The sequence below is a fragment of the Trachypithecus francoisi genome, unplaced genomic scaffold (assembly GCF_009764315.1).
Source record: "Trachypithecus francoisi isolate TF-2019V2 unplaced genomic scaffold, Tfra_2.0 Lachesis_group5, whole genome shotgun sequence".
Lineage (NCBI taxonomy): Eukaryota > Metazoa > Chordata > Mammalia > Primates > Cercopithecidae > Trachypithecus > Trachypithecus francoisi.
In genome coordinates this window covers 88,205,613-88,258,910 of record NW_022681470.1, presented here as the reverse complement: position 1 = coordinate 88,258,910, position 53,298 = coordinate 88,205,613, and the positions used below count along the sequence as shown (strand labels likewise).

Here is a 53,298-nt window from a genome sequence, read left to right as displayed (position 1 = left end):
GACTGGAGGGGTGGCCGGGATAGGGTGTCAGGAGGCTCAGAAAAAGAGGAGGAATCACCCCTCTCCTTGCTCGAGGGAAGAGACTTTGCGAGTAGGACCTGAGCTAACAAGCATTGGGTGCAGAGATCTGGGCAAGAATGCAAGCCTCAAAAGCCTTGAACATAGGGTATCTCATGCCATTTACCTAGTCTCTTGCAGAAGCTGGTCAAATCTGTGAGAATGTTAAAGTCTAGAGTGCCTTCTGCAGGCCACTGAGACTGATTATCCAATTTATATTGCAGCCATGCTATTGTGCAGAAGAAAATGAGCCATTTCTGTTTTATGTCTTGGCTGCGACTTAAAGTCTGGAGATTCACCAAGAGGTACCCCAGAGGGGATTTTCGGTCTGGTTTGGACTGGGTAGTTCCCATGGTCTCAAGGCGGGCAGTCTGGAGGCAATGGGAGTGTCCTCTCACTGCCACACGGAGTGCAGGGTATGGTGGTTTCCGGGGAGGTTGGACATCTCCTAGTCCCCGGTGCTGAGGTCACAGTTGACCAGAGAGAGCCCCTGATGCAGCCGCGCATTTTGGACAGGGACTCCCGGAGGGAGCCTTTCAGGACGGGGGAAAACTTACCGAGCAGTGATCAAATTGAGTCTTAAATTTGGTGAGGTGGCTCCAGGCTTGAGGAGGGGATCCCGGCTCAGGGAGAGGAGAGCCTGCCCGACCTAGCAGGGGTCTGGGGAGGGGGTCTCCTCCTGGGTTTTGGCACCAAATGTAAGGGTAAACTGAGGCTGGAGCCAAACCGGGAACGAAGACACGAGGTGAATGGCAGTGAGAACAGCCTTTATTAGGATTCGCGGGCGAGGTTCCTTGGTCCAAAGGTGCGGGCCCAGGAAGTCATGCTGAGGGAGGAGGGTAGGGGCTTCTGATAGCCTGAGAGGTAGGGAAGCTGGTTGTGCAAACAGGGCCTGGGGGGTCTTGAAACTACTAGGGCAGGAGTTGAGTAAGGGTCACGAGGAAGGGGTCTTTGGAAACTGTTAACCGAAACTGCTGTTTATGAACTTGTGGAATGCAGGTGAGCTGCAGGTCATGGGGGAGTGTGGTTGCCCAGCCGGAACCTCTGACGTATGTAAGTCTGAAGGTGTGTTCAAAGAGGAATGGAAGTCTCGAACAAAGGGCCTGCTCGAACAAAGGGCCTGCTACGCCGAGTGGCGCCGCCATGTCGGGTCTAGATCCCTGCCTAACAATACTTATCTTATAGGATTATGAAGATTAATAAGGAATAAGTGAAAATTTAGATAAAAAGCATTATGCAAATCTAATTATTACCACCTTTGGCATGAACAATTACACTACCATTTCCTCTACTGATAATTCTTCAACTTCGCCAGTCTGCCATGTATCCTGCTCTCATTAGCAAATTATTCTTCCAACTCTTTTCTCCATCAAATCCCTCTTCAAATTAAAAAACCTTTGGCAGCCTCTCTTTGCCTACTCAGCCACAAAAACCTTCAACTACCTAGCTGCAACTTCCCTCTGTTCTCTATGACAGGTCCTGGGGAGAATCCAGGGCCAACCTGGCAGGTACACCAGCCACCAGGGGTGTAAAGTCTCAGGAGCAAGATATATTAGGCAAAAGTTCACCCAGAGAAGTCAGAAGCAACAGCATAAAGGGGCAACAGATGAGGCAAGGAGCCAAACTGTAGAGCTCTAGGAGCATCAATGTCAGAGTTAGAGGCAAAGTAAGGACATAAGCCATGTGTTTTCATCAAGATGGGCTCTGTGCGGCCAGGCGCGATGGCTCACACCTGTTATCCCAGCAATTTGGGAGGCCAAGGCAAGCAGATCACCTCATGTTGGGAGTTTGAGACCAGCCTGACCAACATGGAGAAATCCGTCTCTACCAAAAATACAAAATTAGCTGGGCATGGTGGCACATGCCTGTAATCCCAGTTACTCAAGAGGCTGAGGCAGGAGAATCGCTGGAACCCAGGAGGCAGAGGTTGCAGTGAGCCAAGATTGCGCCATTGCACTCCAGCCTGGGCAACAAGAGTGAAACTCAGTCTCAAAAAAAAAACAAACAAACAAACAAACAAAAGATGGGCTCTGTGATGCTGCCCTAGCCAACAACTTCAAAACTCCAGTGGCTTAACATAACAGAGGTTTATTGGTTGCTTATGCAAACTCTGCTGCAGGTCTGAGTGACTCCCAGGATAACTGTCTCCCACAGAGCAGCTCAATAACTTTACCACCAAACCTTTTTGATTTCAGAAGGAGATAATAGATCTGGAAGATTGTACAGGCTTTTTTTTTTTTTTTTTTTTTGCTTCACCTTGGAAATGAAATATGTTGCTTTTGCTCACAGCCCATTGTCCAAAACTAGTGAAAGTCCCTGCCTAATTCCAGGAGGAATGGTAAATGTGGATGTAGTAGATAGAATCCAAAGATGTCACCCACAATCTCTCCCCTCCCTAAACACACATACCACTCCTCCCTCCCATCGAGAAGAATCCTGGCCAGTGCCCTGGTTCACATCTGTAATCCCAACATGTTTGGAGGCTGAGGTGAAAGAATCGATTGAGGACAGGAGTTCAAGACCAACCTGAGCAACATAGTGAGACCCTGACTCTACAAAAAATAAAAATAAACATTAACTGGGCATGGTGGTGCATGTGTGTAGTTCCAGGTACTCAAGAAGCTAAAGCAGGAGGATTGCTTGAGCCCAGGCGGTTGAGGCTGTAGCCTTGGTGACAGAGTGAGACCTTGTCTCTTTAAAAAAAAAAAAAAATTTAAAAATGGAGTCCATGCCGCACACAGTGGCTCACGCCTGTAATCCCAGCACTTTGGGATGCCAAGGCAGGCAGGTCACCTGAAGTCAGGAGTTCAAGATCAGCCTACGCAACACGGTGAAACCCATCTCTACTAAAAATACAAAAAGTAGCCTGGCATGGTGGCCCATGCCTGTAATCCCAGGCATTTGGGAGGCTGAGGCAGGAGAATCCCTTGAACCCAGGAGACAGGGGTTGCAGTGAGCGGAGATGGTGCCACTGCACTCCCGTCTGGGAGACAGGGCAAAATTATGTCACTAGATCAATTAAGTAATTAAAATAAATAAAAGCATACTCAGCCAGGCAGCGGATCACTCCTGTAATCCCAGCACTTTGGGAGGCTGAGGCAGGAGGATTGTTTGAGCCCAGGAATTTGAGACTGGCCTGGACAACATAGTGAGACCCCATCTCTGTTTTTTTGAGAAATGAAAAGAAAAAAAATAGCAAATTAGAATCCTATTCAATAGGTGTCATCCTTAAGCACAGCTGTATCAGTTCGTAACACAACCACAGACTGAGTGGCTTAAAGAACAGAAATGTATTGTCTCACAGTTCTGGGGGCTAAAAATCCAAGATCAAGGTGTCAGCATGTTTGACTTCTTCTGAGGCCTCTCTCCTTGGCCTGCAGATGGCCATCCTCTTGCCAGTTATTCCTCATGCAGTCAACCCTTGGTCTGTATTAGTGTCTTACTCTCTTATAACAACACCAGTCACATTGGATTCGAGCCCACCATAATGACCTCATTTAACCTTAATTACCTCTTTAAAAGCCCCATGTCCAAATACAGTCACACTCTCAAAGGTACTGGAAGGTTAGAACTTGAACCTAAGAGTTTGAGGGGACAATATTCAGCCCAAAACACCAGTGTTAGTGATAATATTTGTTACAATTCTTGACATTAAAGTGTAAAAGGAGGGATCCTATTGAGAAAAATCACATTCCTAAAAAGAACAAAATAATTAGAGGGAAAAGGCCCTCTTTACACTGCCTCCCAAAAGACATTGAAAGGGGAGAAATCCTTAATCTTAATAATACTTTTTATAATCCCCTTTCTCTTCTCCATTTTTTCCAATCCCGCTCCCCTAACCCACAGAATCCTATTGCGCACCCTAGTTCCCAGTCCCCGGCTCTTTGTAATGTAAATTAAGTCGCCTTCCCTGTAAATACCTTGCGCTGGCCTCTCCCAGCCTTTTCAATTCTGCCCTTTCTGTAATTCTGCATCACAAAAGTTCAGAACTGGTCTGGCCAGGATCCGCTCTCCCAGAGATGGGAAGTGGGACGCAGTCTCGCAGTCTCGGTAAGGTATCAGAAATGGGGTCAGGAAGCCTGGAGGCGGGAACGCGGCACCGCCCCTGCACTAACCCCCACCTCCAAACCCTGCTCAAGGAACATCCCCGCGCGTCTCCGCTGCCCGGCTTCAAGCCCAGCCCACGGTTCCTCCCGGTGCCTTGAAGATGCCACTGGGCTAAGCCTCCTTGCACAAAGATTTGGAACCCACACCTTCTTAGATTCAAGACCTGGGGATTAAAGCCCCTCCACCATTAGGTCTTCCGCCCGGAAGGGAGAGCAAGAAGACGAGCGGCTACTTGGTGTACCCCTGGGCCGCATCCAGCAGGGCTCAGCCAGACCCCGAGGTCCCCGTGTTCGTTCCTCCCTAACTGGGACCGGGCGGCATAGCAGGCTTCGTGACCCCAGCGCTTCCCCTCCGGCCACATTGGCCTCCGAGAAAGCAAATTAGCGGAAGTAGTCTCCAGCCGCATCCAGGGTCACTCGGGGCTAGAACCCCGAGGTCCCCGTGTTAGTTCGTCCCTAACTGGGCCGGGGGGCGGCATAGCAGGCTTCGTGACCCCAGCGCTTCCCCTTAGGGCCAGACTGGCCCCGAAGGAAGCAAATTAGCAGGAGGTAGTCTCCAGCCCCGAGGCCTTGGCTAGCTCCTTAAGAAGCGATCCCGGCGGGATCTTAAGAACTCCCTCGAATTTACTCGCAGGGACTTCAACGTGTGGAAGCTTCCTCTGTCTTTTGGGAATGGAGCCAGGTCAGGTCTGAGTCTCCCAGATCCCAAAGACACCCACAACCCTGGGGTACCTGGGACGGTCTCAAGCTTAAGTAGGAAAAAACCTGCATTTCAATGCATTTTCTACATCCTTCCAGGTTCCTTCTTTGAGGTACTGCATTTTAAGTCGTAGGTAATTGATAGTAAATTCTGTGACTTACATAATTTGTATTACTTCCTTTCCCACGCCCCAACGAATTTTTGCCTCCATTTGCAATCTCATACTGAGAGACAGGACTAGCTGGATTTCATAGGCAGACTAAGAATCCCTAAGCCTAACTGGGAAGGTGACTGCATCCACCTTTAAACACGGGGCTTGCAACTTAGCTCATATCGGACCAATCAGAGAGCTCACTAAAATGCTAATTAGGCAAAAACAGGAGGTAAAGAAATGGCCACTCATCTATTGCCTGAGAGCACAGCGGGAGGGACAAGGATCCGGATGTAAACCCAGGCATTGGAGGCGGCAAGGGCAACCCCCTCTGGGTCCCCTCTCTTAGTATAGGAGCTCTGTTTTCACTCTATTTCACTCTTAAATCTTGCAACTGCACTCTTCTGGTCCAGTGTTTGTTATGGCTGGAGCTGAGCTTTAGCTTGCCCTCCAAAAACTGCTGTTTGCCACCATGGCAGACCCGCTGCTGACTTCCATCCCTCTGGATCCAGCAGGATGTCAGCTGTGCTCCTGATCCAGCCAGGTGCCCTTTGCCACTCCTGATCAGGCTAAAGGCCTGCCATAGTTCCTGCGTGGCTAAGTGCTTGGAACTGAACACTAGTCACTGGGTTCCGTGGTTCTCTTCAGTGACCCACGGCTTCTAGTAGAGCTATAACACTCACTGCATGGGCCAAGATTACATTCCTTGGAATCCATGAGGCCAAGAACCCCAGGTCAGAGAACAGGAGGCTTGCCACCTTCTTGGAAGTGGCCTGCCGCCATTTTGGAAGCCGCCGGCCCCCATCTTGGGAGCTCTGGGAGCAAGGACCCCAGGTAACATTACAAGTCAAATAAGGTCTTTCACCTGCGTTCATTTTCATATCGCTATTTTATGTCATTTTCATTCATGATTTGACTTTTTTCTGAAAATTAATTTTTTAACAATGATTAGAGCAGAATAATTACGATTTTTTTCCCTTTTTTTTTTTTTAATGTAGGGTGTCTCGCTCTATTGCCCAGTGGTGCAGTGGCAGAGATCATAACTCACTGCAGGCTTGAACTCCTGGGCTTCAGCGGGTCTCCCACTTTGGCCTACCAAAGTGCTGGGGTTACACGTGTGAGCCACCGCCCCAGGGACAATAACTGCAATATTAAAGAAACTGAAGCTTCAGGCCCCCATTCAAGGTCCTGTACCCAAGTTTGTATTTTTTTCTTAAAGAGATCCTCAGTCGGAGGAGGCTCAGTGACTCATGGCCTGTAATCCCAGCACTTGGGGAGGCAGAAGTGGGCGGATCAATTGAGGTCAGGAGTTCCAGACCAGTCTGGCCAACGTGGTAAAACCCTGTCTCTACTAAATATACAAGAATTAGCTGGGCATAGTGGCGCATGTCTGTAGTCCCAGCTACTCCAGAGGCTGAGACAGGAGAATCACTTGAACCTGGGAGGCGGAGGTTGCAGTGAGCGGAGATCACACCACTGCACTCCAGCCCGGGCAACAGAGCTAGACGGTGTCTTTTAAATAAATAAATAAATAAATAAATCGATCCTCAATTGAATGTACTTCTGGACTGCCAAACCTGTCTTCTCCCCTGCTGCTGCCTGCTAGCTCTGACAGCTTCCATTAGGTAGTTGAAAGATAATTTGTTTTAAGGTAATATTCTCACCACAAAGAAATAATATTTGCTGTGATGTATATGTTAATTGGCTTGATTTGATCATTCCACAATGTATACATGTATCAACATATCACTTGTACCTCATAAATATATGCAATTAATATTTGTCAATTAAAAATAAAAGAGGGCCGGGCGCGGTGGCTCACGCCTGTAATCCCAGCACTTTGGGAGGCCGAGACGGGCGGATCACGAGGTCAGTAGATCGAGACCATCCTGGCCAACACGGTGAAACCCTGTCTCTACTAAAAATACAAAAAATTAGCCGGGCGTGGTGGCAGGCACCTGTAATCCCAGCTACTTGGGAGGCTGAGGCAGGAGAATGGCGTGAACCCGGGAGGCGAGCTTGCAGCGAGCTGAGATCCAGCCACTGCACTCCAGCCTGGGCAACAGAGGCAGACTCTGTCTCAAAAAAAAAATAAAAAAAATAAAAATAAAAGTTGGCTGGGTGTGGTGGCTCACACCTGTAATCCCAGCACTTTGGGAGGCAGAGGCGGGTGGATCACCTGAGGTCAGGTGTTCAAGACCAGCCTGGCCAACATGGAGAAGCCCCATCTCTACTAAAAATACAAAAATTAGCCGGACCTGGTGACGTACGCCTGTAGTCCCAGCTACTCGGGAGGCTGAGGCAGGAGAATCGCTTGAACCCAGGAGGCAGAGGTTGCAGCAAGCCAAGGTCACACCATTGTACTCCAACTTGGGCAACAAGAGCAAAACTCTGTCTCAAAAACATAATAATAATAAAAATAAAAGTGTTACACGTGTCCATATAAGAGACCACCTGAGCAGGCTTAGTGTGAGCAACAAGGCTGTTTATTCACTTGGGTGCAAGTGGGCTGAGTCCGAGAAAGGAGTCAGCGAAGGGTGGTGGGATTATCAATTATCCTTGGTTCTTATAGGTTTGGGATAGGTGGTAGAGTCATGAGCAATTTTTTGCAGCCAGGGGATGGATATTACAAAGTACATTCTCAAGGGCTGGGAGGGTGTATTGTCACAAGGCCAGGGAGGGTGTATTGTCACAAGAGCGGGGAGGAATGTTACAAAGTACATTCACAAGGATGGGGGAATATCACAAAGTTCATTATCACAAGGGTGGGGGAATGTCACCTCACGGTGGCTTGACCCTGGTGCCACCAGCTCAGAGGACCTTACCAAAAGTTTCATACTTGCATGTGTTTTCTTGTGGCAAAAAAATAAAACATTTAATTTCTAGGATTTCTTTTTTTTTTTTTTTTTTGAGATGTAGTCTCACTCTGTCATCCAGGCTGGAGTGCAATGGCATGGTCTTGGCTCACTGCAACCTCTGCCTCCCAGGTTCAAGCAATTCTTCTGCCTCATCCTCCAGAGTAGCTGGGATTACAGGTGGCCCGGCTAATTTTTGTATTTTTAGTAGAGACAGGGTTTCAACATATTGGCCAGGCTGATCTCGAACTCCTGACCTCATGATTTGCCTGCCTCGGCCTCCCAAACTGCTGGAACTGCAGGGTGAGCCACCGCGCCTGGCCGGGGTCATCATTTTTTTTCTTTTTTTTTTTTTTCTTTTTTTTTTTTGTTGAGACGGAGTCTCACTCTGTCGCCCAGGCTGGAGTGCAGTGGCCGGATCTCAGCTCACTGCAAGCTCCGCCTCCCGGGTTTACGCCATTCTCCTGCCTCAGCCTCCCGAGTAGCTGGGACTACAGGCGCCCGCCACCTCGCCCGGCTAGTTTTTTGTATTTTTAGTAGAGATGGGGTTTCACCGTGTTAGCCAGGATGGTCTCGATCTCCTGACCTCGTGATCCGCCCGTCTCGGCCTCCCAAAGTGCTGGGATCACAGGCTTGAGCCACCGCGCCCGGCCCATTTTTTTCTACAGAGAGAAAATCAATTGTATCTCTACCAGACAAAACAATTTGCATTTCTATTAATATGAACAGGGATCATTTGTATCACTGTCAGGCTTCTACACATTTAACTTTTCTTTCTAGAGTTGCAAAACAATACAAGACAAGGAAGGATACCGACCTCTAGAGAATCAGAAAACCCCCAGAAGCGCCCTCTCCTCTAGTCTTGACAAATCCTAGTAATCCACTGGAAGGATACCTGTATTTGTCCATTTCAGAAACTGTCACAATTTTTCCTTAACAGCAGGAATTTTGGTAGCAAAAAGTCATATTTATTATCACTGTGGGAGCCAAGGCCTTTGGTTCCCTGAAGTTTTCTGAAAATCACTGACACAAGGCAAATTAATAGGAAAAAAGGCATACAAAGCCTTCAGAATGAAGACCCAACCTCCCAATGAGGTACAGAAGCTTATACACCATCTTGAGGTTACAGAAAGAATGAGAGTTTTGATGCTGCGGGAGAAAAGGAATTCTGTTGATGGGCAGTAAATGACTACTAGAGAAAATGATTGGATCAGGAAACAAATTGTAAATAGTTTTCTTTGGAATTTAGATGACTATGAGAAGCAGGCATTAACTTGTGAAAAGGTCTGTTCAGGTGTGGTTACATTTTTGGTCTTACAGGAGGAAAAGAAACCTACTGTTCTCCTTGGAGGGTCTGGATCTTAGGCAAATAAAGGAACTTCAGCTTCTTTGGGAGAGACCGTGTGGAGCGGGTATGGTCAGAGAGACCTTCTGGTTGCTTCTTTGGTTCAGTATGTCAACGTACTATATTTGGGGGTATCAATTTCTATGCCTCAACATTACCTAAGTGTACTGTTCCCGATGAGCCTCCCTCCAATCCCTTTTCCCTTGTATCCCAATGGCTGGCAACTTGTGGAAATTCTTCCCAAGGCCTCTAAAAGTGGCGCTTGCTTTTGCCTGGATGCTGATGCAAGTTGTGAATTGCACGCATGAATCACTATCACCGTCCACCCACCTCTCTCTTCTTCTAAAGCATTGAAACGGCACTGCAGAGAGGTGCCAGGTAACAAAGGCTCTCCTTCACCAAGCTCCGGCATGGCTTCTAGCAACTTAAGGCCTTGTCCCTAGGAAGACCTCACCCCACCCCACCCCCCCGCTTAAAATGCCTGCCTGAAAAAGCTCATTGATGTCAGAAAAATTTACTGTTCATCCCAGCCCAAACCTAGTAATAGACATAGGCCCCTGAACTTCATCTTAGTGCAATTACTTAGAAAGAAAGCTTGCAATTAAAACATCTTTCTCTGCTTCTTTGAGATATAAATCTTCTATGCAGAGCTATTTTCAGTGGGACCAGAGAGTTTCTTTGAAATGCAAACATTTGAGGAAATAAATCTTGCTCCAGCTTCCAACCAGGTGGGTGCCTTTCTCTAACTTGCACCACTAGCTCCTGTCGTAAAAATAGGTGCTTATTTCTCTTCTGGACAAGCACCAATTCACAAATCCAGATTGTCTAGTCACATGGAGCAACTCTCCTTAATATCTTCATGCCTATCCCTTAGCACACCCCAGCCTTCAAAAGGCCTCCTGCCTTTTTTTTCTTTTTTTGAAAGTTGAGTTCAGTTCACCTTGGGCCCTCTTCCCTACTGCAATAGTTACTACTTAAAAAAACCTATCCTAGGCCGGGCAAAGTGGCTCATGCCTGTAATCCCAACACTTTGGGAGGCCAAGGCGGGCAGATCACCTGGGGTCAGAAGTTCAAGACCAGCCTCACCAACATGGAGAAACCCTGTCTCTACTAAAAATACAAAAAAATTATCTGGGCGTGGTGGTGCATGCCTGTAATCCCAGCTACTCGGGAGGCTGAGGCAGGAGAATCGCTTGAACCCTGGACACGGAGGTTACAGTGAGCCATTGCCCTCCAGCCTGGGAGATAAGAGGGAAACTCTGTCTCAAATAAATAAATAAATACATAAATAAATAAATACCTATTCTTACTTCTTGTCTAAACTATTGTCTAGCTTTGTTTAGCTTTGACACAGGCTTTATAAGCCCACAAATAACTTTAGGGCAAAGCCTTATAGATTCATCTGAGGCACTGTCTTAAAGCTCTCTAACATTTCTGTGATATGCTTCAAGCTCACTTCCAGCCTATTCCAAACCTTCTTTTTCGTTTTCTGCTTCCAGAGACTTTTTCCTTTGGTTAATCACCTTGTAATTCTTAGGTCTGATTCTCGAGCTAGCACATTTCAGCCCCTACAAATAAATGCCTTCTCCCAAAATGTGTAGCATCTTTGCCATGCTACATTCTATTTGTCTTTCTAGTACTATTTTAATAAATATAGCTCAAGCATGATCAACCCTCAACTTCTTTATACAGTTATAGGAGTCTCTGACAAGTCTTAGGACAAGCACGTGCATATTTTTTCTTGTCAACTTTTTTTAATGTGCAAAACGTTAACATGGTTCCAAAAGTCAAAACTAGACAAAATGGTAAGTAAACTCAGAGAAATAATACTCCATCATGTATCTATTTCATCCAGACCTTACCTACCTCTTGAAATAACCAATTTAGTTTATTTTCCTTCCTGTGTTTGTTTCTGCAAAAATAATCAAATATAGTTTGCTTTCTTATTTCCCCTCCTTTCTTATAAAAAATGTGGCCTTTTTTTTTTAATTTTCTCATAGAGACAGGGCCTCACTTTGTTGCCCAGGCTAGTCTCAAACTCTTGGCCCCAAGCAATTCTTCTACCTCAGCCTTCCAAAGTGCTTGGATTACAGGTGTGAGCCACTATGCCCAGCCGCTTGTCTTTTCTTTTTTTTTTTTTTGACACGGAGTCTTGCTCCCCAGCCTTGTCGCCCAGGCTGGAGTGCAGTGGCGTGATCTTGGCTCACTGCACCCTCCACCTCCCAGGTTCAAGCAATTCTCCTGCCTCAGCCTCCTGAGTCGCTGGGATTACAGGCGTGCGCCACCACGCCCCGCTAATTCTTGTATTTTTAGTAGAGACGGGATTCACCATGTTGTTCAGGCCGGTCTCGAACTCCTGACCTCGTGATCCACCTGCCTCGGCCTCCCAAAGTGCTGGGATTACAGGCGTGAGCCACCGCACCAGGCACCATTGTTTTTTTTAAATTGAGCAGCTTCCAGAACCTGCCCAGGCTCAGATAGACTCCCTATCAAGCTTTTGAATGTTTGCCAATCAGATAGGTAAGGTTAACTATTTTTATCCCCTCTTATCTCCAGCGAACCAGGCCTGTTACTTAGCATCACTGTTTAGAGGTTCCATGTCAGGCCGGGCACGGTGGCTCACGCCCGTAATCGTAGCACTTTGGAAGGCCGAGGCAGGTGGATCACTTGAGGTCAGGAGTTCAAAACCAGCCTGGCCAACATGGTGAAGCCCAGTCTCTACTAAAAATACAAAAAAAAAATTAGCCGGGTGTGGTGGCGGGTGCCTGTAATTCCAGCTACTCGAGAGGCTGAGGCAGGAGAATTGCTTGAACGGGAGGTGAAGGTTGCAGTGAGCCGAGATCGCGCCACAGCACTCCAGCCTGGGCGACAAGGGCGAGACTCCATGTCAAAAAACAAAAAAAGTTCCATGCCAGGAGAGTCTAGCTCCACCTAGTGGTAGCATATCTAGTTGCAGAAAAAGTACCTTTTCTTCATAGGTGTGCCTTTGTACTTACTTTTACTTACCTACTGAATTTCCTGTTCTTGCCTCGCTAAATGGAAAAAAAACCTGCATTCTAATCCCTTTCCTGTGGGTTGCAGCATGTGTCACACTCTCTGAGGGAGGTTTCTATGTGGTCCTTATTGGGCACTTCAACATCTTAAATCATGAGTTGGGCTCAAAGGTAGGAGGAGTGGTGCTGAACTCTAGGATATACTTTCTCAACATACTAGAGACAAGGAAGTGAGGCTGGCTTGTTTGTTTGTTTGCTTGCTAGTTTTTTGGCCCTTCAACCTGCTCTACTGTCCACACACCAAGAACAAAGTGTTGGTGGTGGCAACTTTCAAAAATTCAGGGCCGACCTGAATGGCTCACGCCTGTAATCCCAGCACTTTAGGAGGCTGAGGCAGGTGGATCACTTGAGGCCAGGAGTTCGAGATCAGCCTGGCCAACATGGTGAAACCCTATCTCTGCTAAAAATACAAAAATTAGCAGGGCATGTGCCTGTAATCCCATCTACTCAGGAGGCTGAGGCAGGAGAATCGCTTGAGCCTGGGAGGCGAAGGTTGTGGTGAGCCGAAGTCTGGCCACTGCACTCCAGTCTGGGAGAGAGAATGAGACCCTGTCTCAAAAAAAAAAAAAAAAAGTTGTTCTAAAATAGGTATGGGTATCCCCACCGGTTACATGGCATCTCCCAACACTTCTCATTGGTTTCTCATTCACCCCTTTATCTTCATTCCTCATTCTTTAGTGGCTGCTCCCAACCACTCTGACTTCTGCATTCCTTTCTCCCCAGGGATGTTACAGACCACGACCAAAGGAATCTACATTTTACAAGTCTGCATTGAAAAACAAATGAATCTAGCTACTTTTTATTTTTATTTTTATTTATTTTTTTTTTTTGAGGCGGAGTCTCGCTCTGTCTCCCGGACTGGAGTGCAGTGGCCAGATCTCAGCTCACTGCAAGCTCCGCCTCCCGGGTTTACGCCATTCTCCTGCCTCAGCCTCCCGAGTAGCTGGGACTACAGGCGCCCGCCACCTCGCCCAGCTAGTTTTTGTATTTTTAGTAGAGACGGGGTTTCACCGTGTTAGCCAGGATGGTCTCGATCTCCTGACCTCGTGATCCACCCGTCTCGGCCTCCCAAAGTGCTGGGATTACAGGCTTGAGCCACCGCGCCCAGCCTACTTTTTAAAAAACAGATTTTCAATCATGGCTAATCGCCAGTTACCAACCCATCACCTGTTTTTGCACAGCCTGATATATAAAAATCGTTTTTACATTTTTTATTTTTTTGAGACGAAGTCTCACTCTGTCACCCGGTGTCGTACTCTCGGTTCACCGCAACCTCTGCCTCTCAGGTTCAAGCGACTCTCCTGTCTCAGCCTCCCAAGTAGCTGGGATTACAGGCACCTGCCACAGCACCCAGCTAATTTTTTGTATTTTTAGTAGAGACAGGGAGACAGGGTTTCACCATGTTGGCCAGGCTGGTCTTGAACTCCTGACTTCAGGTGATTCACATGCCTCGGCCTCCCAAAGTGCCGGCATTACAAGTGTGAGCCACTGCACCCAGCTGTTTTTACATTTTTAAATGCTTGAAAAAGATTCGATAATTATTTCATGACACATGAAAATTATGTAAAATTTCACATTTTAGTGTCCATAAAAGAAGTTTCATTGGAACACAGCCATGATCATTCATTGTCTGTGGGTGCTTTCCCAATACAACTGGAGTGGTATCATTGTATAGAGACCTGCAGAACCTAAAAAATTTATTCTCTGGCCGGGGACGGTGGCTCACGCCTGTAATCCCAGCACTTTGGGAGGACGAGTCGGGAGGATCACGAGGTCAGGAGATCGAGACCATCCTGGCTAACACAGTGAAACCCCGTCTCTACTAAAAATACAAAAAATTAGCCGGGCGTGGTGGCGGGTGCCTGTAGTCCCAGCTACTTGGAAAGCTGAGGCAGGAGAATGGCGTGAACCAAGGAGGCGGAGCTTGCAGTGAATCGAGATCGCGCCACTGCCCTCCAGCCTGGGCAACAGAGCGAGACTCTGTCTCAAAAAAAAAAAAAAAATTGTTCTCCAGCCCTTTACAGAAAGTATGTCAACCCTTGAGCCGGGCGTGGTGGCTCACGTCTGTAATCCCAGCATTTTGGGAAGTTGAAGCAGGCGGATCATGAGATCATGAGGTCAGGAGTTCGAGACCAGCCTGACCAACATGGTGAAACCCCATCTATGCTAAAAATACAAAAATTAGCCGGGCATGGTGGTGTGCGCCTGTAATCCCAACTACTCGGGAGACTGAGGCAGAAGAATCACTTGAATCCGGGAGGCAGAGGTTACAGTGAGCCGAGATTGCACCATTGCACTCTAGCGTAGGCAAAGAGTGATACTCTGTCGAAAGAAGAAAAGAAGGAAAGGAGAGGAGAGGGGAGGGGAGGGGAGGGGAGGGGAGGGGAGGGGAGGGGGCCAACCCTGACCTAGAATACCCAATTTAAAATTAACCATAGACAGCTCTTAGGTGAGGTGCTGCAAAGTGATTTACAGACCTTGCTACCTTACGTTTCCAAACTTTGCAGAATAAATGTTACCACAATTTTTTAAGTGAGAAAACTAAGGCTGACATAAAACTTTGCCAAGAGTCTGGAATTAAACAAGGTCTGTCTGACTTGGAAACTAGCATTTTTTCCAGTGCACAACACCCCCTCCTTAAATCTCTGAGGGGCACTACATTCTGAATTAATACAAGCAGTACCCATCCACTGGTCCTAATTTTCTCCCTTCAGTCCATTAATACAGTATATCTAGACTATAATTTTGTTTTGCCTGAGTCTTTATTCTCTGGGCTTAATGCTGATTCTTTCAGAAGTTTCTACATGACAAAATTTTAGATCCCTTCACTCTCCAGATCACTCCTCTGAATATATTCATTTGTTGATAATGCCCTTAAAGTTTGGCACTTAAGAACTTGATACAGGGGTAGGGTGCCGTCAGCAGAGTGACCCCTAGTTCTAAAAATTCTACATCTTTCCTACTTTATCTATGAAGAGTTGACTTTTTGAACCCAAAGGCAGAATCTGACTTATTACTATCGAATTTCAATTCAATAAAATTTAATAAACTGGAGTTTACCATTCCTGATTATTTGAATCCTCATTCTGCACACTGATGGTGTTGCAATTCCTACCAACTCCTTGCCATCCACAAATATGATATGCATGCCTTCTGTTTTTCATCCCAGTCACTAGCAAAACTGCATTAAGTTTTATCCTTTACTCCAGAAGGTTGCACTCATAGGCCCTCCATTTCATCAAAAGCCTCATACTTAATATGCCTCACTCTGTCCAGAGTCTGTCTGTTGGGATAGCAGACTCAAGTGAGATTTGTCACACTTCAGAGGAAACCCCAGGCCAAATATCATCACTTTTTTTTTTTTTTTTGAGACCGAGTTTCACTGTCACCCAGGCTAGAGCGCAGTGGCGCCATCTCGGCTCACTGTGATGCCTGCCTCCCAGGTTCAAGCAATTCTCGTGCCTCAGCCTCTTGCGTAGCTGCGATTACAGTCACACACCACCACCCCACCCAGCTAATTTTTGGGTGTTTTGTTTTTTGAGACAGAGTTTCGCTCTTGTTGCCCAGGCTGGAGTGCAATGGCGCGATCTTGGCTCACGGCAACCTCTGCCATCGGGTTCAAGCGATTCTCCCGCCTCAGCCTCCGGAGTCGCTGGGATTATAGGCATGCACTACCACGCCCAGCTAATTATTGTATGTTTAGTAGAGACAGGGTTTCTCCATGTTGGTCAGGCTGGTCTTGAACTCCCAACCTCAAGTGATCTGCCCCCTTGGCCTCCCAAAGTGCTGGGATTACAAGCGTGAGCCACCACACCTGGCAATTTTTATATTTTTCATAAAAACAGGGTCTCACCATGTTGGCCAGGCTGGTCTTGAACTCTTGACCTCAAGTGATCTGCCTGCCTCAGACTCCCAAAGTGCTGGGTTTATAGGTATAAGCCACCACGTCCGGCCCCAGCATTACTTTTAATGTTCTCTCTCCTCAAACCCACATACCCACCTCTACAAAAAAAGTTAACTTCTGTTTCCAGCTCCTCCTCCTGCATCATTTTCCATTCTGGGTCACTGAGCAGGATATAGGTTACCCAGCCTCCCCTCCTCAGGATCTTAATCCCAGACCTACCATTTGCCTAGGACTGGTTGTGTGAACTTACGCAAATTCCTTAGCATTTCTCTGCCTCTCTTCCCATATGAGAAGCAGAGATAGTAATAGTACCTAGTAAATAAGTTAACAGATGATAGTAGTAAGAAAAAGTGGGCCGGGCACGATGGCTCATGCCTGTAATCCCAGCACTTTGGGAGGCCAAGGTGGGTGGATCACGAGATCAGGAGTTCAAGACCAGTCTGGCCAATATGGTGAAACCCCATCTCCACTAAAACTACAAAAAAAAAATTATCCGGGCGCGGTGGCAGGTGCCTGTAATCCCAGCTGCTTGGGAGGCTGAGGCAGGAGAATCGCTTGAACTCAGAGGGTGAGGCTGCAGTGAGCTGAGATCGCGCCACTGCACTCCAGCCTGGGTGACAGAGTAAGATTCAGTATAAAAAAAGAAAAAAGAAAAGAAAAAATGTTCCATTTCATATCAGATTTTCATAGCTAGTACCAGAAAAGGGTCAATAAGCTGGAAAGGCTAAAGAATTGGTTATTTTTTAATGTAAATTGTTGTTTTTCTTCATGTCTACTTTATTAAGCTGTCTTCGTGTACCAAGAAACATACTGTCCCCTCATTTAGAAACAGACGAACTCCATTTTCCTCCACTATCCCCTCCCCTGTCCCTGTCCTTGATCTGTAGATCCTGTTAAGACAGGTAAAACAATGTTGGTCAAAGGGTACACGCTTTCAGTGACAAGATGAACAAGTTCTGAATATGTAAGATAGAACATGGGAGGTGATGTGGCTGGGTGTGGTGACTCACGCCTGTAATCCCAGCACTTTGGGAGGTGGAGGCGGGCGGATCACGAGGTCAAGAGATCGAGATCATCCTGGCCAACACAGTGAAACCCCGTCTCTACTAAAAATACAAAAACTAGCTGGGCATGGTGGCGCACGCCTGTAGTCCCAGCTACTCAGGAGGCTAAGGCAAGAGAACTGCTTGAACCCAGGAGGTGGAGGTTGCAGTGAGCCAAGGTCGCACCATTGCACTGCAACCTGGCAACAGAGCAAGACTCTGTCACAAAAACAAAAACAAAACAAAACAAAACAAAAAAAATGGGGAGGTGATGTATGCGTTAATTGACCATGGCAATCATTACACAAATGTATATGCATATCAAACCATGTTGTATACTCTGAAGAAAATTAAAAAACGACAGGAACAACAAACACACCTTAATACTCAATCATTTTATCCCAGAGTATGCTGAGTTCATGTCTCAGGGGAAACACCAAAATCCATGGAACTGCTCTCATTTTCTATCCCCTAAATGTCACTTTAACATAGGAAATGTCCATTTTGGGGTTATTCGCATTCAAACACAGGCCAATGAAAAAAGCTAAATTAAAATGTAATTATCAAGGTAATGGAAAGATATCCTAATCTCTTAATTAACAAGACTATCAGGAATATTTCAAATGTCCAATTACTCTAGGAGTCCCAATTCTCTTAAGGTAAGAACTTCAGGATTTAAACAAACTCAATGTGAAAAATAAACATTTATTACAAAAATTAGTTTTGACATTTTAAAGTGAATGCAGACAAGGTGTTTTCCAGTTCAAAAGGTCTGTTGTAAGCTATAGAAGTAAATTCCAAGGCTGATAATAACTGACTCATATTCTTCATAAGTGGCCTAGACAAGAAGGAACCATTCACCTCAAATTCACAGAGCCATGAATCACCTCTGCTTCCCCATGATTTTTTCCATATCCCTTCTACTCTCTCTTCCAACTATGACACAGAACTGAAACATACTTTAAAAATCTCATCCTTGGCTATGCACGGTGGCTCACACCTGTAATTCCACCACTTTGGGAGGCCGAGGCAGGTGGATCAAGAGGTCAGGAGTTTGAGACCAGCTGGACCAACATGGTGAAACCCTGTCTCTACTAAAAATACAAAACTTAGCCAGGCATGGTGGCATGCACCTGTAATCCCAGCTACTCAGGAGACTGAGGCAGGAGAATGGCTTGAACCTGGAAGACGGGTGATCACACCACTGCATTCCAGCCTGGGTGACAAAGTGAGACTCCGTCTTAAAAAAAAAAAAAAAAAAAAAAACTCATCCTTACTGAACCATTTCATAAGCTCTATTTTGTCTAGTTGGATTTCATTTCTTCTGGAAAATTTATTTTTTATTGGCATGTGACCCTTAACCGATGGCTTAATTAGCATTTTGTTTTTCTTTTTGCATCCTTAATAGAAAACTCAGTTCTGTTAGGGATTTCCAAATAGGATAGGGCAAAGTGGCACTCAGTATATCCTCCACAGAAAGAAAGAAGCAAAATCAAGCCAAGAGGACCCTTTATTTGTCCTCTTGCTAAGTTAATAGACTGGTGGGATGGTGGTAGATGCAGAAACAAAAATGTAAGGGCAAAGGGTCCAAATGGGGAGGAGGAAAGCAATGACAGCCAGGCCTGTCCTGCTCATTCGCGTTTATTCACATGCAAACCACCCATGATCTGGTCTTCAAATTTCTTCTGAACTCCACCACACTAAATATAGCAGCAGTTACTACTTCAAACAACTACTAAAGCACTTGTTCTCCAAATGACCTGAGAAATCCCCCCGCCTTAGCTCTGGGACAGTAGTTCCTACAGCCATAGGGAGGTCTGTTAATGCACCTGGCTGGACAGGAGGTACAAGAGTAAGTACTTTCTCCTCTCACTTGGTGGAAGAGGCCAAGGAGATCCCCCAAGTACAGCATCAGCTTCACCCTGAGTACCTTCCTCCAGCAAAGGAAGGCCTGGCCACAAGAGGGCTCTGGAATGAGGGCCTGAAATTCAGAAGCTCTGCCTTGAGATAAGAACCCGGAAGGGGCAGGACCAGGCACTGGGAACCAGCCCCAGGTTGCTGGGAAGCAAGGCTTTGAGGCATTTTCTTGTTGTACAAAGGAGCCCAGGAACCCTCAAAGACTTTTTCCCCTAGTTACTTCCCACAAAAAAGAGCCTTGACAAACCAAGGTTTTATTTCCAGCAACATCCAGCTGATACAAACACATAGAAATACAATCTCACCAAAGAGCTAAGAAGCCCTCTAACACACGCCCAATTTCAGCATACAGCTAAGACCACACAACACACACACAGGCTCAACAAAGCTAAGACCACTACACACATCTCCACAGCACGACGAGCACATCTCAAAAGGGTCTGTCCAGTAGTTCCAGCCAAGGGAAGGGTGATGGCCTGAGCCACCAGCTCCAGCTTTCTTCTTTTCTATTCTTTCTTTCCTTTTTTTTTTTTGAGATGGAGTTTCGCTTTTGTTACCAGGCTCCTGAGCAGCTGGGATTACAGGCATGTACCACCATGCCTGGCTCATTTTGTATTTTTAGTAGGGTTTCTCCATGTTGGTCAGGCTGATCTTGAACTCCTGACCTCAGGTGATCCACCTGCCTCGGCCTCTGGGATTATAGGCGTGAGCCACCACACCCAGCCTCCAGTTTTCTTTTCTTTAGAGCAGTGGTTTTAAATATTTTTCACTTCACGTTCTCTGAAAATTTACTATGCTCTCCACAACAAGAGCTCCCATTTTCCACAGACACAGTCAATGACAGTCGGCTTGTATTCAAGAGGAGGACAGGGCAGAGGGACTTCCCATGGGAAGACAGAACAGAGTGGGCCCCAGAGATAGAAGGACCCCAGTGTCATCACCAAACAACCATTTCAGCTGCTCTAGCCTCTAATCCCTACTCTAGAACAGCTGGCCCCGGTCCTCAGTACACAAGGAAAGAGCCCAGAACCAAGCTCAAGATCCCTATTTAAAGATCCCTACTGGCCAGGTGGGCAGTTGAGTGCAGATTCCTGGGAGCCCCACCATTTTTGCTGTCTGATTAGAAGGGAAGTCAATGGCATATCCAGGATTCCTACCTGATCCCTCATAGAAATGGGGAATAAAAACTTTAAACAAGTTCCAGGCCACTCAGCAGTGGTAGGAAAGGAAGGGAGAGAATGAAGGAGGAAGGGGCACATAGTTGACATTATTAAAAACACATCCTAAGAAGTAGGGGGCCGTGTGGGGTGTAGAAGACAAATAAGGCATCCTGTGAAACGACAGACATCAGGGGCCAGAGTCCGGTAGCACCTGAGTAAGGCAAGTGCAGATGACAGGCGGTGAGCCCGACTAGGCTCACACCAAGAATGACGAGGTCTGTTTGAATTCCCCCTGCAAAAATAAAACATCGGGTCAACTCTCAATAGTCTTCTTTAGCTGATAATCCCCAAAACACATAAACGTGGGCTAGAAATCTCCTCACTCCAGCCCCAGGTAGCCCACCCCTGCCCAGGGCAGGCATACTCACTTCACTTCGAGCACTAGGCTGGCTGTAAATCACCTTCTTACTCGAAGTCCTGTGAACAAGTCAGAAGACAGAGACACTCAGCCACCTAGGTGCTTATTACCTCTCCTTGCCAACTTTAAAGGCCAGAACCAAGAATGCTACAGAAGCACAAAGTGCGCAGCGGAAAGGCATGGGTGGGGGGAAATAGAACAGGCCCAGGGCCAAGGCCACAGAGAAAGGGCTGGATATCCTAGATGCCTTCCCTCCAAACTGGTTGCTTCTGCCTTCAACCCATTCCCCCGGGCCCACTTCAGCTTCAAATGGCATGCATCCATGCTCTCAAACTTGGAGAACCCCAGGACAGCACCTCACTCACCCTTTCTTTGTTCCTGAAAGAGAAGAAATGGGATCATGAGTGTGTCAGCAGGACAGAAGACAGCATGGCTTGGGAAGATGGAGGGGCAGGCCCCCAGCTCTTGGTGTGTGTTAGATGGGTGATCAGTGTTCCCCAGGGGACAACACCCACACACATGAGCACAGTATCAGGGTCAGTACTCAGATGACACCCATGCCAGGCCCTGGGATGGGGGCAGTACAAAGGAGAGCCTCTGGGGGCAGATACTTACTGTCAAAGTGGCCTCGGCTATAGGCAAACCAGATGCCAAAAATCAAGATTCCCAGGAGAATCAGGGTTACAAGGACAGCTGCCACAATGACCCCCACATTCCGCTCCACTGTGAGACACAAATGAGAAGTCAAGCACCAGGATACTCACTCACGGTACCAACAGGATCGCCAATGGCAGGATGAAAAGCAGACGCCGATCCCCACCCCAGGTCTGGGCTCAAGCCCTAACTCTCACCAGCTTCCATGCGCACAGCATTTGATGTCATGGGTGTCCCATACCCATTCCGTGCCTCACAGCTATATTCTCCAGTATCAGAGGCTGACAGGGGATCAAAGACCTGAGAGAGGAAAACAAATTGGCTTCCTGCTTGAAGAAGCAAAATAGCCATTTTTTAATGTCTCCTGACCCCAATCCCAAGTTCACCCTGCTGCCTGTTCTTCCTCCCACTTTTGGGGGTTCTATAACTGCATGCCCCACACATCTTTCACCACCACCCCATCCATACCAGCTCTCCTGTTGTGGGATTCAGGACATAGGAAGAGTTGCTGAAGGCACGGGTGCTCTTGGGATTCGTAGGCATCACAATCCCATCTTTGAACCAGGTGTATTCAGAAGGTGGGGAACCATCTTTTTCTGAGCATGTCAGCACTGCCCGGTTCCCAATGGTGGCAGAGGAGGGGATGCTAACTGTAGGCTTGGATGGAGGCACTGTGGAAGAGAAAGACAGAAGGTGCTGAGTACAGGGTGGGGGCTGCTTGAGTCTAAGTAACCAACTAGAATGGTACCCCCATCTACTCGGCTCAAGCCTCCCACCCTCACCACGCCCCTGGTTGCCACCTAACCAGGGCTTATCGCCTCTCTGGCAGCTCCAGGACTCTGAATAGTCCCACCTGTGGGCATTCTCACCATCAAAGAGCTCCAAAGCTCAGCAGAGCCTGCTATGGGAAGTAACTAACTCCAGGCCCACCCAGAAGATATGTGGCACATACCAAGCACGATGAGCTTGACCTTGACCTCCCCATAGTTGTTGCCGCCTTCCTCAGAGACCATACAAGTATATGTCCCAGTGTCTTCACGTGTCACGGACTTGAAGGTGATACCACTTGGCAAGAAGGTCACTCGGTCCTCATAGGAAGCTACCACAAGAGGAGGCAAGGGCAAGGACAGAGTGAACTGGAGAGCTAAGGGAAGCTGATGAAGGGGGCATCCAAGGTATGCAAGTGCTCTCCTCTTCCCCCAGAAAGGGGAGTGGGAAGGCCATGAGGACTTGAGCCCCAGGGTGTGCCCTGGGATAAGGTCACAAAGCCTGGATCGTAGAATCCAGGCATGATAACCCCTCCACAACCTAGGCAATCAGGAAGGAGGAGAAGCAACTCACCTGTGATCTTGTTATTATAGCAAACAAGTTTGGTGGTGTCTCCTTGGTCAAACTTCCACTCCACACGGGGAGAAGAAAAGCCTGAGTAGGCACAGGACAACTTCACAGCTGCAGACAGGGTCAAAATGAGCCGGAGGAGGAAGCAGCAGCAAATACACGAGATGGGGAACAGCCCTAAACTGCAGGCTGGGCTGGGTGCTCTCTAGGTCCCCAGGCGGCCGGCAACTACTCACCCTCACACCCTCGAGAGCCACCCTCCACGGCCCCTCCCAACTCACGATTATTCTCAGGAATTCTGACTTCAGGTTCAGAAGAGTGCACTGTAACACTGCCCAATGCCAGGGAGCCTGAGGAGAAAGAGGTGGGCCCCGTCAGGAGTAAGCAGAGAAATGCCAGGAAGAGGGAGGCACAGACCCAGCAGACAGGGCTTCTCCACTCACAGACCCTAAGCGGAAGGGATTCCAGACTTATGCTCCTTCTGACTCTCACACTTTGTCACCATGATTCTAAATGTCTTCTTTAAGTGCTTTTTGCTACAATTGCAGGCTAATACTTCTTTTATCAATGGAAATCTCTCAAATGCAGCTTCTTTTGCTTCTAATTTTTCTCCCTGTGACTCCCAATAATCTAATTAGATTTCTACTAGTCCAAAGGCAGCTTCCAGAATGACATTTCACCGTTCAGAGAAAGCTTCTCAACAAATGATTGCAGCCACTTGTCAAGACAATGATAGAAGGAAGCCAGCAGGGCTGGAGGCAAGGGATGGAAGGGAAGGGCAGAGCCATAATGAGGATAATAATACTACTCGACATTTGTGGAGTATGTGGTGCTTTTTAAGGTGTTTTCGCATACATTATGACACGTTGCATCATTCGATCCTGGAAACAAGCATGACAGATCGGCAAGACGTGTATTATTATCCCGAGTTTATATGAGGAACTAAGAGTACAAGAAGTAAATGTGCCTAATGTCATACAGCTGGGGCCAGGCCCGGTGGCTCAGGCCTGTAAACCCAGCACTTTGGGAGGCCGAGGTGGGCAGGTTATGAGGTCAGGAGTTCGAGACCAGCCTGGCCAATATGGTGAAACCCCCCCCCCGTCTCTACTAATAATACAAAAATTAGCCTGGCGTGGTGGCACGCCTGTAGTCCGTTACTTGGGAGGCTGAGGCAGAAGAATCGCTTGAACCGGGGAGGCAGAGGTTGCAGTGAGCCGAGATCATGCCACTGCCCTCCAGCCTGGGCAACACAGAGAGACTCAATCTTAAAAAAAAAAAAAAAAAATCACACAACCGGTTCTGAGGTGAAGCTGGGTTCACTAGAAGTGGGTTCAGATCACCTCATTAGAATATTCTACTCACCAAACGGAGAAAGAAAAGGTAGTGTGTGCTGGGTGGAGGGAGGGAGGAGCAACGAGGCTAATTAAGTAATATGGGGGAGGTGCATCAGGGTTCACGGGAGGGACCCACAAAGGTCAAATTAAGAAGCAGTGACCAGGCTGGGCGCGGTGGCCCAAGCCTGTAATCCCAGCACTTTGGGAGGCCGAGACGGGCGGATCACAAGATCAGGAGATCGAGACCATCCTGGCTAACACGGTGAAACCCCGTCTCTACTAAAAACTACAAAAAACTAGCCGGGCGAGGTGGCGGCACCTGTAGTCCCAGCTACTTGGGAGGCTGAGGCAGGAGAATGGCGTGAACCCGGGAGGCGGAGCTTGCAGTGAGCTGAGATCCGGCCACAGCACTCCAGCCTGGATGACAGAGCGAGACTCCGTCTCAAAAAAAAAAAAAAAAAGAAGCAGTGACCAGGGATTCTGGGACCACATGGTGCAGCTACAAACCTGCACTTACACAATTATTCTCACTCACGTTTCCAAAGTCAAATTCATGAAATATCCTTTTATTCATGGCTTCAAGTCAGGACCCTGTCTTAGATAAATGTAGAATTCAAACACATCTGTTGGATTCAAGTACATTTTTCCTTTACTTAATTATGCACATAACTGAATATGGTCTCTTGACCTCTGAGACTCCCCTTCCTCTCTGAAATATGAAACAGATGTGCTCTAAAGTCCTTTAGGTTTCTTTTTAATTTTGGCATTGATGTTTAGACAATATCTGTATACATGCATTTCAATCTGACATAATAACACTGGGCTGGGCGCAGTGGTTCACGCCTGTAATCCCAGCACTTTGGGAGGCCGAGGCAGGTGGTTCATGAGGTCAGGAGATCGAGACCATCCTGGCTAACACGGTGAAACCCCATCTCTACCAAAAAAAATACAAAAAATTAGCCGGGGGTGGTGGTGGGCACCTGTGGTTCCAGCTACTCAGGAGGCTGAGGCAAGAGAATGGTGTGAACCCAGGAGGCAGAGCTTGCAGTGAGTCGAGATCACACCACTGCCCTCTCCAGCCTGGGCAACAGAGCCAGACTCTGTCTCAAATAAATAAATAAATAAATAAAACAACTTTATTTTTAAAAAAAATAACACTATGAATTAGTCCAGATAAGTATTCTCTCTCCCACTTTATAGATAAGAGACTCAAGATATAGGTTACTCTTATATCCTTTTTTTTCTCTTATTATACTCTTTTTCTTTTTTTTTTTTCTAAGATGGATTTTCACTCCTGTTGCCCAGGCTGGAGTGCAATGGCGCTCTCTCAGCTCACTGCAACCTCTGCCTCCCAGGTTCAAGTGATTCTCCTCAGCTTCCCAAACACTGGGATTACAGGCACTTGCCACCACATCGGCTAATTTTTGTACTTTTAGTAGAGATGGGGTTTCATCATGTTGGCCAGGCTGGTCTCAAACTCCCCCTGCAGCCTCCCAAAGTGCTGGGATTACAGGCGTGAGCCATGGCGACCAGTCTAATTTTTTTTTTTTTTTTTTTTTGAGACAGAATCTCACTCTGTCGCCCTGGCTGGAATGCAGTGGTGTGATCTCGGTTCACTGCAACCTCTGCCTCCCAGGTTCAAGAGATTCTCCTGCCCCAGCCTCCTGAGTAGCTGGGATTACAGGCACCCGCCACTACGCCTAGCAAGTTCTAACTAGTTTTTTGTATTATTATTATTTTTTTTTTTTTTTTTGAGACGGAGTCTCGCTCTGTCACCCAGGCTGGAGTGCAGTGACCGGATCTTGGCTCACTGCAAGCTCCGCCTCCTGGGTTTACGCCATTCTCCTGCCTCAGCCTCCCCAGTAGCTGGGACTACAGGCGCCCGCCACCGCGCCCGGCTAGTTTTTTGTATTTTTAGTAGAGACGAGGTTTCACTGGGTTAGCCAGGATGGTCTCGATCTCCTGACCTCGTGATCCGCCCGTCTCGGCCTCCCAAAGTGCTGGGATTACAGGCTTGAGCCACCGCGCCCGGCTATTATTATTTTTTTTTTTTTTTTTTTTTTTTTTTTTGAGGCGGAGTCTCGCTCTGTCGCCCAGGCTGGAGTGCAGTGGCGCAATCTCGGCTCACTGCAAGCTCCGCCTCCCGGGTTCACGCCATTCTCCTGCCTCAGCCTCCCAAGTAGCTGGGACTACAGGCGCCCGCCACCTCGCCCGGCTAGTTTTTTGTATTTTTAGTAGAGACGGGGTTCACCATGTTAGCCAGGATGGTCTCGATCTCCTGACCTCGTGATCCACCCGTCTCGGCCTCCCAAAGTGCTGGGATTACAGGCTTGAGCCACCGCGCCCGGCCTATTATTTTTTAAGATGGAGTTTCGCTCTAGTTGCCCAGACTGGAGTATAATGGCGCGATCTGGACTCACCACAGCCTCCGCCTCCCAGGTTCAGAAGATTCTCCTGCCTCTACTTCCCTAGCAGCTAGGATTACAGGCATGCGCCACCATGCCCGGCTAATTCTGTATTTTTAGTAGAGATGGGGTTTCTCCTTGTTGGTTAGGCTGGTCTCGAACTCCTGACCTCTAGTGATCCACCCACCTTGGCCTTGCAAAATGCCAGAATTACAAGCATGAGCCACCGCGACTGGCAATTTTTTGTATTTTTAGTAGAGACAGGGTTTCACCATGATGGCCAGGCTGGAATTTTTTTTTTTTTTTAAGAGCTAGGGTCTTGCTGCATCGCCCAGGTTGGTCTAGAAATCCTGGCCTCAAGCAGTTCTCCTGCCTTGGCCTCCCAAAGTGCTGGGATTACAGATGTGAACCATCACGCCTGGCCATATAGTATGGTTTTCAAAAAAGAAGGGTATAGGCTGGGCATGGTAGGTCACATCTGTAACCCAGCACTTTGGGAGGCCAAAGAGGGCAGATCACTTGAGGTCAAGAGTTTGAGACCAGCCTGGCCAACATGGTGGCCAGGTGGCGCGTGCCACCATGCCTGACTAATTTTTTGTATTTTTAGTAGAAACAAGGTTTCACCATGTTGGCCAGGCTGGTCTCGAACTCCTGACCTCAAGTGATCCACCTGCCTCGGCCTCCCAAAGTGCTGGGATTATAGGCCTGAGACACCACACCCCACCTGCCCAGCTAACTTTTACAGTTTTTTTGTAGAGACCAGGTCCCACTATGTTACCCAGGCTGGTCTCAAATTCCTGAGCTCAAGCAATTCTCCTGCCTTGGCTTCCCAAAGTGCTAGGATTACAGGCGTGAGCCACCGTGCCTGTGGAAGTCTCTTACTCAACTCTCATTAAGAATGCTATTTGGCTCGGTGCGGCAGCTCAAAAGCCTGTAATCCCAGCAGTTTTGGAGGCTGAGGCGAGTAGGTCATAAGGTCAGAAGTTTGAGACCAGTCTGGCCAATACGGTGAAACCCCATCTCTACTAAAAATACAAAAATTAGCAGGGCATGGTGGTGGGCACCTGTAATCCCAACTACTCGGGAGGCTGAGGCAGGAAAATCGCTTGAACCCGGGAGGCAGAGGTTGCCGTGAGCCGAGATTGCACCACTGCACTCCAGCCTGGGTAACAGAGCGAGACTTGGTCTCAGAAAAAAAAAAAAAAAGGCCGGGCGCGGTGGCTCAAGCCTGTAATCCCAGCACTTTGGGAGGCCGAGACGGGCGGATCACGAGGTCAGGAGATTGAGACCATCCTGGCTAATACGGTGAAACCCCGTCTCTACTAAAGAATACAAAAAACTAGCCGGGCGACGAGGCGGGCGCCTGTAGTCCCAGCTACTTGGGAGGCGGAGGCAGGAGAATGGCGTGAACCCGGGAGGCGGAGCTTGCAGTGAGCTGAGATGCGGCCACCGCACTCCAGCCTGGGCGACAGAGCCAGACTCCGTCTCAAAAAAAAAAAAAAAAAAAGGGCGGGGGCACTTCTGTTCCAAAGCAGTCTGTGAGATAGGCTGAGGCCTCAACGGGACTACAACGCAAACTTGGCCTCTCCCTCTCTCCAATCTTGCTTCCTTCCCCTCCTTTCCATGGGCGTGGATCCCAAGTGCACTCCCTAATAAATGTCTTGTATGATTATTGACATCTCAGAGTCAGCTTCCCAAGAACCCAACCTATGGGTTGGGTTATTAGCAGCATCTAATTAGACTAAAAACTAGCCTTTGAAATTAACACACATATACACACAAATCACAGCATATGAATTTGATGGTTGTTCCTCCACCACTTCTGGGTTTAGCTAAAGTTCTTTGTTGAGTCCTCTCAGATCATCACATTCACACCACATATGTACACAAACACATTGGGCTACAGGCATATTACCCTTTTCTTCATTAATCCTCATTGCCATCACCTGGTCTAGGCTTCTGTTCTTTTGTTTCAAATACATGAACCTCCGCCTTAGTGTCCTCCCATCCACCTCTGTTGCAGGATTAACTATGTCTGCCTGTGGCCTAACTGTGCCAATTCTCCCAAGGTCTACTGTGATGGCCTATCACATCATGAGTCAAGGCCAGCCTTATCACCATGCCTTTCCCATTCTCCAAAGGACACCTCAGCCATTCTGGTCCACATTCCCCTTCTTGTTCTTGAACAGGCCCCTGGAACCAGACTGCCTGCGTTCAAATCCCAGCTCTGGGCTGGGCGCAGTGGCTCACGCCTGTAATCTCAGCACTTTGGGAGGCGAAGCAGGTGGATCACCTGAGGTCAGGAGTTTGAGACCAGTCTGGCCAACATGGCAAAAATCCATCTCTACTAAAAATATATATATATAAATTAGCCGGATGTGGTGGCATATGCCTGTAATCCCAGCTACTTGGGAGGCTGAGGCAGGAGAATCGCTTGAACCCGGGAAGCAGAGGTTGCATGAAGCTGAGATCATGCCATTGCACTCCAGCCTGAACAACAAGAAACTCCATCTAAAGGCCAGGCGCAGTGGCTCATGCTTGTAATCCCAGCACTTTGGGAGGCCAAGGCAGGTGGATCACCTGAGGTGGGGAGTTCAAGACCAGCTTGACCAACATGGAGAAACCTCGCCTCTACAATACAAAATTAGCCAAAGACAAAACATACAAAATTAGCCACACGTGGTGGCACATGCCTGTAATCCCAGCTACTCAGGAGGCTGGGGCAGGAGAATTGCTTGAACCCAGGAGGCAGAGGTTGCAGTGAGCCAAGATTGCGCCATTGCACTCCAGCCTGGGCAACAACAGAGAAACTCTGTCTCAGAAAAAAAAAAAAAAAATTCCCAGCTCTGTTACTTACTAGATTATGTGACCTGGACAAGCCACTTGGCCTCTTCAAATCTGAGTTTACCCATCTGTAAAATGGGGATAATAACAGTTTCTACACCAAAGGGCTGTTTTGAGGACTAACCAAGCTAATACTGTACAAATAAAGTGCTTAGAGCAGTGTCTGAACAGGAAGCCCCAAATAAGTATTATATTTTATGATTATCATCATCTGCTCATAGGACCTTCTGTACACGTACTTCTTTCTGACTTCAATGTTTTCTTCAACAAGACATATAAATAAAGCCTGAAAAGTACCTACTGCAGCCCACCAAACCACATCTCCTCTGTCACTGCAGCTGCCTTGGAAAGGCAGCCCCTTCTCTAGAACCTTCACAGATGGACCAGCAGAGCTAGGAGTTTGCTCTCACTGAATCCAATCTGTATCAGGACACTCACAGTTTCCCTGTCTGTCCTCCTCATCTATTTTATATTTTCCCTTGCCTCCTCACAGCCCCCCTTTTGCACTTAACCTTGGGCCCATACATACCATACTGTACACACACATACAAATGCCCTACTGATGTACATGGTAAACCAAAATAGAAGGGAATTCCATCCTTTCCATTGTCAAGTTTAATTTGCTCTAAGTTCACAACAAGAAAAGCCACAAAGTTAAAGGCATCAGTAGATTTTTGGCCTGCTCAGGTTTTGGGCCCATGTATAGAAAGGCCATTCTCCAGCCAGGCGCGGTGGCTCACGCCTATAATCCCAGCACTTTGGGGGGCCGAGGCAGGCAGATCACAAGGTCAGGAGATCGAGACCATCCTGGCTAACACAGTAAAACCCCATCTCTACTAAAAATACAAAAAATTAGCCAGGCATGGTGGCAGGCACCTGTAGCCCCAGCTACTCGGGAGGCTGAGGCAGGAGAATGTCGTGAACCTGGAAGGTGGAGCTTGCAGTGAGCTGAGATGGCACCACTGCACTTCAGACTGTGTGACAGAGCAACACCCCTCTCAAAAAAAAAAAAAAAAAGAAAGAAAAAAAGAAAGTCCATTCTCCGTCCCACTACTGGATGAAGTGCTAGCATTTATTGAGCACATACTGTATTTGAGGCACTGTTGTAAGCATATTATAAGTAGTATCATTTAATCCCTGCAACAGCCTTTAGAGTTAGGTGATTCTATTGTTATCACCCATATTTACATGGAGAAACTGAGGCCCAGAGTAGTTAAGTAGCTTGGCCAAGGCCACACAGTGAGTGGTAGTGCAGATTCACACCAATGCGATCCAACTGCAGAGGCTATACAATGCTACACTACACTATACAGCCTTCCTAAAAATGCAAATCTGACAAGTCCTTTAAGCTTTTGATGATTCTACATTGCTTATATAATAAAATCCAAATTTTTCTGCAAGCTAAGAAAGTTCCAATAATCCCTATATTCTGCCAAACGCCCACCTCCCTCTCTCCCTGCTGGAAGTGCTGGAAGAAAGTTCCAGCACTATCTGACCTTTTGATAAGGTTATCATCTTCATCACCCACTCTACTGTTGCAATTTACCCTCTAGCAATACAAAACTACTTAAAATTCCTAGCAAAGACTGGGCTGTTTCACAATCTCTGCCTTTGCTCATGCTATTTCTGCTATGTGAAACACCCTTTTCCCCTCTTTATCTGGGCAGCAGTATTCATCCACATTATTTTCTGGAAAACAACCTCCCACATGCCCAGTCCTCACCATAGCCTCACCTAAGCCTCTTTCCTAGGCTTTAATTATCCCATGCAAAACACTGTCAAAGCAATTCCTACATTATAATGACATCATCTGTGTACAAGTATGTCTTCCATGGTAAACCCCAAGCGAAACGGGACCATGTGTTAATATTCTGAGTATCCCACACTTAGCATAATAAAACTGGTACCAGTTGACATTTAGTAAATGTTTTCTCAGCCTGGGCAACACAGTGAGACCCCCATCTCTACCAAAAAAAAAAAAAATTAACCAGCTGCAGTCACGCATGCCCACGAATACTGAGGATGTAATTCCTGGAAATTACTATGTACCTGAATAATAATAATGAAACAACCGTGGCAAATAGTATTTTCCAAAACAGCCACATCTATCTATATATTTATCTCCTTCCCCATGCTCTACTTACATTGTGACTGAGGTGAAGTCTAAGTTCCTCCCCATGGGCCCCGCGCGGTGGCTCACACCTATAATCCCAGCACTTTGGGAGGCTGATGTGGGTGGATTGCTTGAGGTCAGGAGTTTAAAACCAGCCGGGCCAACATGACAAAAATTACAAAAATTAGCCAGGCATGGCGCATACCTGTAGTCCCAGCTACTTGGGAGGCTGGAGTACCACTTGAGCCCAGGAGGTGGAGGTTGCAGTGAGCCGAGATCGTGCCACTGTACTCCAGTCTGGATGAAAGAGCAAGACTCTGTCTCAAAAAAAAATGTTTCCTCCCCATGAATCTGGCAGGGTCTTATGACTGCCAATGGCATAATGGTAGAAGTGGCATATTATTAAGGTTGGGCCTTATATGCATTTTCTCACTAAATTCTAAAATAAATAAATAAATAAATAAATAAATAACCCTATGAGACAAGTACTATTGAAGTGCTATCGTTACCATTTCATTTTACAGATGAATAAACTGAGGCTTAGAACAGTTGACCCAGGCCAGGCACAGTGGCTCACGTGTGTAATCCCAGAACTTTGAGAGTCCCAGGAGGGCAGATCACGAGGTCAGGAGTTTGAGACCAGCCTGGCCAACATGGTGAAACCCCATCTCTACTAAAAATACAAAAATTAGCTGGGCATGGTGGCAAGCGCCTGTAATCCCAGTTACTCGAGAGGCTAAGGCAGGAGAATCACTTGAAGCCGAGAGGTGGAGGTTGCAGTGAGCCAAGATTAAGCCACTGCACTCCAGCCCAGGTGACAGAGTGAGACTTCATCTCAAAAAAAAAAAAAAAAATCCAAACCATATGGCTACAAATAGCAAGGTAGGAATCTTAACCCAACTTTGCCTGATTTTGAAGCTCTAAAACTATTATGCTATATGTAACTTTATTGGACAGGCAAGGAAATCCTATGTATCTTTCAAGATCCTGTTCAAATGTCCATTGATCTGTTATACCTTTCCTCAGTCAAAATTAATCTCACCCCAATTTCTAGGCATATAACCTAAGAAAACAATCAAAGGTAAGTTTAAAGATTTTGGCTGGGCACAGTGGCTCATGCCTATAATCCCAGCACTCTGGGAGGCTGAGGCGGACGGATTACTTGAGGTCAGGACTTTGAGACCAACCTGACCAACATGGTGAAACCCCGTCTGTACCAAAAATGCAAAAATTAGCTGGGCATGGTGGCAGGCACCTGAATCCCAGCTACTTGGGAGGCTGAGGCAGGAGAATCACTTGAACCTGGAGGTGGAGGTTGCAGTGAGTTGAGATTACGCCACTGCACTCCAGCCTGGGTGACAGAGTGGGACTCTGTCTTAAAAAAAAAAAAAGATCCATGTACAAGAATAGTTTAACATTATTTAAGTTTTATTGTTTGTTTTTTTGGAAACGGAGTTTTGCTCTGTTGCCCAGGCTGGAGTGCAGTGGTGTGATCACGGCTGACGGCAACCTCCGTCTCCCAGGTTCAAGAGATTCTCCTGCCTCAGCCTCCCAAGTAGCTGAGATTACAAGCACACACTGGGCATGGTATGCCCAGCTGATTTTTATACTTTTGATAGACACGGGGTTTTACCACATTGGCCAGTGATCCTCAAGTGATCGGCCTCAACTAATCCCACTGCCTCAGCCTCCCAAAGTGCTAGGATTACAGGCATGAACCACCATGCCCAGCCAATTTAATGTTACTTAGTATAGCAAAGAAAAAAGAGAAATCTAAATGTCCAACAAAAGATGAATAAGTAAATTATGATATAGCCATACTTTAGGAATACTATAGAAAGGACCTTATTTAAAGTATATTTTGGGTCAGGCGCAGTGGCTCACACCTGTAATCCTAACACTTTGGGAGGCCAAGGCAGGTGGTCAGGAATTCAGGAGCAGCCTGGCCAAAATGGTGAAACCCCATCTCTACCAAAAACACAAAAAAATTAGCCAGGCGTGGTGGCGGGCACCTATAATCCCAGCTACTTAGGAGGCTGAGGCAGAGAATTGCTGGAGCCCAGGAGGTGGAGGTTGCAGTGAGCCGAGATTGTGCCACTGCACTCCAACCTGGGTAACAGAGCGAGATTCCATCTCAAAAAAAAAGTATATTTTGTAGGAAATATAGACATATATCACACATTAATTCAAAAAGACTAGAATGAAACACCAGTAGTCAGTGTTTAGCTCTAGATAACAGAATTACACGTGATTTTATTTTCTCCATAGTCCTTTGCATTTTCCTATTTTTCTACATTGAGCATGTATCACTTTTTTTAACAAAAAGAAAAAACTTATCTTTTTAAAAAGTTACTCTCTTCTCCTCTATGCTCCCAAAACATTCTGTACTTTGTTGACAGTCCCTGGCACACACTGCTCTGTACTCTACCTAGTCAATATGTGTCTGCAATTTCTTGAGTTCTGCTTGTATCCTTCCCTAGCTCCCAGCACTACACTTTGCACAGAGGAGGTGCTCCATGAACTGCACCAAAGCACTGCTGGGGTGAGAAGACGGTCACAGAAGGCAGAGGCCTCCAGACTCTTAACAGAAACCACCAACAACCATCTCTTGTACATGAAGGGTCAGGTCAGACCCATAACAGAAAAGGACCTACTTCCTTCCACTACTTTACTAAGAAACCGTTAGTTTTTTTCTAGATATCCTGCTAATTATTAGAATTTTCTGGCCAGGTGCAGTGCAGCAGCTTATGCTTACAATCCCAGCACTTTGGAAGGCCAAGGTGGGAGAATCACTTGAGCCCAGGAGTTCAAGACCAGCCTGAGCAACATAGAAAGATCCAATCTCTATGTCTCAGGGATATCAATAACAAAAAATAAAAGAAGAAATACAACATAAAAAAGAATAAAATAAATTTTAAAAAGAGAGGCTCTGATCTCTATAAAAATAAAAGAAAAAAATAATTTTCTTTGAGTTGAGTGTTGAGTTTGAATTAATTAATTTATTTATTTATGTATTTATTTTGAGACGGAGTTTTTGCTCTTGTCGCTCAGAGTGGAGTGCAATGGCATGATCTTGGCTCACTGGAACCTCCACCTCCTGGGTTCAAGCAATTCTCCTGCCTCAGCCTCCTGAGTAACTAGAATTACAGGCACCTACCACCACGCCCAGCTAATTTTTGTATTTTTGGTAGAAATGGGGTTTCACCATGTTGGCCAGGCTGGTCTGGAACTCCCAACCTCAGGTGATTCACCTGCCTCAGCCTCCCAAAGTTCTGGGATTACAGGCGTGAGCCATCGCACCTGGCCAATTTATTTATTTTGAACTTTAATTTTAGGCTCGGGGTACATGTGCAGGTTTGTTATACAGATGAACTACATGTCATGGAGGTTTGGTGTAAAGATTATGTCATTACCCTGCTAATAAGCATAGTACCCAAAAGGTAGTTTTTCTATCCTCACCCTCCTCCCATCCTCTACAACTCAAGTAGGCCCTGGTTTGTTGTTCATTTAAAAAAGAAGAAGAAGAAAGAAGAGGAGGGGGGAAAAGAGGGAAAACAGTCAGCCAGTCTCTCTGGTTTTCTCTAATAATTCATCCAAACTTCCCTCTGGGCATATGAGATCACAAGACCCTCCAGTTGCCAGGGAGCCAGAGCCCTGCAATATGAAGGATGAGTCAGGGCTTCCTCACCCCACCAGCTATAGCATACCCAGTTTAACTTCATGTTTTCCCCCTAATCTCTAGCACAGTGCTCAGAATATAGTAAACACCAATGTTTGCTGGATTAACAAGTGAATTTCACATTGCAATATAATTAGAACCTGGACCTAGAGCTTCCACCCTGGTTTTCCCCTTCCTCCCCACCACTCAGCCTGTAGAGTCTGAAGTAACTCCCATAAGAGTTGGCCTCCTCGTAAAGATCAAGAGGCTCCACTGCCAGGGAAGTTCCACAGATGACAGGGCCTTTCCAGGGGTTGCGGTAGAACAGTTAAGGAATGCGTGGGCAAGAGGAAGGCTCTGTGAGGCCAACAACAGGTGAGCTATGTCTAAACAGCCATCCTTGGCTGCACTTTCAGTGATGTCAATCAGCTGGCTCGGGCCCTCTGAGGATAGCAGAAAGTGGTAATGACAGGAGCGCTTTCACTCCCTGGCTCCCTCCTGCCCGCTCTGCAGAATTTCCGGTTCTACCTGCTCAGCTCCCCAACCACCCCATCTTCCCAGTGCAAAGGAAGGTTGAGCCTGCCTACCCAGGACTCACTTCAGGGGCCCGGCATCCACTTCCTGCCAGCCAGATGCTTCCTCCTGTTCCGCCCCTACATTGTGAAACAAATGACGCAGCTGGACTTTAGACAGAAACCCTGCTTATCAGGGAGTCCAGGCAGATGAACTCTGGGTTTTCAATGCCAGGAAAACCCCAGTATGCGTCTACTCTCACAGTATGTGTTCACTCATATTGCTTTCCACAACCCTCACACAATAGTGAAACCTCCTCCTCAATTACGTTGGACGCAAGGTCATCCAGGTCTTTCCTGAATCTCTGAAACAGAAATTGGTTTGAGTTTAGAGATCCCCAGGGTCTCTAGTGAAACCTAACAGATGTGATAAACAAGTCTCATTATTCCTATCACATAAAATGTGCATGGCATTTAAATCTATTTTTGGGTGTGGTGGAAATGTGTGTTGCCCATTTATGTGTCCATAGAACAAGTGCACATTGAACTCAGCTGACTTGGAGAGGGTGGGATGTATCCTAACAGCCAAGGCCACAATCCCTAGAAACCAATATGGCCAGGTGTGGTGACTCATACCTGTCATTCAGCATTTTGAAAGGCCGAGGCAAAAGGATCCCTTGAAGCCAAGAATTCAAGACCAGCCTGTACAACATAGTGAGACCCTGTCTATACTAAAAAAATTTTAAATTAGCCAGGAATGGCTTACCGCTCACACTTGCCTATAGCCTCGGCTATTCAGGAGGCTAAAACTGGAGGATTGCTTGAACCCAGGAGGTCAAGGTTGCAATGAGGCCAGGCACGGTGGCTCATGACTTTGTAATCCCAGCACTTGTGGGAGGCCAAGGAAGGTGGATCACTTGAAGTCAGGAATTCAAGACCAGTTTGGCCAACATGGTGAAACCCCGTCTCTACTAAAAATACAAAAATTAGCCAGGCCTGGTGGTGCACGCTTGTAGTCCCAGCTACTCGGGAGGCTGAGGCAGGAGAATCACTTGAACCTGGGAAGCAGAGCTTGCAGTAAGATAAGATCGCGCCACTGCACTCCTCCCTAGGCAACACAGCAAGACTTTGTCTCAAAAAAAAAAAAAAAAAAGGCTGCAGTGAGCTATAATCATGCCACTGTACTCCAGCCTGGGCAACAGAGTGAGACTCTGTTTCAAAAAACAACAACAAAATGAAACCCCATGATATATACATATAAGCAAGATGTAGAATATATGTATGTAGTATGCCTCTTTTTGTGTCAGAAAGGGGAGAAAAAACAAGTTTTATTTATATATACTAGTATCTGTAAAATGGAACACTGAAAAGAAACATAAGAAACTATTGAGGTTCAGGGGCCGGGCGCGGTGGCTCACACCTGTAATCCCAGCACTTTGGGAGGCCAAAGTGGGTGGATCACGAGGTCAGGAGATCCAGGCCACCCTGGCTAACACGGTGAAACCACATCTCTACTAAAAATACAAAAAATTAGCCGGGCATGGTGGCGGGCACCTGTAGTCCCAGCTTCTCGGGAGGCTGAGGCAGGAGAATGGCATGAACCTGGGAGGCGGAGCTTGCAGTGAGCTGAGATGCACCACTGCTCTCCAGCCTGGGTGACAGAGCTAGACTCCGGCTCAAAAAAAAGAAACTATTGGGGTTTGGGGTGAACAGGAGCAATGTGGGAATGAGATACCCCACCCCTTTGATATCATTTTAATTATAACACCATGTCAATTAACCTCTTCTAAATAAATTTTTTTAAAAAAATCACAGTAGCTCTATCTTGAATCAGAACTGGGCTGGAGACTTCACAAGCCATGATCACAAAGGAACTGAAGAGCAACATCGTGAGGTAAAAGTGGTTTGGAGTGGCCGGGTGCAGGGGTTCACGCCTGTAATCCCAGCACTTTGGAAGGCCTAGGCAAGAGGATCACTTGAAGTCAGGAGTTCCAGACCAGCCTGGCCAACATGGTGAAACCATATCTCCACTAAAAATACAAAAAATTAGCCAGGTGTGGTGGTGCCTGCCTGTAGTCCCAGCTGCTGGGGAGGCTAAGGCAGGAGAACTGCTTGAATCCGGGAGGTGGAGCTTGCAGTGAGCCAAGATCATGCTACTGCACTCCAGCCTGGGTAACAGAATGAGACTCTGTCTCAAAAAAAAAAGGTGGGGGTGGGTCGAGAGCCAGAAGGCAAAGACTAAAGGGCACTGGAATTCCACTGCCACTCTTTTCCTAGTTACAGGTAGAACTAGGAAGTGCCAGTCACCAGTTTCTAGTTTGGAGGGAACAATTCACTCTTGGGAGTAGGAGTAGAGGAAAGGAGGAGTAACTCACCAGTCTACAGTTTTGAGGTATGCCTGCCCCTGAAAGGGCAAAGCTAGAAGGGCTTGAGTCAGAAACATCAGTAGGAAACACTGGGACTCAGAGAATGACCCAGATGCAGGGCAGCAGTTCTGCCCTGTCCACCCGGAACTCCTCAGTGGTGATACTACACTCATGACAAGGGTGGGACAAGTATTACTTCTATTTTACAGACGAAAAGACTGAGCTACTGCCTAAGATCACAAACAGGGCAGAGAGAAAGCAAGCTAGAACGCAGGTGTGGTGGCCCGGCTCCCATTTCCATCCTCATTTGCACTAACCGAATGACTCCCCTCCCCCAACCCCATCCCAGATCTAGCCTGATTTAAAAGTTACAAGGTCAGTTCCTCCATCCCCTGGACATGTCACTTCCCAGGACCCACTGTCCTAACAGGCTAATGCGACATCATCTCAGGTTCCCTCTGCACTACTGTGGCTTGGTTCCCTGAAGACACCTCCAAGCTCAAAATGGTGCTATCAATGACCCTTCCAGTGCCAGTATATGATTATTTTAGGATTATCATAAATAATATAGGAAATTAGAGGAAGAAAAAAGAAAGGAAGCAGTGGCAAAGGATAGGAAGCAGCTCCAGGAAACTTTTAAGCATGACAAATACTGTCACAGACAAAAACTGTTACAAATACAGTCACTCACCCAGAAGAAACTTCTGGGTTTAGGGGAAAAATACTGGCACAGTACAAAGGTTGGAAAAACCTTTAGTGCCAGAACCACATAACCAAAAAGTAACTATGGGTGTCACTAGCAGTTCTAAAATACAAGCAGAAGTAAAATAGGCAAGAGGTAGGGGAAAAGGGGACAATAAAGAAAAGGGAAATCGAAGAGTAGAATAAAAGGGAGACATGGCCAGGTGTGGTGGCTCACACCTGTAATCCCAGCACTTTGGGAGGCCGAGGCGGGTGGATCACCTGAGACCAGGAGTTCAAGACCATCCCGACCAACATGGTGAAACCCCGTCTCTAGTAAACACAAAAAATGAGCCGGGCGTGATGGTGCATGCCTGTAATCCCAGCTACTCCGGAGGCTGAGGCAGGAGAATTGCTTATACCTGGAAGGCGGAGGTTGCGGTGAGCCAAGATGGCGCCATCGCACTCCGGCCTGGGCAAAAAAAAAAAAAAAAGGAGGCGGGGGAGACATGAATGAAGAAGCTAGTAGGAAAGTAAGTTTAAAGGTAAGTAAGACAGTAGATTCTGAAGCAGTATCCCAAACAGTTCTTGTGGTATAGGGTGCTTGAGATGCTGGATCCAAAAATGGTAAAAGGAAAAGCAAGTCGAGAGGGTTTGGTTCCGTTCCCAGGTTCCACCCCTAACTCTATTGTCAACCTGGAAGTCATTTCCCCTCTTGGACCTGTTTCCTTATCAGTAAAATACAAAGAGGACGAGATATGCCTCTGGTCCAATCTCCCCCAAGGGTTTATGTTGTGATAAGGTACAAAAGAACAGTCAATTCATCTAAGGGCAGGGAATCTACATACACCAGTACTGATTGTAATCATTCATTTATTTAACACTTTCTAAAAAAGAACCTTGGGGGTGGGGGGAGACTCATGTAGAACACATACTGACACAACTACCCACACAAGGACACGCACACTCAAGAATCAGACAGATAAACACAAAGTTGATGCCACAGGTTGACTAACGCACAAACCAACCGACTACACGCTCAGCCCCACACAAACATATCTAGAGACAGAGGCATGCCCTAGCAAGGGAGCCTCATTGTTCCTCAGGAAAGGGAGTTTACAAAGGAAACAAAAACTCTCATACACAGCCAGTGGGAGGGCAGAGCTCTGGCTCTGATGAGAATCCAGCCAACCAACAGATACACTCTCCCCCTGGGAAGAGTCACTCAGAACAACACGTTAAGGACTCCTGAGGTAGTTATTCCAGAAAGGAACTTCGCTGGAACCTCTGCTGCGCTTAGAGAAATTTCAGGTTTCTATTGCATTTCCTCTTTAGACTGTTCACCCAGACATTTTCCCAGAGCAACGGCCGCAATCCAAAGATTCAGAGGAGCCAGAGACTCCTTCAGCAAAAGCTAGGGAAAGAGACTTCCACCCCAGACCACCTCCATTCGATTTTCTCCGAGGACCCTTAAGGAGACAAGGCTCCCGGTTGCGCAGCGGGGTTCGTGGATGCTGGGTGCGCGTTGGAGGGGCAGGCTGGCCCTTCCCAGGTGCGTGTGGAGCGCGCGCTGGGTAGATGAGTGTGGAAGGGTCCATGGCCCGACGGCCCTCTCCAGTGAGGACGAGGAGTGTACCTCTGGTGTGTGCAGCGTGAGGGGTACGGTCACAACTCACCAGTGTGGGGGAGGGGAGCCACCTACTCACCCAGCTGTGAGAGTGGTGAAACAGGGATCAGCCAGGGGTGGAAAAGAGAACTAGGAGAGCGAGGTAGGAAGGTTTCTGAGCTCCTCCCCTCCCGCGGGCCAGGGGCGTGGGGAGAGGCTTCCTCCAACCTCCGCCCCGATTCCTCCCGAAACTCCGGGAACTTACACAACAGGATCGCCAATATGAAGAGGTGCAACAGTTTCCTGTCGGCTTGCGCGTTTGTCCCCATCGCGATCAGGCTCCCGACGGGCTCCTAGGAACAGACACAGCTCCGCAGACTACAGCGCTGGGACTGAGAACCAGCCGCCAGGTGGAGCCCCGCCTGGCCCCGCCCTCATGGCTGATTGGCCAGCTCCCCACCCCTGCGCGTTCCGATTGGAGTAAGGAACCGCCGCTCTTCAGAGCGAGTCACCTCGGCCAGGTGTTACCCTGCCGCCACTCCCTGCCTCGGCGCACTGCGCCTTTCCCCACATGAGCTGCCTCTGATTGGCCCAGGAGACTGTCGCGTCAGGAGACGAATTCCGCACCTTCAGCAGGTGACGGCCCCTTGATTGGTTGGTGTTCCTGAAGTAGGGACTTCCTGACTGGCTGGGTTCTCAGTTGGAGCTGGAGGGCTGAGAAGTACCTCTAAGGAGGAAGTACGGAAGGCAGTCGTGGTGTGGGATTTAAGGAGACGGGCTGGTTTGAGGTTTTGTGTTTGTTTGAATGTAAGTTGCTTGGTGCAACTGCACCTGCAGTTTGGTGCTGCAGAAACTTTGGTCCTGCCTCTTGGCAATTGAAAACCACCTATTAATATGGGAGGGCAGGGGAGAAGACTGGGAGAGAAATGGAATGTTACCTTGACACCATCTTCAAACTGTTCCTCTGTCCACTCCACCGGCAGCATTCACAGGCTTTGAGAGATGAGCTGCGCGGGGAGGAAGAAAGGGAAAAAACAAGGGAAAGGGAGCACTCAGTTGGAAAATGGGAGCCTGGTCAGTATAGTCCCAGCTACTTGGGAGGCGGAGGTGGGAGGATGACTTGAGCCCGGAGGCGGTAGTTGCAGTAATCCTAGATCGCGCCATTGAACTACAGCCTGGGCGATATCGAGCCATACCTTGTCTCAAAAAGCAAAAAAAAAAAAAAAAAAAAAATTAAAAAACCCACAACAACACAATTTGAGAAAAGCGGAATGACGTTATCTCAAGAAGAAAGTTAAACAGATGTACACAAAACACACCCAGATGATACAAACTGAGCTGAACATGCTCTATAAACATCTTTGGGTGACTGTGGATATGTCCTTTACACATATTTGATCTGTGAACAGGTCCCTACATTTCAGAATTATTTGTTTTCTCACTGTGACTAATAGTTGTGTGCTGACTAAGCCACCTTTTTTCTTTTTTTTTTTTTTTGAGACGGAGTCTCGCTCTGTCGCCCAGGCTGGAGTGCAGTGGCCAGATCTCAGCTCACTGCAAGCTCCGCCTCCCGGGTTTATGCCATTCTCCTGCCTCAGCCTCCGGAGTAGCTGGGACTACAGGCGCCCACCACCTCGCCCGGCTAGTTTTTTGTATTTTTTTAGTAGAGACGGGGTTTCACCGGGTTAGCCAGGATGGTCTGGATCTCCTGACCTCGTGATCCGCCCGCCTCGGCCTCCCAAAGTGCTGGGATTACAGCCAGCCAGCCACCTTTTTTCTATAGACGACGTTGATACTCAAACTTTCTGTTAATATTTATATTGTTACATCATTTTTAATTGAAATTCATGCTCAACACCTTTGCTAGTTGTAGTTTCTATTTTACGATGATTTAATTTTAACTGTACTAAGTATATGCAGACTGTGGAAAAAAACTTCCTTAGCATTACCTCATTGCAAGTGAAAAGACCACATTTTTATCCAAAAGAATGATATTGTTTGACATTTTGCCTTTTTCACCTTTGCTCTCATTCCTTTGTCCCCATCTCTTTGGCCAAAGTTCTGCTTCTGGTTCCATTCAATGCAAACCACCTACTGGGTGCTTAATAGTCTTGGCTGGGTGCGTGGAGCACGCCTGTAATCCCAGCACTTTGGGAGGCCGAGGTGGGTGGATCATCTGAGGTCAGTCTGACTAACATGGTGAAACCCATCTCTACTAAATACAAAAAAATCAGCCGGGCATGGTGGCACATGCCTGTAATCCAAGCTCTTGGGAGGCTGAGACAGGAAAATCACTTGTACCTGGGAGGCGGAGGTTGCAATGAACTGAAATCGTGCCATTGCACTCCAGCCTGGGCATCAAGAGCAAAACTCCATCTCAAAAAGAAAGAAAGAAAGAAATTTAAAGTCTTGGAGAAAGGTATATACACTGACAGCTGGGCTCTGTGATATGTGCCTGTAATCCCAGCTACTCAGGAGGCTGAGGCAGAAGGAGAGGATCACTTAAGGCCAGGAATTTGAAACCAACCAGGGCAACATAGGGAAAAGACTCTGTGTCTAAGAACTTTTATTTTATTTTATTTTATTATTTATTTATTTATTTATTTTTGAGATGGAGTTTCGCTCTTGCTGCCCAGGCTGAAGTGCAATGGCACGATCTTGGCTCACTGCAACCTCCGCCTCCTGGGTTCAGGCAATTCTCCTGCCTCAGCCTCCCTAGTAGCTGGGATTACAGGCATGTGCCACCACGCCAGGCTAATTCTGTATTTTTAGTAGAGACGAGGTTTCTCCATATTGGTCAGGCTGGTCTCGAACTCCCAACCTCAGGTGATCCACCCACCTCGGCCTCCCAGAGTGCTGGGATTACAGGCATGAGCCACCGTGCCCGGCCTTTATTTATGTTATTTTTGAAACAGTCTCTTGCTCTGTTGCCCAGGCTAGAGTGCAGTGGTGCAATCATAGCTTGCAGAAGCCTCCACCTCCTGGGCTCAAGCAATCCTCCCACCTCAGTCTCCTGAGTAGATGGGACCACAAGCATTGCCACATCCTGCTATTTTTTTTTCTTTCTTTTCCTTCTTTCCTTCCTTCCTTCCTTTCTTTCTTTCTTTTCTTTCATTTTTGTTTTTTGTTTTGTTTTGTATACACGATGTCTTGCTGTATAGCCCAGGCTAGTCTTGAACTCCTGAGCTCAAGTGATTCTCCCACCTCAGCCTCCCAAAGTGCTGGGATTACAGGCATGAGCCACCGTGCCCGGCCTTTATTTATTTATTTTATTTTTGAAACAGGCGGCCGGGCGCGGTGGCTCAAGCCTGTAATCCCAGCACTTTGGGAGGCTGAGACGGGCAGATCACGAGGTCAGGAGATCGAGACCATCCTGGCTAACACGGTGAAACCCCGTCTCTACTAAAAATACACACACAAAAAAAAAAAACTAGCCGGGCGAGGTGGCGGGCGCTTGTAGTCCCAGCTACTCAGGAGGCTGAGATGGGAGAATGGCGTGAACCCGGCAGGTGGAGCTTGCAGTGAGCTGAGATCCGGCCACTGCACTCCAGCCTGGGCCACAGAGCGAGACTCCATCTCAAAAAAAAAAAAAAAAAAAAAGAAACAGGCTCTTGCTCTGTTGCCCAGGCTAGAGTGCAGTGGTGCAATCATGGCTCGCAGAAGCCTCCACCTCCTGGGCTCAAGCAATCCTCTCACCTCAGTCTCCTGAGTAGATGGGACCACAGGCGTTGCCACATCCTGCTATTTTTTTTCTTTCTTTTCCTTCCTCCCTTTCTTTCTCTCTCTCTTTCCTTTCTTTTTTGTTTTTGTTTGTTTTTTGTTTTGTTTTGTATACACGATGTCTTGCTGTATAGCCCAGGCTAGTCTTGAACTCCTGAGATCAAGTGATCCTCCCACCTCAGCCTTCCAAAGTGCTGGGATTATAGGCGTGAACCACCATGCCCAGCCAGAAAATTAAATTTAAAAATTTTTTTAAATAAAACATTAGCTGGGTATGGTGGTGTAACCTGTAATCCTCTACTCTGGAGGCTGAGACAAGAGAATCACTTGTGCCCAGGAGTTCGAACCTGCAGTAAGCTCTGATTGCACCACTGTACTCCTGCCTGGGCAAAGGAACAAGAAAGACCCTGCCTCTTAAAAATATAAAAATAGGCCGGGCGCGGTGGCTCAAGCCTGTAATCCCAGCACTTTGGGAGGCCGAGACGGGCGGATCACAAGGTCAGAAGATTGAGACCATCCTGGCGAACACAGTGAAACCCTGTCTCTACTAAAAATACAAAAAACTAGCTGGGCGAGGTGGCGGGCGCCTGTAGTCCCAGCTACTTGGGAGGCTGAGGCAGGAGAATGGCGGGAACCCGGGAGGCGGAGCTTGCAGTGAGCTGAGATCCGGCCACTGCACTCCAGCCTGGGCGACAGAGCGAGACTCCGCCTCAAAAAAAAAAAAAAAAAAATATATATATATATATAAATATAAAGAAATTTAAAAAGCATGCATTCACAAATATAATAATAGCCATGTTACACTATTGAGTTATATTCAATTTACAGTATACTAAAATGGGTAAGCCTTTTATTTTCACTTTAACTACTATTAAATTGGGTCTCCCACATCCTATACTTATGCATTTTTTTTTTTTTTTTTTAGATGGAGTTTTGCTCTTGTTGCCCAGGCTGGAGTGAAATGGCGCAATCTCGGCTCACTGCAATCTCCGCCTCCTGGGTTCAAGCGATTCTCCTGCCTCAGCCTCCCAAGTAGCTGGGATTATAGGTAACCATGCCCTGCTAATTTTGTATTTTTAGTAGAGGGGGTTTCTCCATGTTCGTCAGGCTGGTCTCGGTGACCTCAGGTGATCCGCCCGACTCAGCCTCCCAAAGTGTTGGAATTACAGGCGTAAGCCACTGCGCCCAGCCGCATTTCTTTCTTAACCAAAGTACATTTTGCGTTTATCTCTGTTCAATTTTATATTTTCTATTTTGAAAATATTAATAATGGGGCCGGGCGCGGTGGCTCAAGCCTGTAATCCCAGCACTTTGGGAGGCCGAGACGGGTGGATCACGAGGTCAGGAGATCGAGACCATCCTGGCTAACACAGTGAAACCCCGTCTCTACTAAAAAATACAAAAAACTAGCCGGGCGAGGTGGCGGGCGCCTGTAGTCCCAGCTACTTGGGAGGCTGAGGCAGGAGAATGGCGTAAACCCGGGAGGCGGAGCTTGCAGTGAGCTGAGATCCGGCCACTGCACTCCAGCCTGGGCGACAGAGCGAAACTCCGTCTCAAAAAAAAAAAAAAAAAAAAATATTAATAATGGACAAGTATACATGAAATAATGTTAATAACTAAAATGAAAAAAGTAAATACAAATAGTGTGCACCTCAGTTACTACTATATAAAAATCTGTGTATACATTTACAAAGCATGAAGGTATTTTAGAGCATGCAAGTAATTTGATGTTCATCAGATTCTTTTTCCCATAAAGTTGCTTAAATGTATAATAAATGTTACAATTTCATTGTCATTGACATTTGTTTTCTATAGTCTTTCAAAAAAGCAGATTTGTAAACTATAGACTGATGAGTTTGTCTGCAAAGTAGAGAATTATGGAAGGAATTATTCAACAGCCCCACACACAAAAAAGTAGACTGTGACTATAGACAGTTCAATAGAAATTTTGCAGAGAAGGCCAGCGGAGAAAAGGAGCAACAGCTGTAAGACATGTTGAATAAATGCAGAGTAGGTATTTTGTTTAGATGGAAATGCTTGTATGTTAATAGCAATGATCCAGTAAAGAGCAAGAAATTAATCATGTGTGGAAAAGAGAGGCCAGGCACAGTGGCTCATGCCTATAATCCCAGTGCTTTGGGAGGCCAAGGCAGGTGTATCGCTTGAGCCCAGGAGTTCTAGACCAGCCTGGGCAACAGAGAGAGACCCCTGTCTCTACAAAAAAAATAAAAATTAAAAAATTAGCTGGGCATGGCAGTGCCTGTGGTCCCAGCTACTCCAGAGGTTGAGGTGGGAGGATCCTTTGAGCCTGGGAGGTGGAGGCTGCAGTGAGCCATACTTATGCCACTGCATTCCAGCCTGGGTGACAAAGCAAGACCTTCTCTCAAAAATCGGGTGGGGGAAGAACAGTTGTGGTATCAAGTAATAGAGGAGAGAAGAGATGGCATCCTGAGCTCAAGCTGAGGGTTAAAGCAGAGAAAACCACCTATCATAACAAGAGAAGCATGTGAACAAATCAGCTTGTAGATTTGTTGGTGAGAAGATAATGGCAATTTCTTTGATTTCTTCAGAGGTAAACTCATTAGCTAAGAGTGCAGAGGGAAAAGGAAGTTTAGGAAATCTAGAGAGTAGGGAGAAGTGGAGACTGAAGGTACACACTAGTGGCTGGGCTCAGTGGTTCACACCTATAATCGCAGCACTTTGGGAGGCTGGGCCAAGCGGATCACCTGAATTCAAGACCAGCCTGACCAACAAGGTGAAACCCCCTCTCTACTAAAATATATAATTAGCTGGGTGTGGTAGCTCACGCCTGTAATCTTTTTTTTTTTTTTTTTTTTTTTTTTTTTTTTGAGACGGAGTCTTGCTCTGCGGCCCAGGCTGGAGTGCAGTGGCCGGCTTTCAGCTCACTGCAAGCTCCGCCTCCCGGGTTCACGCCATTCTCCTGTCTCAGCCTCCCGAGTAGCTGGGACTACAGGCGCCCGCCTCGTCGCCCGGCTAGTTTTTTGTATTTTTTAGTAGAGGCGGGGTTTCACCGTATTAGCCAGGATGGTCTCGATCTCCTGACCTCGTGATCCGCCCGTCTCGGCCTCCCAAAGTGCTGGGATTACAGGCTTGAGCCACCGCGCCCGGCCTACACGCCTGTAATCTCAATCTGAGGCTGGGGCACAAGAATCACTTGAACCCAGGAGATGGCGGTTACAGTAAGCAGAGATAGCACCATTACACTCCAGCCTGGGTTACAGAGCGACACTCTGTCTCAAAAAAAAAAAAAGGAGCCTGTAATCCCAGCACTTTGGGAGGCCGAGACGGGCGGATCACAGGGTCAGGAGATCGAGACCATCCTGGCTAACACGGTGAAACCCCGTCTCTACTAAAAAATACAAAAAACTAGCCGGGCGTGGTGGCGGGCGCCTGTAGTCCCAGCTACTCCGGAGGCTGAGGCAGGAGAATGGCGTAAACCCGGGAGGCGGAGCTTGCAGTGAGCTGAGATTCAGCCACTGCACTCCAGCCTGGGCGACAGAGTGAGACTCCATCTCAAAAAAAAAAAAAAAAAAAGGATACACACTAGGGAATTGTGTTAGAGGCCGGGCCGCGGTGGCTCACGCCTGTAATCCCAGCACTTTGGGAGGCTGAGGCGGGCGAATCACAACATCAGGAGTTCGAGACCAGCCTGGCGAATATGGTGAAACCCCTGTCTCTACTAAAAATACAAAACTTAGCCAGGCATGGTGGCGGGCGCCTGTAGTCCCAGCTACTTGGGAGGCTGAGGCAGGAGAATCACTTGAACCTGGGAGGTGGAGGTTGCAGTGAGCCAAGATTGCGCCACTGCACTCCAGCCTGGGTGACAGAGGGAGACCCTGTCTCAAAAAAAAAAAAAAAAAGTGCATATCTCTTATTACAAGTGATCTGAGCATCTCCCTGGGTTAAGAGCCAGTTGTGTCTGGGTGCAGTGGCTCACGCCTGTAATCCTAGCACTTTGGGAAGCCGAGGCAGGTGGATCACCTGAGGTCAGGAGTTCGAGACCAGCCTGGCCAACATATAGTAAAACCCTGTCTCTACTAAAAACTACAAAAATTAGCTTGGCATGTTGGTGCATGCCTGTAGTCCCAGCTACTTGAGAAGCTGAGGCAGGAGAATTGCTTGAACCCGGGAGGTGGAGGTTGCAGTGAGCCGAGATCATGCCACTGCATTCCAGCCCGGGTGACAGAGCAAGACTGTCTCTCCAAAAAAAAAAAAAAGAGCCAGTTGTATTCTGTGAATTGTCCCTTCATATGCTTTGCTCATTTTTTAATTAGGATAGTTGTTTTTTCCTGATCCATTTGTGCATGTTCTTTATATATCCAAGGAATTAGCTATTTGCGTATGCTCTGAATTGATTTCCCCAGTTTGCTGTTTATCTTTTGGCTTGACTTCTGTGGATGTGTGTTTCTCATGCAGAAGGCTTTGGCTTGTTTGTTTTTTTTTTTTTTTTTTTGAGACGGAGTCTCGCTCTGTCGCCCAGGCTGGAGTGCAGTGGCTGGATCTCAGCTCACCGCAAGCTCCGCCTCCCGGGTTTACGCCATTCTCCTGCCTCAGCCTCCCGGGTAGCTGGGACTACAGGCGCCCGCCACCTCGCCCGGCTAGTTTTTTGTATTTTTTAGTAGAGACGGGGTTTCACCATATTAGCCAGGATGGTCTCGATCTCCTGACCTCGTGATCCGCCCGCCTCGGCCTCCCAAAGTGCTGGGATTACAGGCTTGAGCCACCGCACCCGGCCTGGCTTGTTTGTTTTGTTCTTTATCAGCCTTTTATGGCTTTTAAATTTTGAGTCATAGTTAGAAATATTTTCACCACTTTAAGGTAATGAAAGAGTTTGTACTAGTTTGTTCTCATGCTGCTAATAAAGACATACCTGAGATTGGGTAATTTATAAAGGAAAGAGGTTTAATTGACTCACAGTTCCACATGGCTGGGGAAGTCTCACAATCATGGCGGAAAGCAAATGAGGAGCAAAGTCACGTCTTACATGGCAACAAGCAAGAGACCTTGTGTAGGCGAACTACCCTTTATAAAAGCATCAGATCTTGTAAGACATATTCACTATCATGAGAATAGCATAGGAAAGACCTGTCCCCATGATTCAATTTTCTCCCACCAGGTCCCTCCTACAACATGTGGCAATTATGGGAGCTACAATTCAACACGAGATTTTGGTGGCGACACAGCCAAACCATATCAGAGGTTTTCTTCTTAATAGTTTACATTTTTTGCTTTTTTTTTTTTTTTTTTGAGATGGAGTCTCACTCTGTTGCCCAGGCTGGAGTGCAGTGGCACGGTCTCAGCTCACTGCAAGCTCCGCCTCCCAGATTCATGCCATTCTCCTGCCTCAGCCTCCCAAGTAGCTGAGACTACAGGTGCCCACCACCACACCTGGCTAATTTTTTTTTTTTTTTTTTTTTTTTTTGAGACAGAGTCTCATTCTGTCACCCAGGCTGGAGTGCAGTGGTGGGATATCAGCTCACTGCAACCTCCACCTCCCGGGTTCAAGCAATTCTCCTGCCTCAGGCTCCCAAGTAGCTAGGATTACAGGTGCGCACCACCATGCCCAGATAAATTTTGTATTTTTAGTAGAGACCGAGTTTCACCATGTTTTCCAGGATAGTCTCAATCTCCTGACCTCGTGATCCACCTGCTTCGGCCTCCCAAAGTGCTGGGATTACAGGCCTGAGCCACCGCGCCCAGCGAACACCTGGCTAATTTTTTGTATTTTTAGTAGAGATGGGGTTTCACCATGTTAGCCAGGATGGTCTCAATCTCCTGACCTCATGATCCACCCATCTCAGCCTCCCAAAGTGCATAAGCCACCGCACCCGGCCATTTTTTTTTTTTGAGACGAAGTTTTGCTCTTGTTGCCCAGGCTGGAATGCAATGGTACGATCTCGGCCCACCCCTCCACCTTCCGGGTTCAAGCAATTCTCCTGCTTCAACTTCCTGAGTAGATGGGATTACAGGCATGAGCCACCACCCCCAGCTAACTTTGTCCAACATGGACAAAGTTTCTCCATGTTGGTCAGGCTGGTCTCAAACTCCCGACTTCAGGTGATCCGCCCACCTCAGCCTCCCAAAGTGCTGGGATTACAGGCATGAGCCACCATGCCCAGCTGACATTTTTTACTTTCACTCTTCCATCCATTTGAAATTTATCTTAGTATACAGTATGGGGTACAAAACCCATCTGTATATCCATTCACATTGTTTTAATTACTAAGAATTTATCTCATTTCATTCATTTATTTATTTAGTGGCAGGGGTCTCATTACGTTGTCCAGGCTAGCCTCAAACTCCCGGTCCCAAGCAATCCTCCCACCTCAGCCTTCTGAGTAACTGGGACTAGAGTGGTATACCACGAGGTCCAACTAATGAATCATATATTCAGGGGAGTCAAATCTTTTGGCTTCCCTGGGCCACACTGGAAGAAGAATTGTCTTGGGCTACACATAAAATACACTAACACCAGCTGGGCGCAGTGGCTCACGCCTGTGATCCCAGCATTCTGGGAGGCCAAGGCAGGTGGATTATTTGAGGTTAGGAGTTCGAGACCAGTTTGACCAAAATGGGGAAACCTTGTTTCTAAAATACAAAATTACTAAAAATACAAAAATTAGCTGGGCATTGTGGCAAGTGCCTGGAGTCCCAGCTATTCGGGAGGCTGAAGCAGGAGAATCACTTGAACCCAAGGAGCAGAGGTTGCAATGAGCCAAGATTGTGCCACTGCACTCCAGCCTGGGTGACAGAGTGAGACTCTGTCTCAAAACACATACACACACACATACACAAATCTTATAATGTTTTAAGAAAGTTTATGAATTTGTGTTGGGCTGTATTCAAAGCTGTCCTGGGCCACGTGCAGCCCACAGGCCGTGGGTTGGACAAGCTTGATATATATGAATAGCTGGTGGGGCTTGCTGCCCCTCTTTGATGTTCTTTTTCAACCTTTTCTGGTTATTCTTGTTTTCAACTAAACATCATGATATATTTACAAAGTTGAGTCTTCCTATCCAAGAACCTTTTTTTTCTTTTTTTTTTTTTTTGAGACAGAGTCTCGCTTTGTCACCCAGGCTGGAGTGTAGTAGCACGATCTCAGGTCACTGCAACCTCCGCCTCCTGGATTCAAGCAATTCTTTTGCCTCAGCTTCCCTAGTAGCTGGGATTACAGACACGCACCACCACGACTGGCCAATTTTTGTATTTTCATTAGAGACAGGGTTTCACCATGTTGGCCAGGCTGGTCTTGAACTCCTGACCTCAAGTGATCCACCCGCCTCAGCCTCCCAGAGTGCTGGGATTACAGGCATAAGCCACCGCACCCAGCCAAGTCTTTTCATTTTTACAAGTCTAATTTTAGGTCTTTTTATTGTATTTTTACCATTTTCTTCATACAGGTCTTGAACTTTCTTGATAAGTATATTCCTAGTTATGCAAAGGAATGATGACAATTACGAATCATGTATAGAGTCTAAACTGAATCAGGAGGAAAATATGGGCATGAGGAAAGTAATAAGTTGTAAAAATTTGGTAAGGTAAATTAATTGAAGGACTTGATAGGTTCAAGAATATGATTAGGAATGGAAATGCCAGTAGAATGAGCTAGGAGGATTTCTTATTGGAAAATACCATCAGACCTAGTTTCTTAGGACTTTCCATTTTCTTGGCTTATCTTCACTTTAAAGTCTCTGGCTATGAGCTCAACATGTATTTTCTTTGAATTTTAAAAATCTGTTTTCCTGTAGTCTACTTCTTGTGTCTAACTGTGCTTAGTGTTTTTTTCTTTTTCCTTTGGTTAATATGAATTTCAAGGAGGCATGATCTATTATTTCTCATGTAAATACTAACCAAAATTGAAGTGGTATAGTTGTACTAATATCAGATAAAATGGATTTGAAGGTAGGAAGCATCCCCAGGGATAAAGAGGGACACAGTGAGAAAAGGATCAATCCAGGAGGGAAGCATAACAATTCTAAATTTGTATACATCAAATAACATAGTCTCCAAAATATGTAAAGTAGGCCGGGCGCGGTGGCTCAAGCCTGTAATCCCAGCACTTTGGGAGGCCGAGACGGGTGGATCACGAGGTCAGGAGATCGAGACCATCCTGGCTAACACGGTGAAACCCCGTCTCTACTAAAAAATACAAAAAATTAGCCGGGCGAGATGGCAGGCGCCTGTAGTCCCAGGTACTCGGGAGGCTGAGGCAGGAGAATGGCGTAAACCCGGGAGGCGGAGCTTGCAGTGAGCCGAGATCGCGGCCACTGCACTCCTGCCTGGGCGACAGAGCCAGACTCCGTCTCAAAAAAAAAAAAAAAAAAAAAAAAAAACAAAATATGTAAAGTAAAACCGGCAGAACTAAAAAGAAAAATGGACAAATCCAAATCATAGTGAGAGATGTAAATACACCTCTGTAAGTAACTGATAGAACAAGCAAAAAAAACAATCAGTAGAGATATAGATTTGGGCCAGGTGCAGTGGTTCATGCCTGTAATCCCAACACTTTGGGAGGCTGAGGTGGTAGGATTGCTTGAGCCCAGGAGTTCAAGACCAGCCTGGGCAACATAGCAGGACCTTGTCTCAAACAAAAAAAAAAAAAAGAGAGAAAGAAAGAGAAAGGGAAGAAAAGGGAAGGGGAGGGGAGGAGAGGGAAGAGAGAAGGAAGGCAAAAAAAAAAAAAAAAAAGGAGAGATAGATTTGAACAACATAATTAGTAAATTGGACCTAACTGACATATATAAAACACTGCACCCAAAAGCTGCAGAATACATCTTCTTTTCAAGTGTTCAGTGACTATTTACAAAAACTGGCCATAAAGCAAATTTCAACACATTTTAAATGATTCAAATCTTACAGTATATATTTTCCTACTACTCATATGAAAGGTACTCACCTTGGCCGGGCGCGGTGACTCAAGCCTGTAATCCCAGCACTTTGGGAGGTCAAGACGGGCGGATCACGAGGTCAGGAGATCGAGACCATCCTGGCTAACACGGTGAAACTCCATCTCTACTAAAAAATACAAAAAAACTAGCTGGACGAGGTGGCGGGCGCCTGTAGTCCCAGCTACTCCGGAGGCTGAGGCAGGAGAATAGCGTGAACCCGGGAGGCAGAGCTTGCAGTGAGCTGAGATCCAGCCACTGCACTCCAGCCTGGGCGACAGAGCAAGACTCCATCTCAAAAAAAAAAAAAAAAAAAAAAAAGAAAGGTATAGTCCATCCTCTTAGAGAGCTCAGGCTATTTTGCTCCCCCTCACCCCCCTCCCCACCCACTTCAATAAGCTGGTCTAGAAAGCTTAGTCTAAAGTGGGAAGAGCCATGCAATGTCATAAGTG

At 47.0% G+C, this 53,298-nt stretch overlaps 1 protein-coding gene and 1 long non-coding RNA gene across 2 annotated transcripts; both read right to left on the bottom strand.

Annotated features, from left to right (window-relative positions):
- Positions 1–17,899: 17,899 nt before the first annotated feature.
- F11R (F11 receptor) lies at positions 17,900–40,808 on the bottom strand. Its single transcript, XM_033195785.1, has 10 exons — positions 40,486–40,808; positions 22,983–23,051; positions 22,705–22,812; positions 22,316–22,462; positions 21,832–22,034; positions 21,561–21,663; positions 21,325–21,432; positions 21,075–21,087; positions 20,720–20,768; positions 17,900–20,583 (listed from the first exon to the last, which is right to left on the bottom strand). The coding sequence occupies exons 1-10, from the start codon at positions 40,547–40,549 to the stop codon at positions 20,548–20,550; spliced, it is 900 nt and encodes a 299-aa protein (XP_033051676.1). The 5' UTR covers positions 40,550–40,808; the 3' UTR covers positions 17,900–20,547.
- A 52-nt stretch (positions 40,809–40,860) lies between these two features.
- LOC117074391 lies at positions 40,861–52,911 on the bottom strand. The gene is made up of 3 exons (XR_004433575.1): positions 52,858–52,911; positions 41,159–41,227; positions 40,861–40,947 (listed from the first exon to the last, which is right to left on the bottom strand). It is a non-coding gene; the product is annotated as an uncharacterized LOC117074391 (long non-coding RNA).
- Between the last annotated feature and the right edge of the window lie 387 nt (positions 52,912–53,298).

Bases quoted from the DNA above. Each gene is read 5' to 3' on its own strand.
- F11R (XM_033195785.1), bottom strand. From the start codon at position 40,549: ATGGGGACAAACGCGCAAGCCGACAGGAAACTGTTGCACCTCTTCATA. The intron at 22,463-22,704 runs GTGAGTTGCTTC...CTCTTGTGGTAG, and splicing joins CTATAATAACAAGATCACAG to CTTCCTATGAGGACCGAGTG. The intron at 20,584-20,719 runs GTGAGTATGCCT...TTATTTTTGCAG, and splicing joins AGCCTAGTGCTCGAAGTGAA to GGGGAATTCAAACAGACCTC.